The sequence below is a fragment of the Dipteris shenzhenensis genome, chromosome 21 (assembly GCF_047967505.1).
Source record: "Dipteris shenzhenensis isolate YYH24624 ecotype China chromosome 21, Dip_SZ_1.0, whole genome shotgun sequence".
In the NCBI taxonomy this organism is placed as follows: domain Eukaryota; kingdom Viridiplantae; phylum Streptophyta; class Polypodiopsida; order Gleicheniales; family Dipteridaceae; genus Dipteris; species Dipteris shenzhenensis.
This window is the reverse complement of record NC_141616.1, coordinates 45311208-45383296: the sequence shown is the minus strand read 5'-3', so window position 1 is coordinate 45383296 and position 72089 is coordinate 45311208. Positions and strand designations below refer to the sequence as shown.

The window sequence follows — 72089 nt, the reverse complement described above, 5'->3', positions numbered from 1 at the left end:
TAGATATTGAAAAGATGCTATTAATCTAGGCCCTAAAGGTCATGAATGACCAATACTATAAGATGCATTGGGTATAGGAGCTAGAGGCCACACAAATCTTTGACATCCCAATAAAATGCAATGAGTTGCTAGTACCATGATGGACAAGCAACACTCGTCACTCCCATCACAAACAATGAAAAGAGATAAAGTCATGAGTATGTGGCTTGAGCAAGAGTTGGGGCAAGCCGGAGAAGCCAAATCCATTATGGGATTAAGATCCTCAAGGTGAAGGAGTGTGGGTATGATGGGGTAATAGTCATGAAATTTACCTAGTATTTAGAGATGGATATGGTGGCTACAATCAAATTTCATAGGTACTTGAGGACCAACAGAAGACCACATTCATCATCGTGTGGGGCACATATGGATGCAAGAATATGTCTTTCAGGTTGCAAAATGCATCTTCTGCTTTTCAATGGTTTATGGTTGAGACCTATAAGGAGTAACTAATATTGATTTTATAGCATTTAGATGAATGATGTTTGCATTTACTTGGTAACCATTGATCACGTAGCTTGCCTTGAAAATGCCTTTTCGAGATGTAGGTAAGAAGGAATATCGCTTGACCCAACTAAGTGTGTCTTTTGTATCAAAGTAGGCATCTTTGCTTGGGTACATTACTTCTGAAGAAGGCATACAAATTAAGCCTTCCAAGATTCAAGCAATAGAGTAGATTCCAAAACCCAAGAATTTGACACAACTCAAACCATTTACTGAGTTCATTATCTTCTAGAAGAGGTTTGTGAACGAATTTTCCAAAATTGCAACACCTCTCCATGAGTTACCAAGAAAGACACCAAATTCTAGTGGAACAAGAGTTGGCAGCAACTTTCTAAGCTCATAGAAAACAAGCAACCACAACACCAATTTTAAGGTAGCCCAAGTGGGATGTATTCTTTCATGTGCATGTTGATGCATCAAGATATGCCATTGGTGTCATTTTGGTATATTTGGATGCTAGGCTATTGTACATGGTTTATTATGTTAGTAGACTTGTGATGCTACCAAAGTATAATTATAGCAATAGCGAGCAAGAAGCTCTTGGGATGGTTTAAATGTTCAAAGATTTTGACACTATTTTCTTGGCAGTCCTTTCATTTTCTATGTTGATCACCAAGTTCTATTGTATTTGATTAATAAAATAGTCATCCAAGGATGACTTATGTGTTGGACATTGCTATTACACAAATTCACTTTCAATAGTATCCACAAACCAAGAAAATTGCATGCAAGTGCAGACTACCTTTCATGTTTGCTTGCCTAGATTAAGCCTAGCTTCCACGTGCTCAACTATTTGTAGTTGATAATTTTGAAACAGATTATGATAAGATGCTCCAATACTTATCATGGGCCACACTTTGTGAGAATATACCCTCAATACAAACACATACAACTTACCTTGAACTCTTGTAAACATAACTTAGTTGGAGTCCAATTCTATCATCAAGGAGCAAATAAGGTCTTATGCAAATGTGCTCTTCCTCATGAATGTAAAATTGTGCTCAATGAGGCACACAAACACCGATCTCACTAGAGAACATTTCAATGGAGAACTTATAGCTCAAAAGTACTTCAAGTAGGATGGTGGTGGAGTACCATGTTCTGTGATGCTCATGCTCATTGCTTGGAATGCGGCGTATGTTAAAAGAATGGGTCACTTATTGCTAAAGCATCACATGCCCCTCAACCAATCGACCTTGGGAAGAATTCCAATGATGGGGTTTGGTCCATTCAAGAACTTGATAGTATATACAAAACAAATATATTCAGGCAGGAAAAATATGGAGAAAATTAGGCAAAAAAAAGGAAAAAAATTGGGGGAAATTAGGAAAAAGTAGGGAAAATTAGGAGGGAGAAAATAAGGGAACTTAGGGGGAGGGATGTCAGGAAAATTTTAGGGAATTAAGGAAAATTTTAGGAAAACGAGGGTAAACAGGGAATTTAGGAGAAAGAGAGGGGAGAGAAGAGTAGAGAAAGAGTGAGGGAACAATTCTGGAAAGAGAGAGAGAGAGAGAGAGAGAGAGAGAGAGAGAGAGAGAGAGATCGGGGGGGAAGATAGTTTAAACAAGTTTTCGAAGGATTATAAAGGGAAGAAAAGTAATTAGTATGTTCATAAGGAAAAAGGGATAGTAAGTGTGTGTGTGTGTGTGTGTGTGTGTGTGCGAGTGTATGCGTGTGCACCTATGCATGTGCATGCACATGCACCTGTGCATGTGCATGTGCGTGTGCATGTGTGTGTGCGTGTGCACATGTGTGTGCATGCGCATGCACGTGTGCGTGTGCATGCACGTGCAAGTGTGCGTGTGTGTGCGTGTGCATCTGCATCTACATGTGCGTGTGCGTGTGCGTGTGCGTGTGCGTGTGCGTGTGCGTGTGCGTGTGCGTGTGCGTGTGCATGTGCGTGTGCGTGTGCGTGTGCGTGTGCGTGTGCGTGTGCGTGTGCGTGTGCGTGTGCGTGTACGTGTGCATGTGCGTGTGCGTGTGCGTGTGCGTGTGCGTGTGTGTGTTTGTGTGTGTGTGTGTGTGTGTGTGTGTGTGTGTGTGTGTGTGTGTGTGTGTGTGTGTGTGTGTGTGTGTGTGTGTGTGTGTGTGTGTGTGTGTGAGAGAGAGAGAGAGAGAGAGAGAGAGAGCTTGTCTTTACTTTGTTTACTTGCCAATTTGAGCAGATGTATACATGCATAGAAAGCATGAGAGAGAGAGAGAGAGAGAGAGAGAGAGAGAGCTTGTCTTTACTCGTTTACTTGCCAATTTTAGCAGATGTATACATGCATAGAAAGCATGAAAAGTAGATAAGGTTACCTCTAGTCTCTATAGTAGCTAGGCCAAAGTAGGTTCGTGCTAGTCTCCTAGCAATAGGTCACATTGTAATCAGGTCAAAGTAGGCTATCATTAGTCTATTAGCACGGGGGGGTTGAGTCGAAGGGACTGAGAGAGGAGTGAGGCTGAGCGGTGTAGAGGCAGACCAGTTGGAATGCAGGCAAAGGGAGAAGTAGGATGGTGCTATAGAGTGTGTGAGCAGTGAAGGAGAGGGAGCGAGGGAGGGAGAGGGAGGTGGGGAGGGAGGGAGAGGCTGAGAGGGGAAGAAAGTGAGTGAGGCACAGAGTGAGGGAGAGGTTGATAGGGGAGAGGGTGAGCGAGGCACGGAGCAAGAGCAAGAGGCCGATTGAGGTAGATGAACGGAGAGGCGTCTGAGCGATAGAGAGGGGGAGAGAAAGGCGCATCAGAGTGGGTTGATGAGCTTAGGTTAATTGAGAGAATTTGTGGGGGAGCAACACTAACTTAGCTTAAGGTAGGTAGTTTGAAAAACTAATTAATTTGTGAGGAAAGAATGAGAGTAAATCATAAAACACAGAATGGTTGGCTTGGACCCCAGAGTCTAGTGTAGGAATAGGGCACGAGCCACCATGGATTCGAACCAAACAATGGAGCCATCACTATTGCCTACTTGGAACGTACCTACCTTATACCTGTCATTGTCGAGGTTGAGCCAATCGTGTTTGTAGACATGGCCATGGTGTAAAACTTGGACAGTGCAATCTTTGAAGAGAACTACTGACAACCACCCAAGCCAGTAGGGCCTTCTTGGTCATTAGGGCCCTGTGTGTTCATTGGGCATTAGGAGCATGCCTAAATGGAAGCTTGCTTGGGTGTTCATCAAGCATTGGGTGTTCACCTAACACTGGTAGCTTCATCATCAAACTTTGAATTATAGCCAAGCAATGTGCTTTGTGTAGCTTTGAGCTCATGGATATGATTGTATTGTGACTTGTTGCACTAATTCTCAAGCTCAATCTTAGAGGCTGCTAGGGTGACTTGGGTGTCGTATTGTTGATGGGTGAGTGAAACATGGTCTACTTGGAGTCTCTCGTGAGTCTCTATCAAGGTGGAAAACATAATGTGGAGGGTGTCAAGATCTATAGTTAACTAGGTCGCCCTTCCCTATGTTGTGTTCTTCAGGGATGAGTAGTGCACAATCACGCGATGCTCATGCTCTAATCCTTCCACTGATTATGAGGAACCATTTGTGGAGGTGCTCCAAATGTAGTAGAGGGTATGGAGGGGAAGAGCACCCCCTTCCTTGAGTGTCTACCAGTCTACTCTCATATTAGTCTTGAAAAAGAAGAGATCCATCACACACAGTAACATCCTATTACGAAGCGTTGGGTTGGAGTTCTTGCTTGGATGGGGGCCACTGAGAATGAGCAATCTGGCAAGCCTTGGATGCCTTAGAGTGGTTGGAGTGGGGGGGACCCACTCGGTCTTGCTACTTGCTCAAGATCCTTGCTTGAGATCTTCCTAGCCTTCTACTTGCTCGAAAGTACCTCGATTCTTTGTTTATCATCTTGGTTTGGGAACATATATCCTTTTTCTGAGTCAAAGTTATCATCGGTTAGTTGTGGCCGGATCCATGGATGGTAGCCTCTTCCTCATTGGGACTATAAAAAATGGCTTCTAGACACAAAGGCATAGGAATTGGGTTGGTTTAAGGACGTGAGAGGACGAGGCACGAACATTTTTTGGGGTGCGAGCTAACACAACATTGAACTAGGTAATGTGGGATAAGGAACTTGACTCGAGCATAGGTAATACTTAATCATGCAAAATGAGGCCTGAGCTTACAATGGGCTTGGCCTTTGGTGATTATATGCAATTGTGACTTGAAATTCTTGGTGAACACACCAATCCAATCCATTTTTTTCTTATCCTCAAATCCTACTAGGGCCTTAGCCACAAGGTCCACAAAACATTACGTACACTTTTCTTAAGCCCAATGTATTTGGAAAGAAATCAAAGAAATGGGTGGATATTCTCGTCCATTGTCTTGTTGATCAGGTTATCTTGGAATGCACTATAGCTCCCCTTGTGGAAATATGCATCACAATGTGTGGTATTGGACTGGTGTCATCTTGGGCTCAATAAGAACCAAAAGACATATTTAAGCAATTCTTTGCTGATGAGAATATATCTTCCCTTGATGCAAAGGTTGTGATCCCCCAAACTGTAAGTTACAAGCAAGGTCTCAGCATCGGTAGCATTCCCATGCAACTCTACAAAAGCTTTGAGCTGATTGTGCTTGAGCATAGAACTTATTGCCAGTGTTATCTCAATCAAATGTGGAAGGGTGACCCCATTTTATGAATGAATTCTTCACTTCTCTATTAGTTGAGTTCATGGTCATTCACCGGGTCATGACTACATATTATCCTCATTGTAATGGCCAAGCCAAGTCAACTTACAAGGTCCTTAAGTCAATTCTCATGAAGATGGTCAGCAAACATTGTTGATATTGGGATACCAAGTTACATGCTACATAATGGACATACAATAGCCTATAAGGTGTCTCTAAGTCTAACTCCCACTCATGATGGCCGCAGTGGTTGGGTCCTATGGAATTTCACGTACCAAACCTCCTAGTAGCACCCAAGTACCAACTCAGAGAACCAAAATCTACCACTAAGGGTCTGCACCAACTTGTAGAGACCAATGAACTTTGAGCTAGGACAATTTGCTCTAAACAAGTAATTTAATGACATTGAAAGGCTAGGCAAGATAGGCACATTGTGAACAAGAATTCATAGAAGGGAATGCTTACCTATTGTATAATCCAAGTTGGTCCTCTAAAGACCAATTTCAAACTCATATGGAATGGGCCCTATTGGCTTTATCGAGTTCTTCACAAAAAATTGGGTAGTACAACTAACCGGTTTGTAGGGCAAAGTCATTCCAGAGCTCCTTAATGGAAGCCAAGTGAAGCTTGTCTTACCTCGACTTTAAGGCCCACTCGGCATGGGTACCTCCACATGCATTGGGCACTTCAAATCAACCAATAATCAAGAGTCATCATGACCACAATAGAAAGTTTGACTATTTTGAGGCATCACATGCAACGAATGTGATGATGCTCCATCTCAAACAATCTATTCCCTCATGCATAATAATATGGGAGCTCAACTAGTTTTGCCTTACATTTTAAACTTCTCTTGGCTTCCTTACGACCTCCTAGATCTTATTTTTGCTTTCAAGCTTCTGCATTCATCTACATAGTGTCTACCATTGCATCTCATTCTCAAGTCTTGAATAGTCTCTTGTTACGACTTAGAAGAACAAATCTTGTGTTTTCTTTAAAAAACATGTTTTGAGAGGGCTCCAACTCTTCAAAATTGTATTGTACTTTTTAGATGCATTAATTTCAGAGGGGGCAAGTCCTTGCCATTACTTTTTCTTTTCAAAAGACTTATTTTCCAATCCTCCGACCTTGATGGTGCTCAACCTATCTTCAGTGAAGCAGGTAGTTTCCAATAGCAACTTGTTTTCCATTCGGGTAAGCCTCATCCACAAAGCCTGGTTCAGTCTTGGTATGATAACTTCCCTACAAAGAGATTTGAGAATGGAGTGGAAAGAGATGCATGCCTCTAGTATCAATTATGACACTAACGAAGTCATTTCACTGGTATCTTTAGTTGCAGCATCTACATCAGCCCAGATTAATTACAGCACCGATGTCCATCCACCTTTTGCATTCATGGATCTGACTCCATTGACTAGTAAGACCTCAATATGAGGCTCTCACATCTCTAATAGCAAGCAAAGATACATACCTCTTGTTGAACCACAAAATGGACGTCTCGAGGATTCAACTAAGGCAGAAAACAAACCATCGATGCCAAGGCGAGGTGGGAGGTAACCCCTTCCCACAAGGCAATGTGGTCTTTACCACACCAAATTTGAGGTATCCATTGTTTCCCTAGAAGACAAAAGTAAGACGTGGGTTGGGAGGGTGCCAGAGTATGATAGTGTAGAAGAGCTATGAGTTTACTCATACAAACTCTAAGAGTCCACACTAGAAGTCGGTCAGGATACACGAAGTTAGAAGTGTAGAAGAGCTATGAGAGAGTATGATAGTGTAGAAGAGCTATGAGTTTACTCATACAAACTCTAAGAGTCCACACTAGAAGTCGGTCAGGATACACGAAGTTAGAAGTGTCAAAACCATTTGGATACGCTGGAATGCACCTACTCGTCTGAAGGGTAGGTGCAAATATTGTGGGTAGTACACATCGCAAATGTTAGAGGATTGTGTATATAAGGTCCAAGAGTCCTAGGAGTTAGGGTCCTCTTGTTGCCATAACAATGCCATGCGTAGGGTACAGCTATACTAACGATTGTTTCTTGCATGCTAACTAGCAAAGCAATAGAAGAAGCTTATTTCAAATTCGTTGTGCATAACTCTTCTCATGCTCTTTTATATTTTGTTCCTAAGTTACGTGTCACCCCTTGCCCTCGATGTTTCTTCCATACACAACCCCTCGGACTCATTCACTAACCATCATCCAATCACCTTGAAAAGGCAATCAGAAGCAAAGGGCGAGGCGCGACACGATAAACCAAGGCAAGAACCACGATTCCACATTAACATTTTGGCGGTCCTATTCGGGAGTGAAGTGGTTTGCGCTGGAGAAGTTAGTCCCGAGAGAGCAGTGCGATGGTGGCAACATATAAGGATGTGACACCGGTAGAGATACCAACAGCAAAGAGAAGAGTGGATTAGTGAAATTGAATCTCAAGCAAGAGGACTCTTGACGGTGGACTGAAGAAGAGAACCAAGCTGAAGAAAGTACACAAGCCAAGCAGGCCACCAAAAATGACGCCAAACGAAGAGAGGAAGAAGGGAATAACCAAGAGTGTCAAGGATACCAACCTTTAGCAAATTTGGGCACGTTTTTGGAAAGAACGGGAAGCGAACCCTCACAACTATCACAAGGGTGAAGTCTGAGTCCATATTACAAGCCGCAATGGATATGTTTGAAGCAACCCACCACCAAGTTCAAAAAGATTTGTCGAGGCGATGTAATTATGACACAAGAGGGAGCGAATCTCGAATCTCATCCGTAGAGCTTTCTGCGAATGGTAGTGATATTGAACATCGATACGAAGGAAAAGTGTGAGGAGAAGGACGCAGAACTGAACCTCAAGAAGACAGAGAGAGCTTGAAGTAAAGAGAGCGAACGAGTACCGAAGCGCCAAAATGCTTGAGTGACCAACTAGTCGCTCAAGACTGCATTTATAGTGTAACAAGATACATCAAGAAGAGGGCAAGTCGTTAGACTTGCCACTCGGGGCACTGGATTGGATAAATCTCACAGTCCCCCCCTCGATCCAGTGGCTGAGAGTGTTAGGACGTTGGTGAGGTGCAGGTAAGAGACCGATGCCTTCTCGCACAAGTTCGAATCGATCTTTGGGAAAGGCTTTGGTGAAGAGATCACCAAGCATCGTTTTTGTTGGACAGTATTTTGATGTTATCGCGTTGCAAAAGGTCTCGGACGTAGTGATATTGCAGGTCGACATGCTTGCTTTGTTTGTGGTGGCTGCCGTTTTTGGCCAGGCAAATGCAACCTTGGTTGTCGTTGAAGAGTATTGGATAGTCAAATGTGATGCCGAGCTCTGTAGCTAATGTTTGCAGCCAAATGTGCTCTTTGAATGCCTGACAGATCCCTATGTACTCTGCTTCAGTGGAGGAAAGAGCGAGAGATCGTTGCTTGGAGCTGGCCCAAGAAATGGGTCCCCCTGCAAGGAGAAATACATAACCAGTGGTTGATCGACGATCATCAAAGTCTCCAGCCCAGTCTGCGTCCGCATATCCCCTGAAGGAGGTATGGGTGGAGATGTATCGGATTCCCGAGGATTGAGTGCCTTTGAGATATCGAAGCACTCTCTTGACAGCATGCCAATGTGCAATTCCCGGATTTGTCATGAATTGAGATAGTTTAGTGACATCAGTGGAGATGTCTGGTCGTGTGCAAACCATGGCGTACATGATGGAACCTGGTAGACTACGATAGAGCTTTTTAAGTATCGGTGGAGGGAGACATCTGCGTAGTTAATTTGACGTTCGGGTCAAGTGGTGTAGAGACGGCGGTGCAATCCTCCATTTGATGTTTGAATGTACCGTTGCTGATGTAGCCAAGTCGTGTTGGTGGATGGATCGCGTTGGACTTGGATGCCCAAACAGTAGTGTAGGGGTCTTGCATCAGTCATTGAGAAAACATGTTGTATGTCTCGTTTGAAGAGTTCGAGCGATCAAGGTTGTTGCAGATGACTATTTATAAGGCAACAACCAAAAATAAGTCAGCAAATGTGCAGGAGTATAAACTCGGATCACTGTAGCATCGTTTGAAGCCATGTTGAATGAAGTAGTCGTCAATCTTCAAGTACCATGATCGAGATGCCTGTTTGAGTCCGTAGAGAGCTTTGTGGAGATGGCAAACCATGCCTGGAGCGTGGTGGAATCCGGGCGGTGGCTGTAAGTAGATGTCTTCATCAAGGTCTCCGTGTAGGAAAGCGGTTTGGACATCTAATTGTTGCACATGTAAATTGTGGATCGTTGCCCAAGCAAGGTCGATGTCAAGGAATGGGAAAATAGAGCTGCTTTCCCCGGGAGTAGAGGTCGCGGATGGGGACTTAGCTGATGAGGGCAAGAAGTCTTTGCAGTGTGGGCGTGGAAGGATGTGGTTGGTGGTTGGGACGGGGGAGGAGGGTGTGGTGTCACTAGACTGGGTGTTGGCATGGGTGCCATTTGGAGATTCTGAGGGAAAGGAGTTGGCAAGTGGAACGATGTCAATGGGACAGGTGGCAATGTTGAAGCGAAGTAAGGGTGGGTGTTGTATCAACGTGTGCAGTGGATGGCGGCACATGGCTCTCATTCGCATCATCCTCGACAAACAATACATCACGGGAGAAAAGAAAGCGTCAGGTTTGAAGCTGAAAGACCTTGTAGCCTCGTTGATTGGAGGCATACCCAACAAAGATGCTAGGTGCACCACGAGGGTCGAGTTTTTGACGTTGTTCATTCGGAACATGTGTGAATACTTTGCAGCCAAAAACTCTGAGGTGGTGAACTGAGGGCTTGCGACCGTGCTAGAGGGCATAGGGAGTGGTGAGGCCGATGGGAGTGGTAGGAGCTCGATTGAGGAGGTAGACTGATATGGCAACTGCCTCTGCCCAGAGGTAGGTAGGTACGTCTTCGTGGTAGAGCATGCACCTGAACATCTCCATGATGTCACGATTTTTGTGTTCGGGGAGGCCATTTTGTTGTGGCGTATGTGGAATGGTGAATTCATGGTGAATTCCCATCGTGGTGGTGAAGCGTTGGAAAGCAAGGTTGCAGTATTCACCTCTATTATCTGAGCGAAAACGGTGAATTTTTCGTCCGGTCTGTGTCTCGAGAAAAACGAAAGCGATCAAGTACTTCACTTTTTTTTATATTGAAAGTGTTTTGCTCTTGTATTACTTAAAAATTCCTGAAGGATATCTCGTACAAAGTGCTCTGTAAGCAACCTCTAGCAACTTTATCAAGCCAACACGCCACTAACCAGCCAACCTGTGATACAATCTCCAAAGTAGCCTTTTTACATGGTAGATAAAAAACATTAGGACTGGTAATCAATGCCTCATATCTGGCAGTCCAGATCCTGTGAAGAGTAGCATATCTAATGATATCCCATAGGACAAGCATATATGTGCCAAGTTCCGCTCCAAAGATGGCAGTACCTTTTGATATGTACTCCATTCCCAAGCTCTTAGCACACTTTGACTTGATAATCCCCCACACATTCCGGACCCAAGGGCAGCCCTGGGAGTCTCTGCAGAGGCCTTGCAAAATTTGCATCGATCATCCACCTGTAGCCATGGTATGTGGCTGCCAATAGGGAAGTGACCGCCCACAATCCTCCAGTGAAAGAAGTTGATTTTGTTGAATGGAGTGGCTTTCTCGTGAGAATCTTCCCCTCCACGTGAGTTCCAGATCGTCCCTTAGCCATCTCTCATTCAGCCTCAGATGCCAATTCTCCTTGTAAGCCATCATCTTATCAAGCATCTTCACGGTCATTTTGTTCAGTGGGACAGTAGCTCCCCATTCCCATTCTTCAGCAATAGACCCATCTGAGGGCTGAATATTAGTAGGCCAGTCCTATGGGATACCAAGGATGAATTCTCCCACTAGTCGTGCTTCCTCCAGGGTCATCCTGAACTTCTCAGTCATCTGTTGCATCGTCAGCCAGTCCTCCGAAAGAGGATCCCAAACATCCTCCCATGTATGAAGGCCCTTGGCACACAACCCCCCTACTATAGCCTCCTTTCCAATAGCATAGCAGCCCCCTCCTGGCCATGCCACTTGCCACCATATTAACAGTCTAAGGGGCGTTCGCTGCGGGCCTGCCTTTCCATGCTAGCAACAATTCCGTCTTTCAAAGCATTCACCAATATGTTCAAGAAGCTGCATTTCAGAGAGAGGGGGGCCACTGAAAATACTTTGGTCCACATATCCAACCCCTGGAAATGCCTAACAGCAACCCTACGAATAGCATCTTCTAGGAAACCGGTCCATGGTTCATCAGACTCCAAGGATTGCATCCAGAGTTTCATGAGGAACGAAACAGATCTTCTCTTTAGATCCGGGATGTTGAAGCCTCCTAGCTTCTTGGGTAAACATAAAAACTCCCAAGAGAGCCACTTCCATTTGGTTTTTTTCCAGATAAATGCCCTAAGTTCCTTTTCTACCAGTAGCAAATGCGACTTGTAGGACGAAGTACTTCACTTTTGTGCATGAGGAAATACACGAAGATGAAGCGAGAGAAATCGTCAATGAATGTGACAAAGTACCTGGAGCCATTGAGGGATGGAATTTGCATGGGTCCGCAGATATCAGAGTGGATGAGGTCGAGGATATTGGCGGCCCGGTGGTCATCATGTCGTGAAAATGGTTCACGATGATCTTTTCCATACACGCAACCAGCATAGAGGTTGAAGTTGGTGCCTCGTTGATAGTCGAAACCGTCAGCCAAGCTATGTTGAGCCATGCGCTCAAGTGGTGAGGAGGTGATTTGACCATAGCATCGATGCCAAAGTTCATCATGTTGAGCTTTGGCTACAGCAATGAGTGCCTGAGTGGGAAGGCATGTGGTGGCGGTTGTGACATCTAATTTGTAGAGCCCATCTAGTTTGGCTCTTGTGGCAAGAACTACACCATGGTGGAGGAGACACCTTCCTGCGTTGAAGCGAACTTCAAAACCTTTGCTATCCAGAACTCCGATAGAAAGCAAGTTTTTGGCCAATTGTGGAATGTCTAGAACATTGGTGATCACGCCGAGTCCACCACTATGGAGAAGCTTGATATTCATCGTGCCAAGTAACACCGCTTGAATTGAACCATTATCTCCTATGATTACATCTTGCTCCCTCGGGAGAGCTTGCAATCGCTCAGGCCACATGACCAAAGAGCATTGGTTTAACAACCACAAAAGAACGGTCGATGTTCACAGTAAGCAAAAAGAACCCAGAAGACTAGACCAAGGGGATAGGTGAAGGGCACCTATTTGCATGCTCCTTTTTGTGGCACGGAAGGCCATTGAAAGAGCAAATGCTAGTTGTGGACGAAATAACTCAACCTGCTACAAAAAGCATGCAACTATGATGATCGGGTACCAACAGTAGGAGTTGTGCCAGAGGTGGATACAGAAGTGGTCACACAATCACAACGGTCAGCCAAGGCAAGTCCTAAGAAGCCCAATGAGCATGGGATTCATTGAAAGTAAGAGAAGAAATGGCTAAGGAAATCAACCATTTTCCTTCTTTTTCTTTTTCTCTTTCATTTTCAATGTAAAATTTTGGACTTTACAACAAACAAAAAACTGAATTTGTATGATTGGATATATTCTAGTCTTACAAAGGGGCATGTGTGTGTGTGTGTGTGCACGCACGCACACACGCACGTGTGTATTCCACACACAAAAAAGTATATGTGTGTGTGTGTGTGTGTGTGTGTGTGTGTGTGTGTGTGTGTGTGTGTGTGTGTGTGTGTGTGTGTGTGTGTGTGTGTTTGTGTGTGTGTGTATGTGTGTAGAAGACATTACAACACCCTTTTCATAGTGAAGAGAAGACAATTTTGAGTAGGAATGAGAAATGTTTTATTGACAAACTTTAAAATAAATAGAAAATCCACTATGAATGAAGTAGCATCACTAGAGGGTGAAAATTTTTTTAAGAAAAAAGGAAATGTGAGAGGTTGAGCTTTGATAAGTCATTGGCAGCATCATTTTTATTGGAGGGGAATCTATCTACCTACCACCATCCAACAAGAAAAATGATAAGAACCATATTTTAACTTAGTTGGGAAGACAAGTGTCATAAACATCCCTCCCTTGTTATTGGGATCACAATAAAAAGGGCTTAACCATAAACTTAAACAGCTCAGTGTAAAATTACTAGTGCAAAAGGATGGGTATTTAAATTGTGGAATGGCGTGAAACTAAATTGGATTTAATAAGGGGGGGGTTGTTAAAATTTAGATCAAAGTGCAAAAAATTATTCGGGCTTGTTTAAATCTTATGAATGTTGAGCAACATGGAGAAGCTATAACTGAGATTTTGGTTTTCGATTATATAGGGTACATCATCACCCACAACCCTACAACAATGGGAAGAGAGACGAACGCTAGCTTCACGTTTTGGGAATCTTTAATCAAAGAATTTGGCAAGAAAGTTAGATTTCGAGTTATGAGAGAGAAAAATGGTTAATTAAGATGAGAACAATAGTCAAATAAATTATATGAAAATTAAAAAATAGAAGTGATAACTACTATGATGGGGTAAGTGTTAGAAGCAAGGAGGAGAAAATAAGTTTTAAGAAATGAGGAAGAAGGTTGATAAAAGGATTTTAAAAGAAAATTAAAGAAAATTTTAACGAAAGAAACTTAAAGAAAGAATAAGGAAGAAAGACATTTAGAATCTAAACACCAATGAGAAAAGGAGAGGAAAAAGAGAGTGGTGCATTACATATTCACAAAATGAGAAAAATAATAAAAGGGGGTGTTTTAAATCATTAAAAGATGTAAGGAAAGGGAGTTTTAATCAATAACAATTGTTTAAAAAGGAAGCGGGGTAGGGGGGTAATAATTAAAGAAAGGGGGGTTATAAAATATTGAAAAAGAGAAAGGGGGGGGGGATAAATCCAGAAAAGTAGAAGGACATGGGAGTCCATAGTACGCGGGATGGCGCAACAGAGGGAGTGTGCGTAGAGGACAACGGGCTACTAGGTTACTACAGAGAAGGTGAGGGATGTGAGGCACCAAATCCAAGGCAGTGAGAAGCAGTCAAGTCGCATTGGTCCGTGAGCAAAGTCTGGAGATAGGCAAAGCAGTCCGTAGTTGTCATACATTCGAGCATAAGGGTACCTGGTAGTCCAAGATGGTCGTATTTAAGTAGAGGGTAGACTTCAAGCCGTGCATATGCAAGTGGGAGGACGAGCTTGTCAGCTTCAGCATCTGGAATGGGCAGTCTGCAAATTAGGGTAGAGGCCAGACTGTGGGCGGTAGTCAGCACAGGGGGAGGTGAGTAGTACGGGAGGCGTACGTGGACTCCATTTGTGGAAGCTGTCAGCAATGATAGACACGTGAGTCATAACGGAGGTAAGGAGGTCATTGCACGAGTCGTAAAGGGAGGCAAGGAGCGATTTGAGAGAGGCTAGACTAAAGGAGGAGGGTTTTTATAGGTGAGGGAGTCTAAGTCGGGGAAAGGGGGGGGGGGGGGAGACGTGAGAGTTTAGGAAGGAGACAATAGGTCCAGTCGGGGAAAGGGGGGGGGGATTTTTGTTAGGGAGGAAAAACAGGAAATATTTTGGGAGAAGTAAATAGTGAGAAATAGAGAAAATTAGAAAAAATAGGGTAAAGTAGGAAAAATAAAGGAGGTAAGAAAACAGGGCAAAATTTAGGAAATAGGAAAAGTTAGGAAATTTGAAAGAGAAAATTAGCAAAAATTAATGAAAATTCAGAGAAAAAATTAGAAGAAATTTAGCAAAAATTAGGAGAAATTAGAGAAACTGATGGGGAGGAAATAAACAAAAAAAATAGGAGGAATCAATGGAAATTTAGTGAAAAACAAAGGGGAAAGGGAAGAAATGAGGAGAATTACGTGTTTTTATGAAATGAGGAAAAAATAGGCGAAACGAAGAATTCTAGAAAAAATAGGGAAAATAGTAGAGGGACAGGAAAGTTTGGGAAATAATTAGAGGATGATATGAAAAAGGGAAACTTAGGAATGAAAACATGGGACTGTACGAAATAATAATAAAGGAGAAAAAGGGGGGGATAGGTTTAGAGACTTAAGAAATTTTAGGGACATTTAGGAAAATTAGGAAAGATTAGAAATAATACTTAGTAGAGGGGATGAATAGGTAAAATAGGGGGGTTTTGGAGAAAGAGAAAGAGGGGGATTTGGGAGAGAAATGAAGAGACAATAGACACACACACACACACACACACACACACACACACACACACAGAAGGGAGATTTTAAAAAATGCGAAGAAAATTAGAGACAAAGTAAGAGGGAAATAAGGAAAATTGAGGGAAAAGAAATTAGGGAAATTAAGGGAAATTTTAGAAAAAAATTAAGGGAATCTAGGGAAAGGTAAGATAAAATTTAGGGAAATTAAGATAAATTACAATTAAAAATGAAGAAATTAAGGGAAATTAATAAAAGGAAGAGATATGAGAAATCTAAGGAAAAAAGGAAAATTAAGAGACTAAGTGGACGCAAGAGAAAAAAAAAGGAGAATAGTTTGCGTGTGAAAAACTAGGTAGAAAATTAAGGAAAATAAACAATTGAAAATAAGAAATAATTACAAAATTCAGGGGAAAAAACCTGAAGAAATAGGAAAAAATAAAGAAAGATTAGGAGAATTCGAAAAATTAGGAAAAAGCTAGTAAAATTTTAGGAGAAATTTTAATTTTTTTGGGAAAATTAAGCAAAAAATAGGGAAATTTAATTAGTAAAAATCAGGAGAAAACTATGAAAAGTTAAGAAATAATTAGAGAGAATGTAATGAGCTAGAGTAGGGGAAAAGGGAGGGGATAAGTTTGGAGAGAGAGGGTTTTAACGGAAATTAGGTAAAAGAGGAGGAAGAAGGGTAGAGAGAGTTGGGGGGAAATTATTGAGAGAGGGAGAGGGGAGAGGTAGTTGTCAAAGGATTATAAAGGAAAGAAAAGTAATTTGCAAGGACAAAAGAGAAAATGAGAATTTTGTGTGTGTGTGTGTGTGTGTGTGTGTGTGGACACACGTGTAGATGTGCAGGTGGGTGGGGGTGTCTGTGCATGTGTGTGCGTGCTTGCATGTGTAGTACAGGCACTTCAACAAAAAGAAATCCTCATCCAAAAAAGGGAATCAACCGGTTGGCAAGTAACAAATAACCTACCGAAGGGACCAAACGAGGGAACCACTAAAGAATCTATGGACAAATCACAAAAAGCCAGCCATCAAAGAATTTGCGAAAAGCACCAAAGTTCATCAAGATCAACGAAGAAATACCGATGAATTCCTCAAGGAAAGTGAAGGACTCATCATGGAGTATAAGGATGTATTCGCATGGGAATGCACGACTTGAGGGGCTTACATGAAACTCGATTCAACATCGAACCCCCTCATTCCAGATGCAAAACCCATTCAACACCAGAGGTACCAAATTACTCTGACTAACTATACCCTGTGTTGGATTGCAATGCAACTTACATATATACATGTTCACCCCTTAGGGTTAATGTTAGGATTTGCCCTATGCCCTATCTCATGGTGCAATTTACACCATTCTCAACATAGTGTTTTTTTAATGTGTAGGAATCAATGAGGGAGGTCCCAAGTGCAACATGTGTTCAAACAAAAATGGCCACTACACACTTGAATGGTATTTTATCTAGAACACACATTTTTCCTACTAATTCGTAGGTCTTGTAAGAGCATGTGATTGCAAGATTCTAGATGAAAGTAATCATGTCCCTATTATACGCTAGAGGCGATTGTAATTATCCTTTCCTAATTTGCATCCGATCAAGTATTGAACTCTCTTTTCTGGGTCTCCATTTGCCTTTTACAGACATGGTCAATGGTCTGTAATGGAAAACATTATGACGTAAGAAACAATGACAACCCTAAGGATGAAGTAAAAACAACCGAATCAACACCAGCTCAGACAACCTAGTAGAATCATGCTCACACACATAATGAACACGTCAATGTACCTAATCTTTATCTCCCAGAATACTCATTTGACATCTCTTTCCTTTGATGGATTTCTATTGGTTGCTCCATTACTTAATGTACCCCTAAAAAAGCAAACATCTATCACATACCTCAAGACATGGTCAATGGTCTGTAATGGAAAACATTATGACGTAAGAAACAATGACAACCCTAAGGATGAAGTAAAAACAACCGAATCAACAACCAGCTCAAACAACCTAGTAGAATCATGCTCACACACATAATGAACACGTCAATGTACCTAATCTTTATCTCCCAGAATACTCATTTGACATCTCTTTCCTTTGATGGATTTCTATTGGTTGCTCCATTACTTAATGTACCCCTAAAAAAGCAAACATCTATCACATACCTCAAGACAATATTAGTTGTCTTCAATGGTTCATGTGTTAGCTTCTGCTACACTATCATGGTACCCCTTTCCTAGTCATTTCCACAAGTTTTAGCCCATAGTACCAACTAATAAAGTAGAATAGCCTAGTTGCCTTAAACTGACATCGCACCATCTGACCACACCCAATGCTTTATGAAGTGCATGCCTTAACCTTGCAACAACTTACAATGCAGCAAAAAACAATGCTTTTAAAAGAGATTGTCACATGTTTGTCTAAATGTAAAAATACATCTCGCATCATTTGTATTGAGATGATAAGTACTATGGTCGAGGATAGAGCTAACTAGTATGCCAATGCATGGAATGAATTCTTAAAAGAGTCAAATTTTGCAAAATCAATGACATACATGGCCACCTCTTCTAGAATGTTTCTCAAACAATCCCTAAACTACTTAACTTGCCACTTAAATGAAGTTGTGCAAGACAAATTTAATTGTATGCTACTTCAATAACTACATAATATTGCACACATGTAACTCCTTGTAATACAAGATCTTTCAAGTTTTCTACTTTCTCTTGCAATTTACACCATTGCCAATATCCTCGATTAACTTCATAGAAGATCCTCGACTGATTTTATAGTAGCCTTCTTGTTTGTCTTAGCCTCTTCCACGAGGGGAGGGGTTGAGGTGCAAGGGGGTTGTTGGGAACACTACATTCCCCCTTGACGGTTGCATGCTCTCTTTTCAATGGTAGGTATAATGTTGCTTTGTGTTGTAGCAAAGAGTCTGACATGACAATTGTGCTATAGTACATGACATTTTGAATATATAAGCATTTCCGAATTAAATTTGTATAAAAGCTGGGCTCTTCAATACATTCGTATATCCCTCCAATTACCTCCATCAAAGCTAAAAGCCACTATTGAGCAACTCACTCAAAAGTAGATGAGGCACCTCCAAAATCACTCCAATAGACAAAATACTGCGTAGCCCTAGCACACCACGCCAACACCAAAATCTGACCAACAATTTACAACCACAAAGACAAGTGCCAATGACCCCCACTCACCTACACTAGGGACTCTTGAAATTGTAAAGTCTTAAATACATTACATTTTTGAATATATATAGGCATTTCCAAATTAAATTTGTATCAAGGCTAAGCTCGTGAATACATTGTGTTGTAGCGAAGAGTCTCTATTGGAGGACCCTCCCTGAACATATAAGCATTTTCCACTTAAATTTGTATCAAGGCCAAGCTCTTTAATATATTATCACTTTCCCTAGTGACTTGCATCTAGGTTAAGCTACAGCTGCACAATGGCAAATGAGGTACCCTCAAAATCTCTCAACCATATGAAAGTCAAGAGCACATCACACCAACACCAAAATCTCGCCAACAAGTTACAACCACAAAGACAAGTGCCAATGACCCTCACCGACCAATGCTAGGGACTCTTACAACTACAAAGACAAGCGTAGCTAATACATCACTCACTATCCCCACCAAATATCTTTAGACCATGCACCTCCAAGATAGGGAGGGTTTAAGTGGGGAACCTTGCAATATTTCATCTATGATAAGAATCACGCTCTTTATTGCCTGCATTTATCAAGGATGCTATGGCAATGCGATCGAGAGGAGAGCCAACACTTCATAGCTTAAATATATCATAAGTTTATACAGTCTAGAATCAGCTTTTAACCCACTAAAATTTGTCTACAAGGGCATATCTCACACCCCAATGCATAATGTCTCTCTCCTACAAAACTAAAATATATACTAAAAGGCATACAATATATGCTTTGTAAAGAACATAATGATTCAAAATTTCCAAGGTGACAGATTTAAAAAAAGAACAATGACCATTAAAGATATTTTTAGAGGGGGGACAGAAGTCAAGAACAAGACTAAACCAAATAAACCATTAATATAGCATGTAGCTGCTACTAGCTGCAGAAAATATATGATTGCACGTGGTCATTTCCAACTATTTCCAACTATGGAAGTCCAGACTCCAATGAGGGCCCACATGTTAAGAAAAGCAAGATCAAGAGCAGATCAAGATAAATAAACATGTAGAGGGAAGAAGTCATGAATGGCTGTTTGTAGGCTGCAAGTAAAACCTATATTGACCATTGACAACCCTAAGCGGAAGCTCCCTGACATTGCATTAATTGATTGATCACTTAAACGTGTAAAACTATATCTTGTTCTGCATAGACTTCTTGGACAAGAAAGGCATATTGGAAAACAAAACCCATGGCCATTGTGAAGATTTTCTGAAAAATACCTTTCAACTTCCTCCTACAAACAGTAAAGCATACTTTATCGACAGACGCCCTAAGTTTTCGGGGAAATTGTACTTAATCTCTACAACGAGTCGTACCCTTCTTTCATCTCACGTTTTGCTGTAGCGTCTGACAAGTCAATTATCTGATTTTCATCTTCTAATTGCATGAGATCCATCTGAGAATAAGTATTTCTAGAATCGCCTTGTATTCTTAGTCTTATTTGAAAAACATAATCACAATGGAGGGTAAAAAACTGGTGGATCCATATTGTTGCTCTCTTATTTGAGAAACCATCTCATCCTTTTGTATCCAATCTTTTAGATATTCAAAGCAGTATTGATCAAACAAGCGTAACATAGCAGAATTACGTCAGCTTAGTAGAACAGCTCTGCCAAAGATGAAATCATACGATGGTCAAAACAAGAATATCCATCTGAGGATATAGTGGCTCTCTTATTACTCATTCTGAGCTCGAGTTGCTGGTTGGATAAGGTAAATATTCACGATCAGTAGGGGTCCGAACTGTTTGTCCACTAGCATCCACAACTGCTGACACAGCTGCTAGAGCTGCACTTGCACCAAGGCCAACCCGTAGACTTTGAGCTGGGATGAAGGAACAAAAACAGCTGCAATTAGTTTCATTCAGACAATGTGCACAGGTCAAACACACAAAAAGACCCTAGCCACCCCTAGCAATAAAATAGTAAAAACTAGTTTAACTCAACTTTGAGAGAGAATAATATACATATAATACCAGAAAGATCAATGTAAAAAATTGTCTCACGATTCCCAGTTGCTCCTCTTGACACTGCTCCTCTCCTACGCTTCATGCCCCTTCCCCAGTCTCCTACTGCACCATCCAACCCGTGCCCCAGCTCCCTGTTCATTTGATGCACTCCTGACTTGTGTACCCCTGCCAACCCTTCCCATCTGCACCCTCTCCAGACCATATACCCTACCTGTTATCCCTCCCTCCCCCCCCCAAGCAATAGAAAACCTACTGCATTCTGCCACCCTTGATTTGCATCCCGTGTCATGGGCATCTGCAGCCCATGGCATGACTGCCTAATCGGAGAGAGAGTGCGTTAGGCTTCTCCCTATTACACTGGTATCAGAGTTTCAGTTTTTCATTTCCTGAGATAGTGAGGTTCAGTCCGGGACAACCACTGGTTTATGATGCAGACACAGTCTGGTAGAAATACCAGTGATTCCAGCAAGCCTTCTAACACTGGTGCGCAGCAGGACATGGGCTCCACAGCCCCACCAGCACTTCCCCTACCATCCACAGCGGTGACAGATTCCGCCATGGTGGCAATGTGGCAGACCATGAAGAAGATGCTCCCACTTCAATAGATGTGGGATAATAGAGAGGAGGTTGCCACAGATCACAACCGTGAAGCCCAAGCAGCAGAGGCCACGAGCACGCTGATCAAGCAGCCGAATGAGAGCCCCGGGAGGCCAAAGAGAACCAACATCAGGAAGGAAGAATGGGATTGCCAGCTCCTCATTGCTCTACTCCATCTAGAAGAAGGGGAGGCAAGAGAGAGGGTTCATCAGCCTGCCAAAACGTCAACTTTTTACTGGCAAAACAGAACCATTAGTTTTGGTCTCTTGACTCTAGCAATTTGAGAGCTACTTTTCAATGGTGCCCACGGGAGACAAGCCATGCATCGGCCATTCAGTTACAGACGGAGAAACAAGACAAACTTGGTAAGTTTCTCCAGACATTCAGAGGTATGTGCATAATTTCAAGCCTCACGATTATGAAGGTATTTATGAGCTTGCTCAAAATTCTAAGCTCATGACCAGGCATCCCTCAGCAAGAAGTACCAGGACTCCAACTACTCTAGCAATGGTAGTTCCAAATGGGGGAAATGGGCAGTCTAAGAACTGGACAACAAAAGATAGCAATGGCTATGGCGGCCTATTGGATTCAGGAACCCATTCGACTTGACGCCAAGGAAACCCATTGTTTCTGTTGTCATGTGCAGGGCCACAAAAAACAAGATTGCCCTCACTTTAAAAGCTCTCTAGCAAAGTCGCCTACTCCAGGTGGTTCTCTAGTACCCTCAGCTCCCAAGAAGAAGACATCTGTGGTCATTGAGGAGATTAAAGATCAGCAAAAGGGGGAGCTTCACAAGTTTCCCACTATATTCCAATTTTATGGCTAGATCGGTGGGCAAAAGGTCCTTACCCTCGCTGATTTGGGGGGTTCTGAGAACATCATCTCCACCAAAGACACCAAGCAAGCCCAATTGACTATCTCTCACACATGTACCATCGCCTTGAATGGCACATTCTTGGGACACATTAGGGGAGGTTTGAGGTCTCAAAAGGGCCTCATAAGGAACACGTTAAGTTAAGAAAAAGTGACCTACTATGGTAATACAAGGGTATAAGGGAACCTTAGCATTTACTAAGCTAACATGGGTAATCTTGGCCCTTGGATGGAGGATGGATCAAGGGCCTTGGATACCTTGGATGGGGCCAAGGTTGACTTTAGTGGCCTCCAAATGTGACAAGGGGAAGGCCTTATAAAGAGGGATATGGCGCTTCATTGTAGGCCATTAGATCTATTCAAGATCTATTGGTGGAGATGGAGGCACTTCATGAAGGGCTAGGATTGAGGCGCTTCATGAAGGGTGGAGATCAAAAGATAAACATGGATGGACCAGATTGAAGCGCCATATTGGATGGCCCAGATTGAAGCACCATTTTCTCTCACCTCCTCCCTTGGATCCATGCTTGATCTATGGCCCATATTGAAGCGCCTTTTGCACTCATCCCCTCCCTTGGATCCATACCTTGATCTATGGCCTAGATTGAAGCGCTTTTTTCTCTCATCCCCTCCCTTGGATCCACCCCTTGATCTATGGCCTAGATTGAAGCACATTTTCCTCTCATCCCCTCCCTTGGATCTACCCCTTGATCTAATGGCTAGGAGTGATCCACCATAAATTTCAATGTGACCCTTGGATTGGTGGAGACTGGATTGGTGGAGACTAGATCACTGGCTAGGAGTGAGGACCATGGGTCTAGACTATGCGTGAGAGGTCTCCCCACCCATAAATGCACATGTCCTTTTGTATACCTCAATGTATCATTGCCCCACACAAAGGAGCCCTCTCATTAGTACACCTCAAATCCCTCTCTAATCCCTTGAAATTAGTTAACACTAATTGGAGCCCTTTTGAGACCCCAAATCTCCCCTAATGGCAGGTGGAGAGTTTCAGCCACTAAAAATTTCAGGGTGGATAGACACCCGACCACTCAGGGTCACATCGATGCAAGCAATGGACGTCATATGAGTCTTCCTCCATCCTTACCACCAAGGTCATGTCAGAAATGAACCAGACAAAGGGAACCCGCAGCGGAAGAATGATCGATAGCCCAAGAATTCACACGCAAGTGTTTTAACTATAGCATCCAAAACTTCTTTACTTGTGTACTCAAAAAACATAAGTGCAAGCTAATAAATAGACAATTCTCCACAAGAGATATAGAACCAACAAAATATATTTCCAGCCACCAAAGGACACAATACAAGAGAAGTCCAGAGTCCCACAGTCCACTACACCGTGATCCTCTGTCCTTACCCAAAAGGTGTTGTCCTACTACCTCCGTGGCACTTCTAGATCCCTAAGCCTCTCCACAAGAGATATAGAACCAACAAAATATATTTCCAGCCACCAAAGGACACAATACAAGAGGAGTCCAAAGTCCCACAGTCCACTACACCGTGGTCCTCCGTCCTTACCCAAAAGGTGTTGTCCTACTACCTCCGTGGCACTTCTAGATCCCTAAGCCTGCTTGCTCCTCACCGAGCTTCAGTAGACTTTGTCTCTGTGCCTTGATCCCTGCCCTTCCTGCCTGGAAGAAAGTGAAGGGTGCCGCCCTCCCTTGAGCTATGTCTGCAGCTCCTTGCTCCCTCTAGACCTCCTGGATGTAGATCCAAATATCTGCTGGTCTGCTGCTCCAATCAGCTCTTGAACTGCTGCTGCAGTGACGAGAAACGAGCCCCAATGGGCTCCCTTTTGACTGACCCAGTACGGGAATTGGAAGACCAAACAGAACCCTACTGGCCGACTGCCCTGGTCTGTCCATGCGACACTGGTTGGCTAGCTTTGACCACCCCAACCAGGTCTCAAAGTCAGCGCCTGGCCACGTGGCAAACAGCTAATGGCCCATGCCATTCTCTGCCCCAAATCGAGGGCTGTTGCAGGCCCAAATCCTGCCCAACAAAGGCACCTTTCAGCCCTTCCAATCTCACCTCTGGATCCCATGCCACAGATCCGTACCGCCTGTTGTACACTTCTGACACCAGTTTGCCTCCGCTCTAGGACTGTCCAGCCATGCCACACAGCCAGATCTCATCATAAATGAGCCGTACAGATTCCTACAGCTTGCCTGGTCATCCATACTGCTGTCATCAGCATCCACACATCAGTTCCTGCACCAATCCGTTCCAGCCAGCCCTGGACTGACACGTGGCAAACCCGTACATCTTCAGGCCTCCAAGGTGTTCCTGTTCTGTCAGGTATTGCCTTAGTTTTTCTGCCCACATGGCAGCCTATGTGCTGCTCATGTGGCAGCCCCATATTTGTTCTTTTGATTGTTTGTATTCTGCCCACATGGCAGCCAAATTGCTGCCCATGTGGCAGCCACATCACTCGTAGGTTCACCTCCCCCCGTGCTCTCCTCATATGGGGGCTTGGGAAGGTGACCATACAACTTCCAACAGGTCAGAGGATCATCGCATTGAGCTTATTCCGGACACATCACCACCTAGCGAGCATCCCTACCATCTCAGAAAGAAGATGGAGGACGAGCTTGAGAAGCTAGAGGATTTGTTTCATCAGACCAAGCAACTCTGTGTATGCAGCTCCAATCCTCTTTGTCAAGAAGAGGGAAAGCACTCCAAGATTGTGTGTGGATTACCACACACTTGATAAAGCTCACAATAAAGAATCAGCTTCCAATGCCTCGGATCGACAACATGATGGGGCCAAGAAATCTCGAAAGCTGATCAGAAGAGCAGATACAGCAAATCCGGAATCATGAGCAGAACATTCCAAAGTCAAGCTTCCAGAAAGAGAAGGCCTATTACAAGGTCATTGTTAAGCCCTTTGGCTTCACTGGGGCACCAGTGACCTTCAATCGCGTGAAGCTGCAAATCTTCAAACCTCCCAGTTGTAAATCAGTATTTGTCTTCTGAGATGATATTCTGATTTATGGGCTGCTGAGATCATCCACAACAGCAGGAGGACTTCTTTGCTTATTATCCTCACGTCCTTCCAGCATATAAGGAGGCACTGCCTTGCTGGCACAGCCCCCCGGTAGCAGCGTGGCAGGCATGCAGCCTGTACGTGTCAGCAAAAGCACAGACTGCCAGGTCAACAGTGCCACGTGGCACGTCAGGTCTGACTGCAGATCGAGCCACTCTGTGGCAGACTGCAGGCCACAGACCAGTCGGCCAGTTCCTACCCTATAAGGGACCATTGCCGCCTCTTTCAAGCATCAGATTTGGACCAAGATCTCTCCTGAGCCAGTATAGCCACTTCAAGGCCATCCAGTGGCATGCTAGGGGTCTGGATCAATAGCAGGGAAGAGGGCACAGCAGAACACATCTCGACCCTGGCTATCTTCCGCCTTTAGGAAGGAGCCTCTCCTTCAATACAGTTGTATCCATTCATTTGTTATAATTGTAATTAGCTTTTTGGCTCATTAATATAGTAACACCCTATTCAGAGGGTGGTCTGTTGCAACCAATCGCGCCTCAGTTTCAGCACCCCCCCTTTGTTTCACATTCAGTATCTTTTGTTCAATGCAATGGGGACAGATTGGTGTCACTTTCACATAGAGAAGGTCGATGTATACATTTGATCATGGAGTCATGGCAAACTTATCCCAAGAGAGGTGAGCAAGTATCATGGAGTGAGTTTTTGAGAGTTTAACATGCATATATTGGATATCAAATGGTTCAAAATTGTACGTAAAGAAGCTCAAGCAGCTATAAGAAAAGATTCGATCAGCAGGGAAGGGGCCCAGAGTTCCTCGGTATAGCTCAGGCAGAGCAGGCAGATTGGGACTCCTTCCTCTTTGCAGTGGGAGGTCAGGACAGCTGGAGGGAGCCGTCCTTTCGCAGATGGCCTAGGAGTCTGGACTTCTCTTGGGGCTACAAGAGGGAGGGAGGCAGACTCTTGGAGCGGCAAGACCATTTCTATGTTAGTGATTGGGCGCTTGGCAGAGGAGGAGAGTCAGGAGTGGTTCCAGGGACGACACTTTCAGACCATGCCCCAATCATCCTAGTCCTGGACTCGGCCTCTCAGTCCTCACCTCCACGTTCATGCCGGATCCCAGATTCCATCTACACCAGAGCAGCGGTTCACAACAGGATAGTGGACCTTTGGGAGCAGGAGTGGGACCCCACCAGGGATATGGCAGCACAAGTAGCTCAGGCGCTTGCTGAGTCTAGCCGCATTTGCCAGCAGGAGGCGATTCAGGTCAGACAGCGGTGTTGGGCACTTAAGAGGGGTCTCAGACGTGATCTCGCCTCGATTCAGAGGATGCAGCAATCTTCTCTTGGCTCTGAGGAGCTCAGACAGCAGGAGGTTCGGGCCCGAGCCATGCTAGAGGAGATTACCCAGCGTCGCTCAGAGTTTTCATTTCATGCTTCCAAGTCCTTCTGGGCTAGGAAAGGCGACAGGATGTGCAGCGAGTTCTTTAGGACCCATGGACAAAGGTCAGCAGGGGAGCAGCTCCGTTCCCTTAGGACACAGGATGGTAGTGTCAGGACAGATCCAGATGAGGTCCGGGACTTGGCGACAGACTTCTACAGATCATTATTCCAGCAGGAGCCCCCAGACCCTCGTGGCCGCATTTGCAATGAGGAGGTGTGGAGGTCTACATCGAGACTCGTGCAGCCCAGCATGAGCGACACCCTTCTCGCTCCTTTCACTGTTGCGGAGTTGCAGGATGCGGTGAGTGCTATTGATGGGCAGAAATGCCCAGGTGAGGATGGCCTCTCTAGAGCTTTCTTCACCACCGTTTGGGAGCAGATCCACCGACCCTTGCTCGCAGCCTTCCAGCACATCTTCTCCAGTGGGCAAATGCCAAAGAGCCTTGCGACAGGCCTGATTTGCCTCATCCCCAAAGGGGGGGACCGCCAGGAGATCAGACAGTGGCGCCCAATCACCCTCCTCCCGACCGCCTACAAAATCCTCGCCAAGATGATCAGCAGTCGCATCCGCCCCCTGCTACACGACTTGATTCATGACACCCAGACTGGTTTTGTACAAGATCGCAGCATCTTGGACAACATCTTCACTTTCTCAGAGGCGACGGAATGGGCCCAGCACAGTGGCCAGCACCTTGCCATACTCCTTCTCGACTTTGAGAAGGCGTACGACAGGGTAGACTGGTCCTTCTTGGAAGGTACACTCGCTCGGTTCGGTTTCCCGGACAAGTGGATCAGAGGTATTGCTAGCCTTTACAGATCGGCCTCCAGTCAGGTTATCATTAGCGGCAGGATGGGGGAGAGATTCACACTCGAGCGCTCGGTGCGACAGGGCTGTCCATTAGCGCCTTACCTTTTCCTATTTTTTGCGGAGGCCATGACACACTTCCTTCGAGCTCGTACCACTGGTCTTCGCGGGATGCGTCTCCCTATTCGAGAGGATGCCGAGCTGCTGGACTCCGAGTATGCAGACGACACAGCTCGCAAAAAATCTCTAGGGATAGTCTCACTCGCTCCAGTGACTCGACATCATCCTGCACATATCAGCTGGGGCGAAAATCAACTGGCATAAGTCAGTTGGTTTTCTTACAGATCCGGGAGCCAGCTCACAGTGGGGTATTTTCTTGGGGTTTCCCTGGATCCCTAGAGGACAGACGACACGTTACCTGGGATTCCAGGTAGGCCTGGACATCACACCAGCTCAGCAGTTCTTGCCGGTCCTAGCCTCCATACAACGGAAGCTTGCTTTCTGGAGCACGGCTCGGCTTTCCTTGGCAAGCAGGGCCCTTGTGGTCAACCAGGTCCTTCTTGCCACTGCTTGGTATGTAGCCTCTTGTTGGTGTTTTTCGAGGTCTTGTGTAGCCCAGCTGAGGAGATTGGTGCGGAACTTCCTATGGTTTGGTTCAGACGGTTCCGGCACCACCAGAGCTAGGGTCGCCTGGCAGACAGTCATTCTTCCCCAGGCAGAGGGCGGCCTTGGCATTATAGATCTAGAGCTGCAGAGTCAGGCACTTCTTGGCAAGCTAGTCATCCGCGGTCTGACCCCAGGAGGACAAACGTGGAAGCTCTTGCTACAACATGGTCTCAGTGGGTGTACTTCCCAGAGGGGGGGTGTTTGGCAGCCTTCTATTCGATGGATCTTCACTTCAGCTCCTTTGACTCAGCCCCGTTCCCCCTTCCTCCGTAGCCTCATTTTGGTATGGAGGAAGCTGCGACACAGCCTTTCTCAGGTTCCCCCTAGCTGCCGAGAGAATACAGACAGACAGCCCTTGATCTGGAGCAGCCAAGTGACAGATGATACAGGTCGTCAGCTTGGAGAGAGATCCCATATCCCTTGGCCGCTCTGGGCGCATGGGCCCGCACGCTCGTTCCGGGTTTGGAGGGACGTCTACAGTAGGATGAGCCCAGGCGAGCTGGCAGCAGCAGTAGGTACGACACGTGGGATCCAGGCTCGGCGAGCGGAGATTGATGCTGCCATCCTTGCATGTTGGAGGATTCCCGTAGGCACCGGACAGCTCTTCCCGGGAGATGAGAGGTGGCTAGGACAGTTCACTCCACGAGGCATTCCTTTGGTGGTGGCAGGCCTCTTCTCGGATTCTTCCGTACATTTCTTCTCCATCACTGATGACAGTCGCCTACAGAGCAGAGAGGCCGTGATCGACCCCCAGCTTCCCTGGCAGCGCCTTCGCATTGTAGGGCTGCAAGGGAAGACTTGGCATATAGACCCCCTGATTATGCAGGACCAGGATTGGAGACTCTGGATATGGGAGGGCCGTTCCTTGTCAGAGGTGGAGTGGGACCCAGGGGAGTGGCTTTGGCCACCGTCGGAGACCTCAGAGAACCCTACCCCCCTTCTTTTCTTACAGTGCACGCACGGGCCGGCATGCTCTTGGGGCTCTCCAGCGTGGGCTACCCACACAGGCACATAGGTGGTATGCCCAGGGGATATCCTTGGTCTTTCTTCGCACCTTCTGGAAGACTCTTTGGGCTAGTTGGCATCCGAGGAAGATCTCCTACTTCCTTTGGATGGTGGCACACAAGGGGCTCCCAGTTGGTAGCTGGCTGAGAGAGATGGGGCAGGAGGGGCATTGTCAGATGTGTCTTCAGGAGGAGGAGTCCCTGAAGCATTGCCTTTGGAGCTGCTCGCACGCGCAGACGGTTTGGAAGGGAATCATGGGGATCTTAGCTAGGGCTACACCCGAGCTAGGACCGATCACTTGGGGAGCCGTTTGTTGGTGCAGCACTGAGCCGGGACATCACTTGGCCTATGAGTTCTCTAGACAGGATCCCGTCCTTTTCATCACGCAGGCCACTTGGGCATACATGGACAGCTTCCCGTGGCATTTGACAGAGACAGATGCACGAGCGACGCCTCGGCACCCAGTTTGGGAGATCATAGGGAGCATCACAGGCTGGCATATCTGGACTTCCAGATACGCGCAGACTGTAGGAGCTCAGACTTCTTCTACCACACAGACCCTCGCAGATATCTGGAGCACGATCATTCACACGCTCAAGGGTCAGTGGGATCAGATTCAGGGAGAGTCCCGGGCAGGGAAGGAAAAGAGACGACGTTTCCTTCGCAACTGGGACCACCGGGAGTTATTCTTCCAGCACTCCACTCAGAGTCTTCAGTGGCATTACGCCCCTCCACCGTGGCTGTTTGTCCACTCTCCGATGATTATGCCCTAGGAGGCTTGTATTTAGCTTTTTGACTTCTCGGGCTGGATCCGTTTTGTGATTACAGCCCGCTGGCATTCAGGCCTTCTTGTACTCTCACTTTCAAGTAATATAACTAGCACTACTTTTTGAGCAAAAAAAAAAAAGACTTCTGTGCGATGAATAAGATGGGCGTGGCTAGCCTAGGCAGAGAAGACATATGGGGTGGTGCTTGGATCGGGACGTCGTAAAGCCCAGTCGCATACGCTTGCCAGATGCCCGGGTCTGTGATGGGAATGGGTGGCTTACCCTCAAAGAGAAGCCCCCATACAATGATGAGATACCCACAGATGTGGCTGGCCTAGGCAGAGAAGACATATGGGGTGGTGCTTGGATCAGGATGTCGTAAAGCGAGGTCGCATACGTGTGCCAGATGCCCGGTTCTGTGATGGGAATGGGTGGCTTACCCTAAGAGAGAAGCCCCCATGCAATGGTGGGACCCCCTCTTCAAAATTATCTGATCACCTCATCCATCCTATGTGAAAGGAAAGCCTGTCTCTTCCAACATGTCAAGCAAGACGACGTAATGTGCCCCCATGCCCGCTCCCGTATGCGGAGCTCAAGGCTCAATTGATCTTCCACATGATTATGTGACCCAATACACAACTAGATTCTTTGCTTGGAAGACATCATGCTCTGCGTTGAGATTTTGAGAGCTGGCCTATAGCCTGTTTGTACTATTGCACAATTACTGGAAACATTTGTAATCTGCCCTCAGACTCCTCTTTGTATGCTTACAGAGCAGCAGGCCATGGGCAAAGCCTTATAATCATGATTTGAATGGAGGACACCTTCCTGCCGTGTTATACTGGAGATGATAACCTGAAGTACAAATCTTGTCACGCCAACCAGCCTGAAGTGTGAGGCTCTGTTGTCAAGGCTCGATGTTCGCTCTCTCCTGCTGGCTCTATGCCTCTGCCTTTTTTGGAGGGGTTGGCTCTATGCGTTGCAGTATGTGAAAATTATGATTGTTCGTCTTTTATGTATAATGTGCAAAAATGTAGCTACATTAGCGAGTATTCGAGCTAACGCTCTAGGGAGATTTTGGATTTAAAAGGGCTTAAACGGCCTTCTCCCTATCCTAAATCTCCCTTCAGCACATATCAACTTCATTTTCAAGGCACCTTCACCATACCTGAGCATAGCCAGCTAAAAGAACCTGCACTATACACAGCTTCAAGAGAAGCGATAAGCTTAAGCTTCCCCTCACCATGTTTGTGAGTCATTAATCCCTTGCATAGACTTCCAAGCTAGAACACTCATTGTCATGTGCACGGATCGGTATCTGACGTGTACTAGGTACACAGAACTAGCTCAGGTTAGCCTGGGGAGGCTTAGAGCTAGGCAGGCTTGATTCTCGGGTTGAGTGGCAAGGGTATGAACTATTTATAGGTCTTCGCTATTTTTGGCGCCGGGGCCCGAGTCTATAAAAGAGGCCCAAGGGGTTCAGTTCTCAGTGTGCAGTTGGGAGCAAGTCTCGTTCCCAGGTGCTAGGTCTGATCCTGGATTGTGTCGCGGACGCGCGCCTGCATCTTAGCGTAGCCCAAGGCCCAGTGGCAGATCCAGGGCTTCACAGCGCCACCTGGTGGTATGGGACACCAGGCTGGTTGGGATCTGATTGGGAGTTCGTGCCAGTAGCTCAGCTCGTGGCTCGGGGGGACATCTTCTGATTCGGGATCACATCCCGTAGATGTCACGGTTGGGTGGTGAGCAGCCTGCTCAGTTCTGATGTTGTGTGTGGTTATTTTGCAGATCAGGGGTTTCAGGAGTGCTGGGATGTGTCAGTTGGTATCAGAGCCAACTCCTGAGGTAGGAACTTCTGATACGAGAAATTTAACGGATTTCTCTTCCAGGTATGCCCTAAAATTCGAGATTTCCTGCTGCGTTTTTGCTGTCTACCTGGGGTAGAAGGGGTGAAGAAATATCTGGGAAAGGAAGAAGAAGAGGAGTGAAATAGAAACGAAAATTCTGAAGGCTACGGAGAGAAGTTCTGAGGGAGGAGAAGGAGAGCCGAAAGGGAGGAGAGTAGGGCAGGAATTAAGCAGCCAGGGAGTAGAGGATGCGGGGTGTAGAAAGGGACGCAGTAGGCGAGGCTGTAGGGGCAGGACAGCCTGCGCAATAGGCTGTCCACAGCCTGCGCAACAGGCTGCGAACAGCCTGCGCCTAGGGCTGCGTGCAGCCTGCGCAGGAGGAAGGGCAGGAGGAAGGTGCTTTTTTGCGAAAAAAGCACCCCTCCAAAGTTGGAGGGGCTCAGGTGCTTTTTTCGCAAAAGCACCCCTCCAAAGCTGGAGGGGCTCAGCCTTCTTTGGAAGCCTAGCTTCCAAATTAGGCCGCCCTGCACCCTATATAGGTGGGGGCTGGGTGCTAGGCAACCCACAAGCAGCCCCAGATTCGAGATCTTACCTCGAGATCTGTGCCAGCCGCCTCGCCCTTCAGCAGCGCCTCGTTCGAGCAGTTTCCCTGCATCCGCCTTGCTTGCGTCAGCCCTGCACAGCTCCCAAAGTTCCGTACCAGCCCGTACAGCTGCAGCGACAGCCGTACAGCCTGTACGGACTGTACCGACTGCTTCTGTACCTGCTGCTGCTCCGTACAGCAGCTGCGCCTACACCTGCAGCCACCGTACGGACTGCGTCAGCAGCCGTACAGGCCACGTCAGCAGTCCGTACAGCCTCTCTTGTCGACTGCGCATCCGGTTCCAGATTCGGGGAGGCACCCGGGCTCGTGGTCTTCCAGATTTCAGAATCTCTTCTGTCAGATTTATCTGGGACGGTTTTCTTCTACTCCATCTCCCTCCGTGCTCCGTTTCAGTTATTTATTTCTCTCAGCCTGTAATCGAGTTAGTATTCAGCCATGTCTGATGCTCCGAATCCCAAGTTCACTATGGGAGAGCAGGAATTAGATTACACTCCAGTGGGAGAGGATGATCAGGGTCTCTATGACGACTTGATCACTAAGAAAGCCTTCAGTGAGTTCACGACTGCTCTAGATGGTAAATTTGAGCAGGTCAACGCTAATCAATCGGGGTTGACACAGCAACTCCAAGGGATACAAGCTACCTTGACTCTTCTGGCTAGCACGGTTCAGGCACTCACGCATGTGGATGCCATGGCCTCCGTGCTAGGCCCGAATATCACTCCGAATCCCTTTCCAGGTGACCAGAAATCTAGAACAAAGGAGGTGGTTGACACTTGGCTGCACAAGTGGCAAGTTCACTTCCAATTTCACCCCTATCCAGACGAGAAAAAGATTCAGCTAGCAGCAGGGTTTATGTCAGGTAAAGCCTTGCTTTGGTGGAAAGAACTCCAGCCTAAGCCTGACACTTGGACAGAATTTGAGGGTATCTTCAGGAAGGAGTTCCTGAAGAAGGAAGATGACTACGATATCGTCGGCAAGCTCAAAGCCCTCGATATGTCAAAATTGAACTTAACTTTTGAAGTCTATCTTCAGAGATTTAGGGATCTGCAAACCAGGGCCACCAAAATGGATCCTGTAACCTTGTTAGGTTTTTTCGTGGATGGTTTGCCAGACTCCTATAAGTTACAGATTAAAAATAACAAGTGCACAACATTGCAGGAGGCCATGACATATGCGCGCATATATGATGATACCATGGCCGGAACCAAGGCAACCACAGTTACCGAGACCAGCGGAAAGAACAAACGCAAGTTCTTTCAGCATGCGACTGGTATTGGGGAGACGAAGTCTACGGACAACGCCTCCAGGAAAAGCTTAACTCCTACGAAGAATGGTAAGGCCCGTTTCCTTCGCACTCTCTGGCTCAAGAAAGAGGGCCGGTGTTTTTATTGCGAGGAGCGGGGCCACACGAAGAATGAGTGTCCTAAGCGGAAGAACCAGAGATTGGTGCTAGGACCGAAGCTCCAGGCAGGTCCGCGTACCGCAGCCAAGGGAGCCAACCAGGTTACGATGACAGGTATTTCAGTAAATGTCATTACCTGCCCCCTTTCTTGCAATTGTACCTTTAATACTTCGTTGTTTGGTTCCCATGATCTTTTCCGAGTTTATGGAGAAGTTAGGGACCAACGGGTTCACATTCTCTTTGATCCGGGCAGCTCTCACAATTTTGTTAATTACAAATTTGTGCAGAAGATGGGGCTGTCCACAGTACCTAGCGACCACACCTACGAGGTGCAGCTTCCAACCGGGAAGCAGTTTTGGGATCGCAAGGTTGAAGCGCTTCCCATCCGGATTCAAGCCTACACGGGAGCTCTGACATGTTATGTTATGCATCTAGAGCATGTAGACTTGCTGATCGGGATAGAGTGGTTTAAAACCCACAATATCCAGATCGGATGGACGGAGCATACGCTTTCTTTTGAAGACAAAGGCACCCAATTTTGTATTCAGTGTGATAAGATTATCCCTTCTCAGGGGCCTATTGTATCTGCGATGCAGCTTCGGAATATATTGAACACTTCTCATTATGATGTCTATCAGTGTGTTTTGATTCCACTTTCTTCATTTATTGTTTCGTTAATTAACAAAAATGAATTAAGTGTGTTTGAACACCGAGAATTGAGAATGTTGTTAGATAATTTTAAAGACGTATTTCCAGCTCAACTGCCGGAAGGTTTACCTCCAGAAAGGGCAGTAGATCATCGCATCGACTTAGTCCCAGGGGCTCAACCTATCAGTGTACCACCGTATAGGATGAGCCAGGTAGAGGAGGATGAGTTAGCTATCCAGCTTCAGGATTACCTGAATATGGGCTATATCCGCCCAAGTAAATCTCCTTGGGGTGCACCTGTCCTCTTAAGAAAGAAGAAAGATTCTTCCTGGAGGATGTGTATAGATTATAAACGACTAAATAAAGTTACAATTAAGAACCGCTATCCTTTACCTCGTTCTGATGATTTGATAGACCGTTTGGCCGGAGCGAAGTATTTCACTAAGATTGATTTGCGTACGGGTTATCACCAAATCCGTATCTATGCTAAACACATAGATAGGACCGCATTCCGGACTAGGTATGGTCATTACGAGTTCCTCGTATTACCTTTTGGTTTGACCAATGCTCCTGCTACTTTTCAGCAGATGATGAACGATTTGTTCAGAGATTATCTGGGCAAATTTGTTGTCGTGTTCTTAGATGATATCTTGGTATATAGTAAAACGCTTGAGGATCATATAGGACACCTTCGGGTTGTCTTACTTGCTCTAAGACAGCATAAGCTTTACGCCAAGATGAGTAAATGTGACTTCTTTATGAAGGAGATCATTTACTTAGGACACAAGATTTCTTCTGAAGGTATTAGCATTGATCTGGATCGTATCCAGAAGGTTTTAGATTGGCCTATACCTCAGACTGTGAAACAACTTCGCTCTTTCCTAGGATTTACGGTATTTCTTCGGAAGTCAGTCCGTGATTATTCACAAATCACGGTACCCTTAACCAACATATTGAAAGGTCGTGCGCGCAGGTCTACTCAGCCGATCCCTTGGAATGATGCAATGAACAAGGCTTTTGAAACCTTGAAGTTATCTATCAAGGAAGCACCCGTTCTTGCATTACCCGATCCTACCCGGCCTTATGTTTTAGAGGCCGATGCGAGCGATTATGCGATTGGGGCAGCTTTATTCCAAGAGGGCAGACCTGTAGCTTTTGAGAGTAAGAAGCTAGACGACACTCAGTATCGTTGGCCCACACTGGAGAAGGAACTTTATGCGGTAGTGTATGCTCTCAAGGTTTGGAGACACTACTTGTATGGTTCAAAGTTCCTTATATTGACTGATCACCAGTCAATTAAGTATGTGTGTGATGGATCAGAATTGAGAGGAAGGAAAGCAAGATGGGCAGAGCTAATGCAGGATTTTGATTTCGAAATACGTTATCGTAAGGGTTCGTTGAATAGTGTGGCGGATGCCTTAAGTCGAGTTAAGTTTGTAAATGCTTTGTCATTTACGGAAATATCCTCAGACCTATTTCAATCCTTGAGAGGGCTATACGCAACTGATAGTCATTTCAGTTCTTATTGGCAGAGAGTCCAGGATGGGAGCTCCATGGTTGACCAGGACTCAGGGATTGTGCCACCTAGGATACAGGCGGCGGGAGGTCAGTGGATGATTAGGAACGGCTTGCTGTTCCGGAATGAAAAGATTTGTGTGCCTGATGTTCTGGACCTTAAATCCAAGATTCTCTGGGAGTGTCATGATGCTCCTAGTGCGGGACATCCAGGTATACATAGGACTCTGTCTCTTGTGAAGCATACCTTTTATTGGCCTAAGATGCGTGCATTCGTAGAGAACTATGTGGTAGGTTGCCGAGTTTGTCACGTTACTAAGGCTGAACCCCTTAGGAGCGCGGGCTTATTACAGCCATTACAGATTCCAGGTAATAAGTGGGAAAGTATTTCCATGGATTTTATTACTGGTTTGCCTCGAGCGCGCAAGGGTCATGACTCTATTTGGGTCATAGTCGACCGTTTGACAAAAATGGCTAGATTCTTACCTACAAGAACAACTATTTCAGCTGTTCAGCTGGCTCACGAGTTTGTGGACCACTTGTTCAAGCTGTATGGTTTGCCATCTGACATAGTCAGTGACAGGGACTCAAAGTTTACAAGTAACTTCTGGACACTTGTATTTGAGAAGTTGGAAACTACTCTAAGTATGAGTTCCTCAGATCATGCACAATCTGATGGCAGTACAGAAAAGGTCAACCAGTTGGTTGAAGACATGCTTCGGGCATATGTATCTAAGAGACAGTCTTCGTGGGAAGATTATCTACCCATGATTGAATTTGCTTACAACAGTGCAAAGCATTCTAGTACAGGTTATAGTCCTTTTATGCTTATGTACGGGTTTCAACCTAAGTCACCAGTTATGGTTGGATTAAAAGGGATTCAAAATGATGCTGCTAAGAACTTCTTGCTAGACATGCAGGAAATGTTGCAGTTTGCCAAGGAGTCTATTAGAAGTGCCCAAGATCGGGACAGATTTTATGCTAATAGACATCGTTCACCTAGAGAGTTCTCTGAAGGAACAATGGTATATTTGCGAATTCCTAAGGAATCCAAGAGCCTAAGTACTGGTTTGGTTCCGAAATTATCCCCCAGATACTGTGGCCCATTCAAGGTCATTAAAAGAATTGGACCAGTTGCATATCGACTAGAATTGCCTCCTGATGTTAAAGTACATCCAGTCTTTCATGTCAGTAGACTAAAAGAAGTATTGGGTGCAGATGATCAAATTGTTTCTCCTCATGAGATTATAGAAGTTACAGATTTAACTTTTATTCCTCACGAACCTGAATCTATTCTTGAATTCCGTGAAAGACAGATTCGAAATCGTACTATCACGGAATACAAGATTAAGTGGAAGGATCGTGTTGAGGAGGATGCAACATGGGAGACATTACAAAACCTCCAAAGAACATTTTCCGATTTCTTAGCGAACTCAGGAGTGAGTTCTTAGAGGAGGGGGAGTATGTCATGTGCACGGATCGGTATCTGACGTGTACTAGGTACACAGAACTAGCTCAGGTTAGCCTGGGGAGGCTTAGAGCTAGGCAGGCTTGATTCTCGGGTTGAGTGGCAAGGGTATGAACTATTTATAGGTCTTCGCTATTTTTGGCGCCGGGGCCCGAGTCTATAAAAGAGGCCCAAGGGGTTCAGTTCTCAGTGTGCAGTTGGGAGTGCAGTTGGGAGCAAGTCTCGTTCCCAGGTGCTAGGTCTGATCCTGGATTGTGTCGCGGACGCGCGCCTGCATCTTAGCGTAGCCCAAGGCCCAGTGGCAGATCCAGGGCTTCACAGCGCCACCTGGTGGTATGGGACACCAGGCTGGTTGGGATCTGATTGGGAGTTCGTGCCAGTAGCTCAGCAGCTCGTGGCTCGGGGGGACATCTTCTGATTCGGGATCACATCCCGTAGATGTCACGGTTGGGTGGTGAGCAGCCTGCTCAGTTCTGATGTTGTGTGTGGTTATTTTGCAGATCAGGGGTTTCAGGAGTGCTGGGATGTCACTCATGACTGTTATAATCCCAAAAAAAGCTTCTGATGTGCCTTAACTTATAAAAAGCAACAAAGAGACAGCTGTGGTGGACCATGATGTAGCCAGGCTAGAAATAAACAGTGAAGGCTTGATAGAGCACAGTTCTTCAGAAAGACAGGCCCATCTGCAAAGCTAAGAAAGAGGGAACATATGCATACCTGCTACATGTCAAACTACATCTGCAAAGCTCAAAATGAGGGGGCATTTTGTGCATGGACTACTGCATACCTGTGACATGTCAAACTACAGTCTGCAGAAGCCAACAATAGTTTACACCTCAGTTGCAGATTATCCAACAATAAATGAAATGAGCTACTTGCAAGGATCTATACAACAGGTGCAACAACAACAGCACATATTCAAGCTCCATCATAAACGTGCATGGGATCACAGCAGATTCAAGACGTGCACAAGATCGCATCAGACCTGTAAAACGCTGGACCATGACCAAGGGGGTAACACTAGCAGGCTCTACACCCACTTAAACATAACAGGCTGTACCTGGTCAATTTACCAGAGAGGATAGAGCCAATTGAGCAAGAAATAACCGCTCAGGTCTTCAAGGGGCACAATCCTTCCAGTGTGTGGAAAGAGTGTGATGCAGTTTTCTTGAAGATAGCCCCATCTGCAAGTTAAGAAAAAGCGCACATTCTGTGCTCAGGCACTGCATCCCTGTAACACATCAAACCATACTAAAGAAAGTTGAAAAATGCATACGGACCCACTGTGCCCCTAAATTTTTGCCTTCTAATGACTGCAACCGTAAACAAGTATGAACTACTGGCAATGAGCTATACCAGCACAGGCGAAACCACACACAATACGAATAGTAGCAAAGATTCTTCAACCTGCATAACATAGGAGACCAGGGAAAATCAGATGTGTAAAACATTAGATCATGGCCATGGGGAAACACTAGCAGGCTTTATACCAACTCAATAGGCTTGGTGAGCCAACATAACAAGCTGGATCTGGTCAATTTACCCAGAGAACTGAGTCCCAAACTTATGGAATAGCCAACTATCTAGCATGAGGCAAAACCACCAAAAGTATGTTGGCTAAAGCAGATGGACCTAGGACATGTAAGCGAACGAAACAGTGCAGTTATTTCATGGAAGTCCCCTGCCGACCCAAATTAACTGAGATGGAAGACCAGCTTATCAAGATGCCCTTTCACAGGTCTCAAGACTGAAAGAAGCAGCTTATCCCACACTAATTGCAGTATTCCACAAAGGAACCCCGGAAGATGCCTAAGCTCATGTAAGATAAGAAACAGTGCAGTTTATTTCCTGAAAGTCCTCTGCACTGAGCATCTCAGCTCTTCCACGAAGACTCTTTAGTCACGTATCATGTCCGATCATGGTAACTTTTGACACAGTTGATGACAAATTGTCGAACAGCACTTAAGAATTTAAACCTACGTCAAATCTAGGACGACAACCTTACCCTTGCAAAAACTGTCTCGTTTACGGTAGTATCGCGGAAGAACACCGTGGAATTCAATTGACAAGATGTGTGTGTACCTTTTAGTCCTACTACGGTGCCTGCAGCAATACCTCCAGCCACACCATTCCAAAAATCTTTTTTTCCTCTAAGCGACTCTGAAACGGCATCGGTGAATGCGAAAACGCCTGCAATGGCTGAGTATGTCAAACCATAGTTGCCCATAACCCTCGCGGTTTTCTTCAATGCGGGAAGGGACACATTTCTCTCCACCGCGGGTACATCCTGCCATGTTGCTAGAACAGCCCCCCAAACGCTGCCTGCTACCAGACCGGAACAGGCTGCAGTCGTCGTCCTGAACAAAATACTGTCGTGCTGATACAACTCCTTGACTTCCCTTGGATCCATACCGTCTAGAAAACTGCCAGTTGGACTCTATCCTGTCCAAGAATTTACCACCAGTACATGGATCGAAAGCCAGAAGCTCCTCCTAGCCAAAGGAGCTGCCGATTTTTAGAGACCGAGTATAGCTTGTGAATGAGTCCTACAGTAACAACATTGTATCAAAATTGCACAAAATGCAGTAGGACAAAGTTAATTCATTTTAACGAATGAAGACAAACCGGTCGGATCATTCAGAGCGCGCAAAACCCTAATGCGGAAACCAGCCATGAAGTGGAGACTCATAGATCTTCACCTGATTTCTAGCAACTAAGCACTTTGAGGGAAGGATTTCTTCAAGGACACTCTCAACATGACTTCATTCCTAAGAAGATATGAAATTTAAACGCATGAAATGACATGAAAAGCAACGAGCCCGACCACTCGTTGCCCAAACGTCCCACTGGCCTAACACCCCGTCTATCTCCTGATCCCTAGTAATCCAAGGCTGCAGTCCCACATTATAAAACCACGCGATCGTGGGGGCTAGCGACTGCGGGCACAGGTGAATCCTCAGAGGTACACCCGTCTTAGAGAATTGTCCTCGCCAGTGTGCCCGAGTGAAAACATGCACTCCCTCCCTCCAAGAGTCCGGAATAGCTACCTCTATCTCCACCATCCTCTGCCTGGCCCCTCTCAAACTAGAGTGCTTGTCCAGCTGGGCTCTTCATGAATACTTCTCTCTTTTGCTATCTTGTTGAGGTTCACATGAGTCACGTTGTCAGAAAAGATGCAGAAGATTGATGTTCAATTGCATGCAACCTTTTTTAGAGATGTTGTTCATGTCGACAGTAAAACGTAGTTTTTCTTTTTTTCGGAGAAAGACAAATTCCTATTCTTTGCATTGTAAGCAAATCTATTGTCATTCCACTTCGAGCGAACGACGAGGAGATGTATTTCAGAAATGTATAAATAATAAATCAAAACGAAATTGAGCCAGAAGCATGCAACTGTGACAGGAAAAATCCAAACCCAAAGCTGCATTGCATGTACGACAAAAGTTCCAGCACCATTTGCAACTTCATTGGATCCCTTTTTTCGAAGGCACAAATGTTTATTTTTTGGGTCAAATTATGTTCCTACGCTTTAGGAAATAGTACTTCCTCGCTCTGGCCGGATGGCCCTCGAGCGTGTTGTAACCTAATGGACCTACTGTGTTGTGGCTCCTTATGTAGTACTGCTCTAAAGTTCATGCTTTGTCTACGGTGTCTGTTGTTTCCAAAACTTTGATTTTGAAATTTTCTTCGAAGGGCTTGTAATGTTGCAAGTCCTCTTTCATTTTCGCCGGTGGTTTTTTATTGTGCTGTTTGATCCTCCGCGGCAGGTCCGTCGTGCTCCCTATATACTTTCTGTTGTTGGGCTTGCACGTGATGCAGTAGACGACGAGGCTCGCGCGATTCCCTTGTGCGGGTGCTTCAGTGGAGGCTCCTCCTTCATCTCGAGGCTCGCGTCTTTCAATGTCGTACCTGCGTAAACATTGACAATTACGTTAGTCATCGAGGTTTTCGGTCTTTTTTTTTTGTTTGACGTCCATAATAGAATGCATTTATTTACTTGCCCTGGTTTTTCTCTGTTGCCGTGAAAGGATCGTTTCCAATACCGAAGCGCTCCTCGTATAAGTCCCTGTCGAAAATATACGTAAGCTTCTCCATTATCATCACCGGGTGCGTCGTGTCGTGCGTCCCTCCAAATTGTTCCATGAATTGTTCGAGTATAGCCGTTGCTTGATCGTGCGTCGTGTCCCTCAGCAACTCCAAGGATACGTTGTACCCGTAATGCAGCAGCTCGCATGCATACGCTGTGATCCCTTTCGTCTTCGTGTCTAGTAGCTTCTGCCCCTCCAAACTTTCCATCATCCTATCGGTCTCATCGAACTCAATGTCAAGCTCGACAAGGATCTCTTTGAGGAGTCCTGCATGAGAAGTGCAATCCAGGATGAGTATGTTGTTCTTGCAACTCGTTAATTCTGTTTCTCAACTGTTGCGGTTTTTTTTAATTTTCGAAAGCATTACGCACCATTTGCGAATCTCAAGCCTCCCAGCTCTCTTTTAGCTGGCAAACGCCTATTGCAGTTGTCAATGAAGTCGCGTAGTTCTGCATACGTGTTGAAGCCGTTGATGTAAGCTCCCGGACGTTCTCCTGCATTGTTTGCTAGCCGGAATTGCTTTGTGGTTAGGAAGAACCTCCTCTTTGTTGGTGGAGGTTTTGTTGCCTTCGCGTTGCTTTTGTATAGCGCAAATAGCTGCTTGCAGGCACGACTTATTACACCGTCTTTTCAAATGAGCCGTCTTTTTAAATCTTCAAGAAAAAAAGATTCTTTCATGCTGGTGGAATTTACCTTGTCTGCGTCCATGTCTTATGCTGCAATGTCCCGAGCTTTATGATTCTCTGCACCTGTTCTCGACAACAGACAAGATATTAAAACCATTTTCCTTGCACGCATGTTTGACGCAACATATTCATGACTTGCCTTTGCCTTTTTCAATCTCTGGTAGTGAATACCTTTATGCACGTGGTTGTGTTGTCGGCTGTGAGAACTCTCATGGAATTGGTCTGAATATGTCTGGATGTGGGTAATGTAGTATGCGCAGCCTCGTTCTCTCAGTCACTCTGGACAACATCACGTATGCCAGGCCAGGGGCAAACACTCCTCGGAATATGAGCAGCGCTTCGTTGGATATGGTTGCACCTTGGGATTTGTGTCCCGTGATAGCGTATGCTAGGGTCAGTGGAAATGTGGACTTGTGGAACCATTTTCCATTTATTGCCTTTCGCTGATGCTTCGAGCGTCGTAATGTGAGCACGGCCGCTGTTGTGTCCACGACGACAGTGATACCGTTGATTTTCCCCCTGCTAGTTGCATTGATGCTCTTGATTTTGCACATTGCTCCATTTGCGGCACCTATTGCGAGGTCGATGTTTTCCGTTATCATTGCCTTCGCCCCCACGCAAATTTTTCCTATCTCGTTGAAGCTTTTGTCCTCAACCATTCTTTGAGAGCTGGTTCGCTCGCGGCGTTACTGTGTATTTGAACATGCACAATCGTCTCGGGAGTGTTGAATTTCTCCACAAGCTCATCGTTGAAGGTAGCGACATCGACTCTGTGTGTGCAAATGATGGTTGTTTCGGCATCGATGAAGTGGCATGCACCTTCTTTGTCGACAATGCACTGCCCCAAACAGTCAGAAATCTCGTCAGTTGTGGGCGTCCTGAGTCTTATGGTATGCAAGAATGCGAGGAACGGCATGTCTCGTGCATGTCGCACCGAGAATTGCATGTGGTACATTTTCGCTGCAGGCCAGTGCGCGGAGGACGTGATGTGGCATGGCTCGCAGAGATCCTCGCGGTGTTTGCAGACTGGCGGTAATTGTGCCAGGTCACCAAAAATTATCAGCATTTTGTGTCTGAATGGCTCATGCAATGTGCCATTAGTGACATTGACGATTTGTCTTACCACGAGATCGAAAGTCATCCTTGTTAGCATGGACATCTCGTCAATGATGATCGCGTTGGCTTCCTTGATTGCGAGGTGTCGCTCATCCGTCTCATGGATGTTCAGTGGGTATTGACTACTGCGCACAGGGATCTTGAATTGGTAGTGTACAGTGGTTGCAATCCCGCTCAGCCGTGTCGCAGCCGCCCCTGTTGATGCACAGAGTATTGCCGTTTTGTTTTGCGCTACCAGATGCGAAACATAGTACCGTATCAAGAAGCTTTTACCGCTACCTGGTGTGTTCTACTGTCAACGCGGCATTGGCGACGGTGCGAAACTCGGCCATTTTTTGCAACATCCTCGCGCGTGTTGGCCCTTCGACGGTTTGCTGGTCGATCTTAGGCGCTTCCATCGGGCAGTCTTGGATGATCGCAACCTTTTGCAATATCATATTGATCAACTGGTCCGTGTGGTCAGTCGCTAGCAAGTTCCTTTGCGTGTATTCGGTCACATACATCTCAAGGTCCTCGTTGCTCAATATGAGGCCGTGCATTTGGCATTCGACAAAGTAGGATCCAGCTGTGTTGGCAGGTGATATGAGCTCCGTTTCATTTCTGAAGCTGAGTTTTTGCAAGAGCACGTTGTAGAAGTACCCCTCTGGTTGATGTCCAGGGTGGTAGTCAGTGAATCTAACTACTCGCTCACATTTTGCGATCCTGTTGCCGAAGAGGTCAAGACCGACCGTTCCACGTTGCGTTTCCTTGGGCTTTCGTATCACATATTGCCTATGGTAATCGTAGAACGTGCTCTCCTCGATGACGCTCGGTCTCCCGCAGTATATGTCGACCGGGTGCAGGGTGACGTTGTTGTTTCGCGAGACGATGCGTTGTCTTAGAGATGGTGGCGAGGAGTCGACATAGTGAACGGTCTCGCTCCTTGTGATTGTTGGTATCTGCATGCAGTTTAGCGCGGCCTCTGTTGGAGAGGTTGGTTTTGATAGGAGGCTCGCGGCGATGAGTTTCAGCTTTACTTCGTCGAGATGTTGCAACCCCAAACGTGAGGCGTCTTCTGAACGGATGTTCAGTTTGCCCATTGGTTCAGATTTCATCGCGTACTTGAGGAGGTAGTGAGAGATTGAAGAGTTTGTCACCTGCTGTATGTTCATGTGCGCACCCCACAACAGTAACACGGAAGGGTGGTAGGGGACGACGTTTCGGTGCTCATGTCCCGGCCGGTAATACAACCAACGTTGCGTCAGAGGGTCGAGGATGGGTTCATATTCTGGCTGTGTTGCGAAAGGGAAGCCGTGCTTGCAACTGTGGTGTGACGGTCCGACGTAGCACGCTTTCCTGCATACGTGCAATTGCTTCTTGAGAACTAGTTCTCGCAGCCTTGTGTTTTGAGGATCCAGGGCCTCGTCCCTGGGGACGTAAGCTGCAATCTCATTTGCAATTCGCTGACGGTCATCATGGTGGACCCACAATATGACATGGGCATGTAGGGAGCCCCTGTTTTGTATCTCATAACGAACGACATGGTGTTGTATTCGGCCAAGCAGACCGTCGGATGAAAGCAAATGCTTGCGCATGAACATGTGGAAGCGTGCATGGAAAAGTGCCACGCATTCAACAGGACAGTCCTTCCAAGTGAATTGCGCATTATAATGCGTTGCGATGCTCTCGATCACATTAATTTCTTGCCACTGTGTATCGGTGACCTCGTCTGCAGTGAATGTCAGAAAGAAATCTGGGAGGCCCCAAGCATCGACCATCGTTATGAGGTCCTTCAGTTGCCGTCGATGCCACGATGGGGACCCCGGCATTGTTGATGGCATGCTGTAGCGAAGCACGTGTCTCATTGCGTCTTCATCGGTCGTGGCAGGGTTGGCTTTCCTATATTGGTCGATGTCTCGTTGCAAGCATGTAGAGTTGCTTGAATTGGCAATCATCACTGCCTGTTTTAACTGGAACATGATCAACAGGTACGGCTTGTAGAGCGTGTAGATAGAGAATAAGGTGCATATTCTCATTTTCACATAGTTGCTGAACTGTATGCAGCCATCATAGTAGCCCCGTCCGAAAGGGAACAGGAATGGGAACACTGCTGACTCCATGGTTATGTCAACGCACGCACTGCTAGCTGCTGCGACTCCATCGACGTGGAATGAAGCGACCCTCTCTGAAAGCATTTCTGTACCCCGTAGCTATATGGAGGCAAACTCATGCTTGTCCCTTGCATCAAAGGCGCGGCGGTTCGCGGGGTCCACCATGTTTTGCAAAAGCACGAGCTCAAGTTGAGATTCCGCTATTGACATTAACTCGAAGGGAGCTGTCTCATCGTGTAGTTCCAAGATACCTGCAATGGTTTGAGGACTCAAGATGCACATACCCATCTTGATGTCCGCACGCTCTACTAAAGAATTGTACTTGCGCAATATTGGATTGTTCTCGATGTTGTATGCGAGCACACCTGACAGCTCGTTCGTCACGATTTCTTGAGCCGAGCTTAGTGGGACGTTTCGCCAAGATATCAGAGGATTGTCTAGAAGTGACCTTCGATCGAGTGTGCCACGAGCAATCGCATTTGCAGTTGTGGTAACTGAAATGGATACATCTATGATGCTTAGCAGTTGCGTGTGGAGGTGGTTTGTTTTAAGCAACTGCCGAGAGTACTGTGGCATCAACCGCACAATGTATTTGCTCCGCTGGGCATCTCGTGTGCAGCTTTGGCATTTCCAGTAAGTCACTTGCATGCCCATATTCTCGCAGGCATCCAAAAGTATCATGTTTCCGAGTGCGGCGCTGTGGCTTGAGATCCCTATGCCTTGTGAAGAAACGATCCTTTGGTTTGCAGACAGTAGCGTGGTTATGCCACAGACACTGCAGATTTGAAGGCTAGAGAAAATAGCTGCGCAATTACTAACCCATTGCTTGTATCTATCTGCAATGGTCAACCACGATGACGTAGCTGGCCTCAAGGACATCTTTCTTGATGTTATATCAAGTTGAATAGCTCGACCTCTGGCTGCTCTGAGCGTTGACGAATGGTCATGTTCGAAGGAGTTTTCGGTGGTCATTTCTACATCGTGACATGAATCGATGTCTTATGTTCGGGTTTAAACACCTACAGGGATTAATAAAAAAAAACATCCGAAACTTTGCTATAATTTCACTCACATGGTTTTGTCTAAACACAACAGGAAAACCAAAATGGACTGAACATCTATCTTTAGAAGGTGAAAGAATTGATAAAATAACTTGAATAAAGCAAATACATTTTGTTGTGCGTACCTTTAGGAGAAGACACTCGTTTGGAGGCTGCAAACATCTCGAAAACAGAAGTATTGCAGACATGATTAGTATGTTGGTCGAACCAAGCAAATGTAATGTTTCCTTGCGGAAACAGAATGTGCGAAGAAGTGTGCGTGCTCAAGATGAGGAGTAAAAAAAAAAAAAACCATACGTAATGTATGGTGGAGAGCTGGCACATGTCTCTCCAAAAATTATACATCATAGGGGAACGTGCCATCCCCCCGTTTCGAATAGTCACCTCTAGTGTTGGAGGTGTAGCGCATTAATGCGGACCAGAGCAATAGACGGTGCAGAAACATTTCAGAATTGAAATGACCGTACATTCTACTTACGTGGAGTGTCCTTTGTGACGTCCATAGCTCGACGAGAAGTCGCCTATTTCTTTGCTGGAATGTTGGAATCTGAAAAACAAATATGATTAGTCAATATGCATTCCTCGTGTTTTGCATGTTTGGATATGTTGGTTAGCATATGTGCAATTTCCTAAAGATGATAAATTCTAGCACAAAAGCTATACACAATCCAACGTCAGACATCGTCCGTGTGCTGATATCTATCTCTCGGAGGCTCAGTTCCACTACCAGCAACATTCTCTGTTTTGCTAATAAATAATGGAATAGGCTGAAGAACATCATCCGCTGAAGTTGATTATGTAGCTGATAAAGATCATTAAGTGTAATTGATGAGACAACGTTGGACTGTTGGACATTATCTGCTACAATTGATCACACAGTAAAAGCCCTGCACAATTAAGCATATAGCCGTGGATCATGAGCTATAGTTGATCACATAGCCCAAGATGCGTGGAATTGATCGCGTCCTTGAGTTGCGGGACTACAGAAAGACGACAAGGAATTCGTTTGAAGAAACATCAGGAAAATGAATTAATCGCGTCCTTGAGTTGCGGGACTACAGAAAGACGACAAGGAATTCGTTTGAAGAAACATAGCCCAAGATGCTTGGAATTGATCGCGTCCTTGAGTTGCGGGACTACAGAAAGACGACAAGGAATTCATTTGAAGAAACATCAGGAAAATGAATTGATCGCGTCCTTGAGTTGCGGGACTACAGAAAGACGACAAGGAATTCGTTTCCTCTGCGCTTCTAGGCTATTATGTTATCTAATCAGTCCTCCATGATTGGGAACGTTTCACAGCTGCACAACATCGACAAATAACATTCCAATTCCCCTTGATCATTTAATTGGGCCGAGGCGTCCCCATCTTCCGATTTAGATATCACGCAGCCACACAATAGCCCACACAATATCAGCACGAGAAGATGTCACACAATCTCATAATATTAACTCAAGAAGACAACAAAGCGGGAATATCAGCATGCCAAGTTTTTCATCTGGCTCACCGAATAGCATCACGCTTGTTTCATTGAAGGAATGGTCGACAGGAGGTGGCCAGTGGCGACGAAGGCAAGAGAGCTGGCTGCCAACCTTGAAACGTAGCAATGCTCAGTCTCCAAAACAAGAGGAAACCACATGAGAAAGCCATGCAAGCAAGCAAGTATCGTTCAAACAAGAAAGTAGTGCAGCGACTCTTGCGTTTTGCGATCAAGGATTATCTGTGTAACGCCTGAGGATAATCCTCATCGTGCATCGTTTGTCGTTGCTCCAAGGTTGCTGACTTGTGGGGTCAACTTGATAATTGGACCCTTCCAGTCTCAACAGAATGGAGCATGGAATTACCCGGGACAACCCGCCTTCACCACTGCCCGTGAATTATCCTGCCCATCTCTCGTTCAGGGATTTCAAATTCCCTGACACACCTACCTCGGCAGCCCTACACCGTCCAACCATCTTTGTTACTCATTTCTTTGTTGCTCATTTCTTTTTGTTATCTCCCTTGTCAGAATCAATTTAGAAACTCTGCCGACACGCCGAGATGGAGTTGGCAACTTCGCATCGATTCAGCTTCCTAAATCGCTGATCGTTGATCCACACAATATGACCAAGTGTCCCAACAATAAAAACTACAAACTTTGAAAAACGAGTTTGGGATGCTTTGGCTTTATAGACGGTGAAAGAACCAGCAAGCAAAGGAAGGGTTGAACTCGGAATTTTTGAGCGACAAGCGCCATCAGCTGCAGCTAATATACTACGCTCAATGATAATGGAGGTCCGTTGCCAATGAAAGGCACTTAGTTGACATATGCGTGGTATCTGTCATCCGAAATGGAGATCGTAGGTTGCATTACCCATCATCTCTGTCTTCTACACTGGATTAGAAACGTAACTTGCTACTGGTTCTACAGATCCAAGTTCCTTTTCTCTCTCGAAGAATGAAAATAGCTGATTATCTCGTTCACAAGTGTTACGCTAGACGTTAGTGTCATTGTTGTCTTGTGAATCGGGTTGGAGAAAAGGATCGAATGGGTCAAGTCGTGCTCCAGGTTCTTGAACCCAATTCATTTCTGTAGACGCAGCATAAACCCACGGGTCCATGAGCCCGCTACAATTTGAATTCCACTACGGTGCATTAAATGTAATGAGTGGTTGGCTGGCAATCAAAACGAACTGGTAAAGCTCCGTCGGGTCAAATCCCTGGGTCCCATGTGCAGGTCCAGGTCAGTTGGGAGGTGGGATCCTTTAGAAACGACAAACGCATCACGGTGAATATTATCTTTAGGCCTGTGTAACGGCTTCAAGCTGAGGGAGCAGCGTAGCCTTAAAGCAACGCAACGGGAAGGGACTCAACCAACCTAGAAATGACATTTCAGTGTTCTCACTAGACAAGAATCAGGCCTTTGTTTTGTATGCTGTACAACTGCATATCCTACCTGCTGCATGGAATTGAAAGAAGTTCGTGATAGCAGAAGATCAACTCACCAAAGTTTCTTGAAAGAGATCGCAGATCGCTGCGTAGCTGAGCATGCGCTTAGCAGATTATCGCGTTCGAGAAACCTTAAGCTAAAGTCTTGGTTTCCGTGAGAGAAGTGAAGTAGCAGGACTTGAAACTGGTGATTATAAGTTTACGCGAAAGAAGACTTTGTTTAGTTTGAAATAGGGACAAGCGGTATGTTTCACCTATATTTAAAGGTGCAGTTGGCTTTTTACTTGGCTTTCAAAGCTTGGCTTTTTACGCAGATGGCTTTTCAAAAGCTTTCAAAGCAAAGCTTTTGGGCTTTCAGAATTTAAATCTAAGGGTGTATATTGTGCCATGTGGAAGCACAGGATTTCAGAATTTGAAAAAACGTTCTAGTGCTGGCCAAGTAATGAGGAGGACCTCCAATTGTGCCTCTGCCTCTACTGGGAGTCTAGACCATGTCCGCATGGAGCGAGCCGGGCCGCTGTCCCACTATGCCCAGCCAATGTGTAGCCGTTGCCCTAGCATCAAACCATCCTAGTCTCTGACCTCCGGGTGCCAAATAAGCAGCTATCGCGCAAACTCCTCCGTGTACCAGGGGCTAACTCGGATGAGACCTCCTGAGATCCGTTGCCAGACCCTCAAGAAACTCATCATCAAGGGTGAGCCCTTCCCCGTGAGAGGGGCCTCCGAAAAGATCCACCTATGGGACGGCTACACTGACCACCTGTGCAGGGGGTGTTCCTCAAGAGACCGTACTGCAGGAGAAGTTTCCAGGGCTCCATGCCTGGAGTGAGACCCCTAACTATCAACTTGCCCAATAGGGCTCTGCTCTGCATCTCTGGATCTATAATACCCAGGCCTCCCTGTGCCTATGGTAATATCATTATCTGCCACGCTACTCTGGCTCTGGTGTTGTGAGTGCCATCTGATCCTACCCAAAGGAAGTTACGCACCGTCTCAACTGTCCCATGCAACCCCTGTGAAAACCCCAGCAAGAGGCTATATACCAGGCTATGGCCAACAAGACCTGGTTAGCCACCAAGGCCCTGCTTGCCAGAGAGAGTTTGGCTGAGCTCCAATAAAGAAGCTTGTGCCTCATGCTCTCAAGGACCGGGGCTCTATCTGCTACTCTACGGAGATGTCAATGCCCACACGGCATCCCAAGTACCTCACCAACTGGCCACTCGGGATCCACCTGAAGCCTACCAATGCGCCCCACCAAAGAATCTCCTGGGACTCCTCAGTCACTGAAAGAAAACTCACTGATTTGCCCCAGTTGTGATCCTTGCCCCTCAGGCAGTGCAATAAACCTCAAGAGCCCCCCTGACCGCATCCAAGCTCTCACATCCAAGCTCTCCTCCGAACCCTCCACATACAAGGCCGTATCATCTGCGAACTCTGACTCCAAAAGCTCCTCCTCCTGTCTGATTGGTAGCCTCATCCCTCTGAGGCCAACCGTTTGCGACCTTGACGCCTTAGCGACAAAGAGAAAGAGGAAGGGAGCCAGTGGGCAGCCCTATCTCACAGAGTGGGTGAGCGGGAAGGCCTCCCCGGTGAACCCACCAATCAACATCTGACTAGAACTCCCTGCATACAAGGCGGAGACCTCTCTAATCCACCTGTCTGAGAAGCCTAATCTTCACATCGTGCCCTCCAAGAAGGACCACTCTACCTGATCGTAGGCCTTCTCAAAGTCCTGCAGTAGGATCGCAAGGGGTTACACCTCCTTCCTGGCCCAATCTAGCACCTCCCAAAAGGTGAAGATGTTGTCGAGGATGCTACGCTCCTAGACAAAACCTATTTGCGTGTTGTGGATGATGTCGACTAGATGGGGTTGTAGCTGCAAACTCAAGACCTTGGCTAAGATCTTGTATGCAGTGTCTAGTAGAGTAATCGGTCTCCACTGTCGAATGTTTGAGCGGTCCCCTCCCTTCGGGATCACACAAATCCAGCCTCTGCTTAGGGATGGTGGGAGTGCTCCTGAGTCAAAGTTCTCCTGAAAGGCCAGCCAAAAGGGGGTGTGCACAAAGGGCCAAAAGCTCCTAAAGAAGACTGGGGACAGCCCATCCTCCCCTCGGCACTTTTGAGTCGAAAGTGCCTTGAGAGCTTCCCAAAGCTCATCATCTGTGAAGGGAGAATCCAACTGGCTGCTCATGCCCTGAGAGACCATAGCTGGGACATGTTCCCATACCGCCTCGCGGGCCTCTCGCACCTAGGGGGGGACTCCTCCTCAGTGTGAAAAAGGTGTCGATAGAAAGCCGAAGCCAATTCCAAAATCTCATGAGGCTCCGAAACCACCTTGTCACTAGCGTCTCTCAGTCTCTGCAACTAGGCACCTGCCGACCTAGGCCCCATGGCTTGAAAGAACTGGCCGCTCATCCTATTCCCCTACTGTACCCAACGAGCACGAGTAGAGTGGTAAGAATACTCAGCCCTCAACTCCATGTCCTGAAGCTTCAGACGTGCACACTCATATCTATCAGCAGACCACTAGGACTCCGTGTCCTGCTCCCTGAGACGCTCAATGGAGGCTAAGTCATGCCTCAAAGCTCTCTCTCTCCAGAAGGGAAAATCGACAGTGGAGAGCCTGGGTGCGGAGATCCTCACTGCTCCTCTGAATCGCCTTGGCTGTCCAGGATGCCCAGCCAGTGTCCTCTAGCTACTGCCAAATCTCCAATATGACCTGCTACACCTCCTCCTCCTGCATCAACGCATCTAGGATGCGAACCCCCTCTGTGGGAGCCCTCAATGGGCTGCTCCAAATGGAGCACAATCTGCGAGTGGTTTGAGACGGTAGTCCCTGCAAGAATGCCCGTGGAACCACCTCTATGCATGGACCAATCTCCAACATAGAACCTATCCAGCCTCTCAAGCAATCCATCATGTCGGCACTGGCCAAAGGAGAAACTAAGACTGCTAGGGGTCTTGGAGAACTTAGCCTCCCTCCAGGGGTCCCTGCCACAGATCGAAACGATAAACTGCTCCCAAGTACTCTTCTCTACCGCGAGCATCTCGGAGAAAGAAGCACCCCCTTGTTTGTCTTCTCTAAACTCAAGATTGTGGAAGTCCCCTCCAACAATCCACGAGTCTACATCTGGGAGAAAATCGGTCAAGTGCCTCCAGAAGGCCGGACGCTGTTGTCTACAAGCTGGGGCATACACGGTCAAGATCCCAATCCTGGAATCTCCCATCCGTAATCCCATCCAGACTACTCTACCTGTAACGTGCTCCCCCTGGTCATACACCTCTGATGCAACCGCCTGCAAGACTGAAATGCAAACCCTCCACCCCTTCCCACTATGGGAGACCAGATCTCCGGGCCTCTCCTAGGAAGGAGGTGGCATCTATGTCTAATGTCCGAGGCAGAAAACATATGCTTCTGTACCAAAAGGAAATCCACTACCCTGCCAACCACTACTCTCTGTAACTCCTGGCGAACTAACAAGGGTTGGGGTTGCTGACGTGCTTGATCGTGGAGTCTGTGCACGTTCCAACTCACCATGGTCCAACTCATGGGGAGGCAGGGGGGGTGGAAAACAAGGCTCTTGAGAGTGCTCTCAACGGAAGCAAGAATGGAAGAAGGAGAGAGAGAGACAGAGAGACAGAGAGTCACAAGTTTTGGTGGGTGCAGAACCACCATAATCTTCTTTTTCATTCATTTCTATATGTGTTTGAGTATTGTACATAACCGGGGTAAAGGCATAGTGACCTTTAACCCCCACAACCTCCCACTTAAAGGACAATGTGCCTTTAAGGGAGAAAAAACCAGTGAGCATACTATCCAATGCCCATCAATACACGACAATACTCAAACCGCAGACTAGGTAGACTCTTCGTCAGCATATCTGCAGGGTTATCATCTGTATGAACCTTAACAAGCTCTATGCGCTTGTCCTCAAGTACCTCCCTGATGAAATGGTACCTGACCTCAATGTGTTTGGTCTTTGCATGAAAGACCGGATTCCGTGCTAGCTGAATAGCACTCATGGAATCACTATGCAATGTCGGTACACCTGTATGAATCCCCAAATCTCCCACTAGTCGATCAAGCCATATAGCCTCCTTGCAACCCTCTATGGCTGCAACATACTCAGCCTCTGTGGTAGACAAAGCAATGCACTTCTGTGCGTGAGACATCCACGACACTGCACCACCTGCAAAGGTGAACACATAACTAGAAGTGGATCTCCTACTATCCACATGCCCTGCATAGTCTGAATCTGTGTACCCAAGTACACGCATGTCTCCTCTACCAAAGCAGATGCACATCTCCTTGGTACCCTTCATGTACCTCATGATGCACTTAACTGCCTCCCAATGCCTCTTTCCTGGATTAGCCATATACCGGCTAACAACTCCCACTGCAAATGCAATGTCTGGTCTAGTAGCTATCATAGCATACATAAGACTCCCAACTGCTGATGCATAAGGAACCTTGGCCATCATGGCCCTTTCCTCATTTGATTTGGGACCATCTGTATGATTCAGTTTCACATATGGAGGCAATGGAGTACTCACTGCCTTCCCCCCCTCCATATTGAAACGCTGCAATACTTTTGTAACATACTCTTTTTGTGAAAGCCAAAGGAGTTTCCTACTCCGATCACGCGTGATGCGCATACCAAGAATATGACTTGCAAGTCCCAAATCCTTCATATCAAAGGCCTCATGCAACTTGGCCTTTAATGCATCTAGCTCATAAGTATTCTTGCTATCCAATAGCATATCATCCACATATAGTGCCAGGATTATCAGGCTACTATCCTTAGCCCTTTTAGTGTAGAGGCAGTGATCAATTTCACTCCTTCTAAAACCTTGGGACCGAATGAAAGCATCAAACTTCTGATACCATTCTCTAGGCGCTTGCTTAAGACCATAGAGACTCTTCTTCAACTTGCAAACTAAATGGTCTTTGCCCTTTTCTTCAAAGCCTTCCCGCTGCACCATGTAAATTTCCTCATGCAGATCCCCGTGCAAGAAAGCTGTCTTGACATCCATCTGCATAAACTCCATATCCTCGGATGCCACTAGTCCAAGCATGCATCTAAGTGTGGTCATCTTCACAACCGGAGAGGATATCTCATCAAAGTCCACACCCTTTTCTTGCTTGAACCCTTTAGCAACCAAACGGGCCTTGTACCTAGGCACATCATCACCTGTGACCTTCATTTTGTAGACCCATTTACATGGCAATGCTTTCTTTTCATGTGGCAAAGAAACCAAGTCCCAAGTCTTATTCTTCATAAGTGAACTCATCTCTAATTGCATAGCATGCTCCCACTTGCATTGATCCTCACGCATCATAGCCTCTCTGTAGCAAGAAGGCTCCCCGCAATCACTAAGCATCACATAGTCTACTCCTGGAACAAATCTATCAGGCGGTCTAGACACTCTAGATGATTTTCTCAAGAGCATTTCAGCTTGCTGTCCCACCTGCATATCAGCCACATTTGGCTCATCATCTCCACCAATAGATGATCCATCATCTACTCTTGATTGTATACTTGTGGGAGTACTTGGTGGTACCATTTCTTGCACATTTGGTGCATGGACAACTTGCTGTCTATCAACATATGCAGGTGGATTCACATCCTGGAAAGTGATTCTCCTCATTTCCACATCCCTCATGGGTGCCTTATGCATCTTCTTCTCATTGAAGACTACATCATGGCTGTGTATGATCTTCTTTGCTTCTGAATCCCAGAGACGATAGCCCATCTCTCCACTTTCACTATAACCCAGAAAGATGCATTTCCTAGACTTAGGATCTAGCTTCTTTCGAAGCTCTTTTGGCACATGTGCATATGCCTCACACCCAAATATATGCAAATGAGAGTAAGAGGGCTTCTTGCCACTCCATGCCTCTTCAGGAATACCACCATTCAAACTCTTACTAGGTGCTCTATTGATTACATGCACTGCAGTCTTCATTGCCTCAGCCCAAAAACCACCAGAAAGACTTGCATTGGAAAGCATGCATTGCAACCTTTCTTGAATGGTACGGTTCATCTTTTCTGCAACTGGATTTTGCTCTGGAGTACGAGGGATGTGAGCTCCCTCTTAATCCCACGTCTATCACAGAAATGCTGAAAGTCATGAGAGAGATACTCTCCACCATTATCAGTTCGTAGGCATTTAAGCGTTCTACCTGACTGATTCTCAACCAAGGCCAGCCATTTCTGAAATACCTGGAACACATCACTCTTCTGAGCTATAGCATAAGCCCACACTTTCCTAGTTGCTTCATCAATGAATGTCACATAGTATTCAGCCCCGCCTAATGACCGTGTAGGCATGGGACCACATACATCTGAATGCACCAAATCAAGCATTTCAAACTCTTTCTTTCCCCTTCTTTTATGGGCTGATTTAGTCTGCTTCCCATAGAGACAATGCTCACAAAATTCAAAATCAGAGAAACTCAAATGTGGTACATAACCCAAATGGCATAAGAGTTTCATTCCATTCTGGCTCATGTGCCCCAACCTGCAATGCCACAAAGAAGTGCTTGGCTGCTCAGTTATTGCAACAACATGATCAAATACCCCTGATACATGTAAGGGATACAAAGTCCCACACTTGGCACCCCTGGCCAAAAGCATAGAGCCCTTTTGAATTTTCCAACTCTGAAAGCCAAAAGTGGTGTGAAAACCAGCATCATCTAGCTGACCCACTGAAATAAAACTCTTGGTCAACTTAGGCACATGTCTCACATGTTTAAAAATAAATGCAGACCCATTTGCAAAAGAAAACTTTATGTCACCTGCTCCCACTATGTCACATGCATAGTCATTTCCAAGATGCACACAACCTGTCTTTCCACTATCATAAGTGGAGAACCATTCCCTATGGGGAGTAACATGGAATGAAGCACCAGAATCCAAAATCCAATCCTGGGAATATGCATCATCTGAAGTGGTAAGCAACTCTACAGATAAACTAGACATGAAGAGAACATCATTGTCACTATCATGTGTGACTGTATTGATCTCCTCGATCTTCACTTTTCCTTTGTCCTCCCTTGGACTCTCTTCCTTTTGATTTGCACCCCAATTTGCATTCTTTTTCTTATCCTTTTGCTCTCTTTTCAACTTGTAGCAATCCTTTTTCATATGGCCCTTCTTGCCACAATGGTAACACTCAATGTTCTGTGCCCTGGATTTGCTACGAGACTTCCCTCTTTCTTGGGACTTCCCCCTAAACTGTGATCTGCCCCTTTGCACATTTAAGGCTGCATCCTGCTTGTTGCCATCCATAGACTTCCGTTTAATCTCCTCGGCCAACAACCTACCCACAATATCATCAAATTTCAGTACTCCACCAGGTGCAGAGTTACTGACAGTTGTACGGAAGGTATCGCATGAGAATGGCAATGAACATAAGAGAAATATTGCCTTAGTCTCCGCATCAAAATTCATTTTTTGAGCCTGAAGTTGGCTAAAAATAATATTGAATTCATTGAGAAGCAATGGAGACCCCTTCCTTCATCTGCAGCTCAAATAGCCTCTTCATGAGATAAACTTTATTAGAGGCAGTTTCCTTCTCATAAGTGGCACACAGTTTCTTCCACAAATCTTCCGCATTCTGCTCATTTACTACTGTGAAATAAACTGACTCTGCAAGATGAAGTCTAATAGTAGACTTTGCTAATGCATCCAACTCATTCCAATCATCCTCAGACATATTTGCAGGCTTAGCTTCAATCCCTGCCAAGGGTTTAATCTGCTTCTTTTGAATAAGCACATCCCTTATTTGTTCTTTCCACAAAGAAAAGTTTGTCCCATTAAACTTTTTAATGCTGAAAAACTCCTTTTCAGACATGGAAGAGGATGCCATGATGCAAATGAAACAAAACCCCAAATGCTAGTGCTTGCAAGAGAGAATCACACCAAATATCAGGTGCACCCAAATGTGTATGCCACAATAGAGTGAAATATCACCAAAACTCAAAGCTAAAAGCATCAAAAGATGCATCTGACTCATGTGCATATACTATGCATCCATATGAGCAAATCTGGCCCAAAAGAAAATGCCAATAAGTGCCAAATGACTCAAGCATAAACACCGTCCACTGGTATATGCATCAATAATATCTCATCCAAGAGAGCATAGTACTATCAGTGCATCACTTGCAATGTGTCAAAGCTGTCCCTCAGCATAAAATAGCATCCATGTGCAAAGCGTCCATAAAAAATAGCATCCCACAAGGCAATTCGGGCCTATCAGCGCATCCAATAAGGACTGCAATGCATCCAAATGGCCTATAAATCATCCACTGCAACCCAATGCACACCACGAATGAGCGCACACTGCTCAGATTGCAACTAGAGTGATCTACATAAGGTATGCTCAAGAAATCATGGTCCCACGGTAATGACCGCTACTGAAAATAGAACTTGATATGCCTCAAAACATGGGCGCCATTGCATAATCGGACTCAGCAAGAAAATCTGCAAATATCTCTCTTCTGCCAGAACTCCAAAATCCCAACCGATGAGTGAGAAATGGGAGTCAACACTTATCCACTGCCATGTGGCATAAATCTAAGGTTTTAAAACCTTAGAATGAAAAATGCATAACAGAGAGATGAAATCGAATACACAGAGATCTATAACTCTGAAAATCCTCCACCGAATTGCACAAGAACTAACAGGTAGGGGTTTTTGGGCGTCTGGAATGCAATGGGACAGACGGTTTTGGAAACCGTGGTCTCAATCACTGGGTCCAACACACGGACTGAAAAACGTTTTTGGAAATAGAGCTATTTGTGAACTCCACCGGAGTGTGAATGATGAGCAACATAGAAGTTTTAGGACCTTCTGAGTCCACCGGAACTGACAGATCTGCAAATGGTTGCTCTAAACTTGAGTTCCAACACCTGGGCAAAAAACACAAAAACTGACACAGTGAGTCAGAAATCTAATGAAATGATCCCAGATTCAAGAATGAAGGTGTTTCCAAGCTCCTGAAGTGAAGTGGACACCAAAAGCAAGCAATAGTTGCCTCTACAAGTCAATATGGAGTCTCTGTCATCGAACAGAACAGGGAAAAGCTCAAAAAATGACTTTTTCTTTGAAAACTCTTAAGAGGCTCTCAAAACCACTTCGCAAAACCAAAGTGACTTTTCCAAAGGTTCCTCCAAGGTCTCTGCACACTCAGATGCAAGTAAAGTCGCCCACAAAGCTTCCCACAGAGCTTCCCTTTCCTCCCACAGAGCTGCTGAGCTTCAAGCATTCACGCACGCTCAGCTAGATCACCCGGGCTCTGATACCAGTTGAGAGTGCTCTCAACGGAAGCAAGAACAGAAGAAGGAGAGAGAGAGACAGAGAGACAGAGAGTCACAAGTTTTGGTGGGTGCAGAACCACCCTAATATTCTTTTTCATTCATTTCTATATGTGTTTGAGTATTGTACATAACTGGGGTAAAGGCACAGTGACCTTTAACCCCCACAGCTCTCTTATGTGAAGGAGCCTACACTACAACCTTTGACTTCTATGATTTTGCCGATGGTTTGGAGGGGGAGTAGTCCAAATCCACTCGGCGCCGAACTAATGGCGTAACTGGCTCGATGCCTACCTTGATGGCCCACTACATCAAGAAGGAGGCCTCAACTCCAAGCCTATCCGTGCACTACCGTAGCGTCCAATATGATGCCTGCTTAAGCTGAACCTCTGGACCTAGGTGAAGCACACAAATAGCTTCTCCCAAGTCTCGTCTATCTACAAAAAAACCCAACTGAAAAGTGGTGGTCTTCCCATGGGAGACCCACAGTTCCCTCCCTTACGAGCCTAGCCACTCCATCATGCTGAACATCTACGGCCTCATCATCAGATCAAACAGCATGGGGGTCCACTGCTCCTCCCCACTAGCTGTGAGAAGTGAAATCCCCAGAAGGGACGAGTGCAAGAGCCATACACTCCTATGGAACCCCCTTTTTAGGGTTGTAAAATCAAGATAACACCTCCAGAGCAAGCGGGTATCTGTCTGGAATCTCTAGGTAGTTCCATGATCCTAGCCTCCAAAACTCTCTGGACAGAGGTGGGGCTTAGGACCTGGAAGCTGAGAGAAGGGCCCCGATGACCCTGACTGTTGTGAGGAGGCTGAGCCAAGCTAGGTCGCATCAAAGAGTGCTCAGGTACCCCCTTGTTCGTAGGTCGAGATGAGGAAGGGCGGGAGGTGGGGGGAGGAGGCTGCTGTAAGGGGATGGGGGGGGGCACGAGAAGGAGAGGCAGGGGGGTTGGGAGGTGAGAGTAACAATAGCTTGGGGGGTGGGGGGGCGGGATCAGGGGGGCGACGGGGGGGCGACCTCAGGAGGAGGGAGCAAGGGAGGTGGAGGGACCTCTGGAGCCGCCGACTCTATTGGGGCTCCAGACTCCCGTTGAACAGGAACCTCAGTACTCTACTCTACTGTCACCTGCGAGTCGGAGGGGAGATCGAAAAAGGTCTCCTCCTCCATCTGTGTCCACAGTCTGGGGACTCCATTGGCACCTTCCCCTTCCCCTTCCCTATGTCTTGGGAAGAAGAAGTCTGTGCCTTCTTGCACTCTTTAAGTTTGGCTCTCCTTTTGTGTTTTTGAGCTGATTTGGAGGGCTTCTTTTTCTCCACCTTGGTCCAAGTCCCGTGGGAGGGCTCAAACCAAGGTGTTTGAGTCTATTGATGCCTTGCTTGCTGCTGGGGCCTGGCCGATGGATGGCGCTAAGCCTCCCTATGCTACTGTCTCTGGTGAGGGGTCCTGCCCACCAAACAGTCCCATGCCAGGTGACCCATCTGTCTGCACCGAAGACATTGCTCGGGCAAGCCAGAGATCTCCACACGTTGTCTGAACTCACCTCCATCTAAGGTCTCCAGGAGGGACTCTGGATGCTTTGTGATAACCTAGAGGTAGGGAACCCCATCATCTGCCACTACTGAAGCCGCTATCAATGGCGGAGATGCTAGAACTATGCCAAAACTATTCCCTATGGAAGGAAGAATAGATCTGTACTCCTTCGAAAGCCTCGGGAAGCAGAGAATTGGGAATCGTGGCACATGATGAGTCGAACCCATGTCCTCAATTGTGAAGCCATGGTACCAAGGAAGGAAGTAGATGACGTGAGGGCCTAGTAGGATAGGGCTCTGCTCGACAAGGGAGGCCATGGTGCTGGGGAGTTCAACTGCATGAGGAAGACTCCTCTCCCATAGATCGTGACCTCCTCGATGTGGTTAGTTCCTAGGGTTAAGCTCACTTGAAGCCAATCCCTGACGTGTTTCCTTAACAGGGTGAGCCCAACAATGCGACCCACTAGGGCCCTATCCTATAAAGCCTCTACTTTACAATTGACCTACTGCTTGTCTTCCAGAGAGAGCATAATCTTAACCACCACAATGGGGATCGAAGGTGGTGCCATGTGAGACCTTCTTGCCAGAACAAGGGTCGCTGTCAAGGTCAATTCTCCCGAGAAACAAACAGCTACCTAAAAAGGAAGAAAGGCTCCAAGTAGTGCTGGAGATGTGAAGCAAATGCTACACCACGGTCTTCGTTCGGCTGCTCCTAAAAAGAACAGCAATAAAAACACCACCGAATCTCGAGCCACCAAAGAAGTGCCTAATGATTGGAGATGGAAGAGCTCTGAAAGAGGTCAAAACTTCAAGTGACCCTTGGCGAGACTTCATTGAAAAACTAGGCCTCGAAAGCTCTAGACTAGCAAGCTACCAATCAAAGGTTACAACTTGGAGTTCAAGATGCAGAGAACTCCCCAAGAACAGCTCGAACAACATCTGTTCTTTTGTGGATGGTTATTGGAGCTGTTCTGTGATGAATCCCTAGGCTTGAGCTTGAGCTGAGGAGTAAAACCTCTTGAGCCTTATCTAGAACTAAGCAACCAACCCATTCAACGAGCGACAATCAAGCAACAATTGACGAACTCTTGAGCCTCTAGCCTAGGATTGAGCGATGAAGCCCTTTAGTGAGCAACCATTAAGCGATAAACTCTTGAGGTGCCTGCAATAGGGTGTTACACCTTGATGAACGATACCATCGAGCTGTAGTTGTGCCACCACTGATACCATCCAGTGTGCTCCAAGAGCTTCAAAGCATACTCCCCAGGCTCTCAAGGTGTTGAGAACACTCACCGTCAGTAGTAATTGGCATTCACCATCTGGATGAAACGAATGCAAGACCCAGAAAACCCACTATTTGATGGAACATAAAGCACGAGGAAGGAGGCTGTCCGTGACACTTGGTAGCCGTATCTATCAAATTTCCACTACCACCCACTACCACCTTAGGAGCAGGAACATCCTCAATGCTAAAGGGAGTCTCCTTCGAGAGCCCGTCGTCCCCAACAAGTAGCAACTTCGGAGGCCCGGTTACGTATTTGCGAGATGCTCTCAACAAACTTGCCCTCTTCAATGATGTCGATGGTATAGGGACCTACAAAAATCTTGGACGGATCTAGATTCCAAAAGCTTGCGATCCGCTTAACACCTAACTTCCATCTGTTGCAAGCTGAAAGCACTCCACATCTTTTATGAGATACATGACTTGAAGTTCTCAACCTTGGTAAACCCAAGGTCATCACCTCTAGCACATCATCAACATCCATGAATAGCGAGTACTTCATGTTGGATGGGTTACTAGGGGAGCTTGTCACATTCTATGCATACCTAGGGGTTCTTTTCTTTGGCTTGAATTTCACAATGCAATTAGCAATCCAAGACCGACTAAGTAGGAGATATGCCACAATTGCTAAAGTTGAGTTGGTAGTACTTTCACTCTCATTTCTAGGATCCTTGGACCAAGTCTATTCTCTTTGGCTCATTGGTTTGCCTAGCAAGCACGTATGGCAATCCTTGTTGGGGGATTGACCTAGTAGATGCAGATTGGAGTATAGAATCATCAGCCATGCTCTGGCTTTGAGTTGCTACTCTGATGGGTCTGCTTTGTATGTTGTGGGTTGGTCGTTCAAGCTTGACTGGTCCCTTCCCCTTGGCTTCCTACCTCATCAGGTGGGGCCATGCTTTTGTAGGTTTTGTCGCTTCTTATTGTTGCTTTCTATCCTTTTTTGGGTGATGGGGTGGCCACTCATTCATACTTCTTCTTTGGTGTTTCTTGGAATAGCTCATCCAAGACATTTGTTGACTCTTGGTATTTCTTGGAATAGCTCATCCACAATATGTGTTTTCCGCCTTTTTTTGGGTGATGGAGTGGCCACTCATTCATACTTCATCTTTGGTGTTTTTTGGAATAGCTCATCCAAGACATTTGTTGTTAGGCATGGTGGTTAACTCTTTAGCTTTGCCTAGTTCAATTGTGCTCCTCTTACTGCCTTCAATGCCTTTCGAACCAGCATTTGCAGTAGACACACATCCAAAATCTTGAGCTGGATTTGTTTTGAGATAAATCAAAAGAAATTGTGTGCTTTCACATCCTTTGCTTTGTTGATTACATACTCGTGCCCCTCCATCAATGTATCTTTGTTGGAGAGTGCATCATAGTCAGCCTATGGTAGATTTGTCATCAATTTTCTAGGTACTTGGAACACCTTTGCTACTTATGCTTTGTGGATTGGGATTGTACTCCCCTTGGCACAAAATGTTTTTGCCTGGCTATCATAGGAATCAATCACCTCAATGATTTGGTAAAATTGCTAGAAAAATCTTTAATGAGGGTACCTTCCCTCATCTTAGGATTGATGCATTAAGGAACTAAGGGGGGCATTTACATGTTGCAGCTCTTGGAGGGTATTTAGGAGGCATGCAACATGGCTTTTTGTAGAAGTTTCATGTGGACTTACTTGCTAGTCCAATCAATGCATGGTAGTTACTTCTTCAATGTGGAGTAGTCCTTCGTAAGCTAGGTTCATGAATATATATATCTACGTAACACAGTAATCTCTCTCTATACGTTTAGGCTCTCTCATGAGAGTCATTGTAATGCTTTTCCATATTTGACAATCCTAGATACAAAGTAGCTACTCTAGAGCTTGTAGGATCCATTGAAGCTTGAGCAGAGGCGATGCAGCTCTATATTGGTCAATAAAATAGCTTTGATGTCATTATTGTGTTTGAATTCTTGAAGATCTTGAACACATGATTGTATTATGAGATTGATAACACACTACTTTACTTTCATGATGGTTCATGATTTTATGTGTGGGAAAATCAAGTTCTAGCATACCAACCAAGCAGTGCAATTTGTGAAAATTATTGAGGCTAGTCAAGTGTAGCTAGTTGAGCAAAACCATTGGCCATTCGTGAATGGGGGGAGCATTAAATTATGAGCCCTTTAGTTTCTCAAAATTCATCTTATTTAGCATAGGTATTTCAAACTTCTTGCCCTTTCACTTCTTCAGTATTGCCCCATTAATCCTGATTTGATAACTAATGTCTCTTTGGGGCTTGTGCCTACAAAGTGGCACTTTGGGATTTCCTTAGCAAATTGTGCTTGAGTGAACTCCACTTGTGGCCAAAACACTTTGTTCTTTATTCCATTGATTCATTTTGGCAATTCATTTACTTCTAGGTCCTCCAACCCCATTGTTGAAGTACTTTTTGATTTGGTATGGCCCTACCTATGCATACCCAATGTAGATTTTGCTTCATCACTCCTAGGAGGGAAATATGTAGCAATATAAGCATGTCATCTGAGGTTTTGTTTCTTGAAGTGGTGTTTATGCCATGCCTTTCTCCTTCACTAAATTATGCCTTGTGTCTAGACTACCCTTAGCCCTGCGTTCATTGATTTTGGACATTTATCTTCTCTCTTTGTTATGACTTCTTCTTGGCCATTCGTGTGTTGTATAGCCATCTTAAGCTTGGCACAACGAATTCAAGATTGAATGCCACCGATGGAATGGATTATGCTTCTTTGTGACCTTGACTGCCATTTTGTAGGTCCACAGTGCTATTTGAAGCTTGTGATCCCAATCATTGTGTTTTGGACAATGGTCTTTACACCTTCTTGATGCTTTGGGATTGAGCATTTGCACATGGATAGTATGTTGTTACTTTCTTATGCTGAAATAGGAAGTCCTTCATGGTGACATCAATGGCTGAATTGATGAAGTGAACCCCTTGGTTGGACATGATCTCAATGGGACACCCAAATCTACAGACAACTCTCTAGTGCAAGAATCTTATGGTGCTTTGTGTTGTGTTGTCCCTAAGGGATTGTGCTTTATCCCATTTGTTGACATAATCAGTCATTGCCACCATGATGATTTTGTTTTAGGCTAGATGCATGGCCAATTGCATGGACCAATAAAATCTAATTTCCATTTTTGGAATGGTTCCAATGGGTAGATTTGTTGCAATGCCATTTGGTCTTGGAAGGTTGTCCTTTCAATTTGTTGACACAAATTATAGTTTTTGCAAATGTTTCATAACATGTATGTAAATAGTGCTCCACCATAATCCCACATGTAAGAATTTTCGTACTCTAACATTGGTGAAGGAATGACCACTAGCTACCCTTTATGAGCTTCATCCATGACAATTTCTCTTTTGTCCAGAAAGACACATTGCTGGAGGATCATGTCCCCCTTTTCTATAAAGTAGCATCCTATGAGTGAATACTTCTATAGTGCAATCCTTTGCCATCCATCTTTGCTTGCATTTTTGGGGAATGTCACCATCAAGAGATATTTAATTATCTCTTTGTGCTTGTTCTTCATACATTGAAGCTACCCGTAGACTACATTGGGAAGACTATTAACTATCCCTACACTAGATTTCTTATCTTCGGTGCAAGACAAGTAATCAACTATACAATGTGATGAATCAGGCTTGTGGATGAACTTGAAGTTGAATTATTGGAGCAATAGCATCCATCGAATCAATGTGTGTCTTTATGATCATTTTTTGTTGATCAAGTATAGCAATAGATCATGACCCATGTAGAAGACAAATGGGGTACCTATAGATAATGCCAAAAATTTTGGACAATGTACACCATCCTTAGGGCTTCTCATTTGGTAGTTGAGTAGTACACCTATGCCAATAAAAAATTTGCCTTGCATAGTAGATTTGGAAATCCAAGGTGCCTTTATTGTCATTGCCTGTAGGACTTGCAACACCTTATATTGGGCTTTGTGTGGGAATTTTCTCCACTATTTGCTTTTTTAAACTACTGAAGTGGTTTATCTACTCTTGCAATCTTCTTGATGAAGCATCAATAAAAGCTAATGAAACCTATGAATAAGCATACTTGCTTGACATTGTTCATCTCCTTCACCTCTTTTGAATGGCATCGATTGTGGAATTTTTAATCATGATGCCTTCACTAGAGACTGTTTGACCTAACAATAGCATTGAAACACACAACCTACACATATGTATGGATTGAGGGCAATTTGTGTCTCCCTACACTTTTGGAACACTAAGTGTGTTTTCTTCGTATTGTTGATTGAGAAAACATCCAAGAATATTGTGAGGAATTTGTTTTTGTACCCTTGGATGGTTTCCACCATGATGCATTGAAATGTGGCTGTTGCATTCTTCAACCCAAATGGCATCACTTTGCTCAAGTATGTGGTGATGAATGGGTATTTTCTTTGCCATCTTTGGATAGTGTTATTTGATTGTACCTATTACCTTGCTACCTTGTCTATGATGGTGTCCATGAATGGGAATGATAATAGGTCTTTGATGGTTGTTAACCCTGTGGCAACAAGGGCCAGAAGTGCAGTCTAGAACAACAACTATGAGAGCATTGTGTGTGTAGAGTAGCGGTGACGAAGCTCCGCTTGTAATATCTTGATCCTAAAAGATAGTATGATGAATCTTAAAGGATGAGGATAGCCAAAATCCTCTCTAGAAAAGATCAAATCATACTTGCAAAATCAGGATCTAGAGAAAAAGACAATATTTAGAGAGAGAAAGACTAAATCTAGGACAACAACTATGAGAGCATTGTGTGTGTAGAGTAGCAGCGGCGAAGCTCCGCTTGTAATATCTTGATCCTGAAAGATAGTATGATAAATATTAAAGGATGAGGATAGCCAAAATCCTCTCTAGAAAAGATCCAATCATACTTGCAAAATCAGGATCTAGAGAGAGAAAGACTAAATCTAGAGAGAGAAAAACTAAAGCCTACACTTTCGGAGGTCCCTCCACTTTGTGTAGAGACCCAAAAGGTCCCCCCACTTTGTGTAGAGACCCAAAAGGTCCCCCCCAAAAGTGGAGAGACCAACCTATATAAATATCTCTCAAATGGAATGAAGCTCCCACTCTTTGTGATTCAGTGTTCAAGCTCAGTGTTGTGTTCATGTGATTGATTTCCATTGCGTCCATCCTCCCTTACACTATTGTGTTCTAGCATGCCCTTACCCTTGAACTCCTCCTCCTCCTCCTTCCTCCCTCCCTTGAACTCCCTCCTCCTTCTCCTCCTTCCTCCCTTCCTTGAACTCCCTCCTCCTCCTCCTCCCTTCTCCTCCATCTCCTCTTCCTCCCTCCCTTCTCCTCCCATCTCCTCCTTCCTCCCTCCCTTGAACTCCCTCCTCCTCCTCCTCCCTTCTCCTCCTTCCTCCCTCCCTTGAACCTTCTCCTCCTCCTCCTCCCTTCTCCACCATCTCCTCCTTCCTCCCTCCCTTGAACTCCCTCCTCCTCCTCCTCCCTTCTCCACCATCTCGTCCTTCCTCCCTCCCTTGAACTCCCTCCTCCTCCTCCCTTCTCCTCCTCCTCCCTCCTCCCTCCCTTCTCCTCAACCCTTTCCCCTCGAATTTGCAAAGGAGACTAGCTCTCCACTCCTCAACCTTGGACTCCTCCTAAACCCTGCAACCCCCTCTGAACCCTGGAACTCTTAGTCAACTATCTCAAGCTTGTCCCCACTTCTAACCCTGAAATCCCCTTCTAAACCCTTGAACTCTTGTGGAGGTGAGAGCCTCCATGAATCATTATAATCAAGCTCTCTTTCTCATTCACGTATGCATGAGATTTGCTTTCCACGCTTCAGCCTACACCTCTCAATGGAACACGACCCGAGGACCTATGCTACACTTGTGAACAACTATGTTACAATGAGCAACGACACGACAGTAGGTGACCAACACCCTCAAAACTTGCAATTGGGTAAAAAAGAGAACATTTGGTGCCACTGCCGGAGAGGTTAGCGCCTCAAGTGAAAGCGGACACATGCTTGCATATATGAAAAAAGAACCCCCTACAAAAAACCATACTAGATACATCCCTCAAGGCAAAGGAGTGAAAAAAATGCTTCCAAATAATGCAAAAGGATAATGCTGACTTACAAAATCACATTAATACATGAAACACCCAAAATTAACCCTTAATCCCCCCACATCTTATAAAAGCAACACCAACCCCCCTCATTTCTTTCCCCACCCTTTTTGCTAGCCACTTCCTTCTCCAAATTCCGTTAAGCCGCCATAACTTCCATCTTTCTCTATTTTCCATCCACCACCACCACCACCACTTTTTTCATCAATCCCCCCTCCACCACCACTTTTTCCGTCACCCCCCCCTTCCATCTCTATCTCCACCTCCCATCATCTTCCTCCCCCCACCACCTCCACTTTTTCTGTCCATCCCCCATCTCCCCCACCCAAGGTAACCATCCTTTTTCCCTCCACCATCTCTCTACCTCTCTATATCCCCCTCCACCTCCACCTCCACCTCCACCCCCCTCCACCCCCACCTCCTTCCCCCCTTCTTCCCTCTTTCCCCCCCATCCCCATCCCCATCTCCACCTCCACCCCCCATTCCCTTTCCCTTTCCCTCCACCCCCCACCTCCACCCCCCCCTTTTCCATCTTCCCCCCCATCCCCATCTCCACCTCCACCCCCCCTTTTACCCCCTCCACCCCCCCCTTTTTTCCCTCTTCCCCCCCCATTTCCACCTCCACCCCCCTTCCCTCTTTCACCCCCATCTCCATCTCCACCTCCACCCCCCCTTTACCCCCTACACTGCCCCCCCCCCCCCCCCCCCCCCTTTTTTTTCTTTCCCCCCCTTTATCCCCTCCACCCCCCCTTCACCCCCTCCACCCCTCCCTCCATCCCCCTCACCCTGCTCTTTTTTCCTCCACCCTCTCTCTCTCTCTCTCTCTCTCTCTCTCTCTCTCTCTCTCTCTCTCTCTCTCTCTCTCTCTCTCTCTCTCTCCCCCTTTTCCTCGACCGCCCCCCCCTCCCCCCCTCTCCCTATCTAAGAACGCCATAAGGCCTTAAGGGCACCCACACAGAGGCGACGGCACCTGCGCGCATGTGGCAGTGCTTGCACAGTAGTGGCGATAGCGCTCGCATAGAAGCAGAGCTCGCCTGCTCCAGCGACGATGACGCTCACACAAAGGCGACCCTTGTGCCACGCGACGGAACCCACCCGTGCCAGCGATGGTGGCACCCACCAAGCCTTAGCCTTAAGAGGCTAAGGCTTTAGGCATACCCCCCCCCCTTTAAAAAAAAAAAGGACCCACTAAAGCCACCGCCCCCTCAGTAGAGAGAAAAAAAAAAGGAGGGTTAAACTAACCCTAAATAAACTAATCGTAGTTAGGTTAGTTGCCCTAGCACTCGCTCATACACACCCCCGTGTGGGCCTCGTTTCGCACAAATTCGCTCGTATCTTCATGCCGTGACCTCCGATTAACGATCCGTTTGCACCGGCACAAGTTCCGTACACATGTAGGACAATCTTAGGCACATTATTAACACGATAGTCCCTACACAAACTAACACCACTCTAACCCTCCAAACAAAACTACATCAACACCCACACTTACGATGGAGACACCCTTTGTAAATCTCGTCCAATCTGGATGCAGCTACGTTCCGTCCAACGCCTTTTACTCCATCGCTCGCCAAATCCACATACAACTCTGTTGAAACCACCGCCCCTGACAATCCTCTACACCGAATTCCCCCCCTGAGATTCAATCACTTCCTTTAACTCCTCTACGCCACAACATGGATGGACGCTGTCGTGACAATGATGAGGATATCGACAGAGGCTAACAATTTCTTTAATCGAAGAAATAATAACACTCAAGGCAGGTGCCCCTTGGGAAAGCTGGAACTTCCCAAATATAATGGTAGGGGAGATCCAGCCCGATTCCTCCAACAATTTGATGCCGCATGCCGCGCAGGTGGAGATCAATCCCATGAAACCAAGGTGGCTTGGTTTCCCATGGCCTTAACTGATGAAGCGTCTGAATGGTACCTAGACCTTCTAGTGGAAGAGCGCGCCACATGGGACCTACTTCAAACAGAATTTAAATGATGCTTTCAAATAGGGAGGCTACAAGATGATCCCGCTCTCCAACTAAGCAAGATCGAATAAGGCCGTTGAGAAGATGTATGCACATACCTAGGTAAGATGGAATGATTAATCGCCAAATGTGACCCATGCCCCAATGCAAAGTACCTCACGGCTTGGTTCATTGCAGGACTAAGAAAGAAAATCCGAAAGGATATGAAAAAGATTAGTAGCTATGAAACATTCAGTGCTGCTCATGCGGCAACCATTGACATCGAGGATGGCATGACCGACTCAGACACTAGCAGTGATGATGGCAGATCTAGTGCGTGAGATAAGCACTTGAAAAAGGGCAAATCAAGGTCCACTGCCGAAACATCAAATGAAGATCACCTAGAGGCCATGACCATGAAGCTGAAAGAAGACATGATGCAGGCCATGGAACAAAAACTTCACTTGTCTTAGTTGCCAACTCAGACATATCCACAATGAGAAAATGTCTGGTGCCCACATTGTATGGCCAACCATACAGCCAATGAATGCTCGATCTTGAGGAACAAACTCAACCCAGTAGAAGTGGCTCAGCCCCCACACTTATGGTACCCCATTTGCAATGCTGCAGGGCATGATGTAAATACTTGCTTCTACAATATGAGGGTAGCACAACCCTGGCCCCAACAATACCAATAGCTATCGCAAATCCCAATGTACAAACAACCAGGATTGGCACCTAATGCACAAGTGCCATGTCTCAACCCACTCCCGGTGAGAACACAATTGCCTCAACTAATGAGGAATCCCAATCCCCCGCAATATCTAGTGGCTCCCAATCTTGCTCTAGTAGTTCCGGTGCAACAATTACAAACTGAAGAGCAGGAACCTCACTATGAGTATGAAACAGAATACCCTATGTACTACATAGATGGTGCTGGACTCATCCCGGTGTATGCAAATCAAGTAAGACCCACCACATATCGAACACCCATCAAGTGTTTTGGTTGTGGAGAAAAGCACCGCATAGCAGAATGCCCACACAAGGGTAACCCCACTTCATTCCAACTTGTGTACAGGGAACGCGGAGTTGGGCATACTTGCATGGATTGCCCACTAAGAACAAAACCTCGGCCAACCACCGAAGTAAAACCTGAAGTACCCCTATCTTAAAGGATGAGGATAGCCAAAATCCTCTTTAGAAAAGATCCAATCATACTTGCAAAATCAGGATCTAGAGAGAGAAAGACTAAATCTAGAGAGAGAAATACTAAAAGCCTACACTTTCGGAGGTCCCTCCACTTTGTGTAGAGACCCAAAAGGTCCCCTCCAAAAGTGGAGAGACCAACATGTATAAATATCTCTCAAATGGAATGAAGCTCCCACTCTTTGGGATTCAGTGTTCAAGCTCACTATTATGTTCCTGTGATTGATTTCCATTGCATCCATGCTTCCTTACACTATCGTGTTCTAGCATGCCCTTACCCTTGCACTCTTCACCCTTGAACTCCTCCTCCTCCTCCTTCCTCCCTCCCTTCAACTCCCTCCTCCTCCTCCTCCTTCCTCCCTCCCTTGAACTCCCTTCTCCTCCATCTCCTCTTCCTCCCTCCCTTCTCCTCCCATCTCTTCCTTCCTCCCTCCCTTGAACTCCCTCCTCCTCCTCCTCCCTTCTTGAGCTCCCTCCTCCTCCTCCTCCCTTCTCCTCCTTCCTCCCTCCCTTGAACCTTCTCCTCCTCCTCCTCCCTTCTCCACCATCTCCTCCTTCCTCCCTCCCTTGAACTCCCTCCTCCTCCTCCTCCCTTCTCCTCCTTCCTCCCTCCCTTGAACTCCCTCCTCCTCCTCCTCCTCCCTTCTCCTCCTCCTCCCTCCTCCTCCTCCCTCACTTCTCCTCAACCCTTTGCCCTCGAATCTGCGAAGGAGACTAGCTCTCCACTCCTCAACCTTAGACTCCTCCTAAACCCTGCAACCCCCTCTGAACCCTGGAACTCCTAGTTAACTATCTCAACCCTGTCCACACTTCTAACGCTGAAATCCCCTTCTAAACCCTTGAACTCCCATGGAGGCAAGAGCCTCCATCAATCGTTATAATCAAGCTTTCTTTCTCATTCACGTACGCATGAGATCTGCTTTCCATGCTTCAGCCTATACCTCTCAACAAAACATGACCCGAGGACCTATGCTACACTTGTGAATACCTATGCTACAACGAGCAATGACACGACAGTAGGTGACCAACACCCTCGGGACCTACAATTGGGTAAAAAAGAGACAACAATGATCTACTCATTTAGCTTTTGGTAGTCGATATAGACTCACAACTTGGTGTTCTTTTTTAGTATGATGATGATTGGAAACAACCAATTGATTTGGTAGATGGATTTTGCCTTGAGCAATCTACCTTCACCAACTTAGCATAGTTGGGTTTCATTTGGTATCACTACTGTTGAATACATTTTGCATCTAAAATGTGGGGGATCTGATGTTAAATAAAGCTTGTTGAGACACCTTCAGATCTATGTATGCCCAACTGAATACATCTTTGTACTCTCTAAAGAGTACTTAAACTATCTTCAAGAAACTATTGGGAACTTTTCCATTGATTTGGAGAAAATTGGATGCTTTGGGTGATCCCACATTTGTTTATCTGATTGCTTGGTCTCTGGTCATTTTTTCATTTCTGATTTCATTTGTATTGCTGGTCCTCTTGCTGCTAGTGGGTAGACTTGGTGATAGGTTGGCTCCAAATT

General features: G+C 45.9%; 1 protein-coding gene across 3 annotated transcripts; it reads right to left on the bottom strand.

Moving 5' to 3' along the window:
• Window positions 1-19863: 19863 nt before the first annotated feature.
• OEP16-3 (Mitochondrial import inner membrane translocase subunit Tim17/Tim22/Tim23 family protein) lies at window positions 19864-40038 on the bottom strand. Of its 3 annotated transcripts, none has more exons than XM_087392595.1 (3): window positions 39863-40038; window positions 39246-39655; window positions 19864-20363 (listed from the first exon to the last, which is right to left on the bottom strand). In XM_087392595.1, the coding sequence occupies exons 2-3, from the start codon at window positions 39571-39573 to the stop codon at window positions 20221-20223; spliced, it is 471 nt and encodes a 156-aa protein (XP_087248721.1). In that variant the 5' UTR covers window positions 39574-39655; window positions 39863-40038; the 3' UTR covers window positions 19864-20220. The 3 variants fall into 3 exon arrangements, with proteins under 3 accessions (XP_087248721.1, XP_087248722.1, XP_087248720.1); XM_087392596.1 differs by lacking the exon at window positions 39863-40038 and adding an exon at window positions 39789-39860; XM_087392594.1 differs by having other exon boundaries at window positions 19866-20363; window positions 39246-39709; window positions 39863-40037.
• Window positions 40039-72089: the final 32051 nt, after the last annotated feature.

What these genes read in the sequence shown, in the direction of transcription:
- OEP16-3 (XM_087392595.1), bottom strand. Translation starts at nt 39,573, where the DNA reads ATGGATCCAAGGGAAGTCAAGGAGTTGTATCAGCACGACAGTATTTTG. An exon ending in CACCGTAGTAGGACTAAAAG is followed by an intron (nt 20,364 to 39,245) that starts GTACACACACAT and finishes CCTTCATCCCAG; the next exon opens with CTCAAAGTCTACGGGTTGGC.